The sequence below is a fragment of the Agelaius tricolor genome, unplaced genomic scaffold, assembly GCF_023055355.1.
Source record: "Agelaius tricolor isolate 1412-34295 unplaced genomic scaffold, bAgeTri1.0.p SCAF_1, whole genome shotgun sequence".
NCBI classification, from domain to species: domain Eukaryota; kingdom Metazoa; phylum Chordata; class Aves; order Passeriformes; family Icteridae; genus Agelaius; species Agelaius tricolor.
In genome coordinates this window covers 17,170,933-17,231,880 of record NW_027269261.1, presented here as the reverse complement: position 1 = coordinate 17,231,880, position 60,948 = coordinate 17,170,933, and the positions used below count along the sequence as shown (strand labels likewise).

The 60,948-nt window shown below is 39.9% G+C and overlaps 3 protein-coding genes across 4 annotated transcripts; 2 read left to right on the top strand and 1 right to left on the bottom strand.

The window, feature by feature from the left end:
• Positions 1-402: 402 nt before the first annotated feature.
• PNO1 (partner of NOB1 homolog) lies at positions 403-6,045 on the bottom strand. The gene is made up of 7 exons (XM_071425171.1): positions 5,767-6,045; positions 5,535-5,684; positions 3,840-3,923; positions 2,279-2,339; positions 1,728-1,845; positions 1,132-1,202; positions 403-678 (listed from the first exon to the last, which is right to left on the bottom strand). The coding sequence occupies exons 1-7, from the start codon at positions 5,938-5,940 to the stop codon at positions 611-613; spliced, it is 726 nt and encodes a 241-aa protein (XP_071281272.1). The 5' UTR covers positions 5,941-6,045; the 3' UTR covers positions 403-610.
• Positions 6,036-12,972, top strand: DNAAF10 (dynein axonemal assembly factor 10). The gene is made up of 8 exons (XM_071425135.1): positions 6,036-6,227; positions 7,177-7,277; positions 8,317-8,447; positions 8,904-9,005; positions 9,752-9,867; positions 10,206-10,340; positions 11,258-11,355; positions 12,083-12,972. Exons 1-8 carry the CDS (start codon positions 6,036-6,038, stop codon positions 12,288-12,290), a joined length of 1,083 nt encoding a protein of 360 aa, XP_071281236.1. The 3' UTR covers positions 12,291-12,972.
• Positions 12,973-22,770: 9,798 nt separating this feature from the next.
• C1D (C1D nuclear receptor corepressor) lies at positions 22,771-37,880 on the top strand. Of its 2 annotated transcripts, XM_071425071.1 has the most exons (6): positions 22,806-22,910; positions 28,688-28,907; positions 32,031-32,177; positions 33,813-33,879; positions 34,368-34,423; positions 37,242-37,880. In XM_071425071.1, the coding sequence occupies exons 3-6, from the start codon at positions 32,031-32,033 to the stop codon at positions 37,416-37,418; spliced, it is 447 nt and encodes a 148-aa protein (XP_071281172.1). In that variant the 5' UTR covers positions 22,806-22,910; positions 28,688-28,907; the 3' UTR covers positions 37,419-37,880. The 2 variants fall into 2 exon arrangements, with proteins under 2 accessions (XP_071281164.1, XP_071281172.1); XM_071425063.1 differs by lacking the exon at positions 28,688-28,907 and having other exon boundaries at positions 22,771-22,910.
• The last annotated feature ends 23,068 nt before the right edge of the window (positions 37,881-60,948 follow it).

The following is a 60,948-nucleotide window of genomic DNA, read 5'->3' as shown; positions in this document are numbered from 1 at the left end:
GGAACATACTTAACCTTGTGGCTCTTGGCTTCACTAGGCTGTCCTTACAGATCATATGTAGGAATTAAGAAATCTATATGTGTGCAGATTCAGGATTCAGTTCAAATATGTTATTTACCCCTTCATACTCTTTTCACGTGATGCATTATTCAGCAGCAGCACTCAGTCGACAGCCTGCCATTGAACTCTGCATTCCAGTTGACTCCTTCTTCTTTCAGGAAGATACTAAACCATGATGTGTGTTTATAAATGCTTAACTCTGCCAATTCCTTTAGGCTCGAAACATTAAACACCAAGCCTTTCTGAAGAAGCAGCATCTTAAGTCTGATATTCAGAAAATCCGTAATGAAGCAGGTTTTTGTTTGAGGCTGTTCAAGTAAAATCATGGACTTTTGACATAAACACAATTTAAGACCTCTTTTAATGACTAGACAGAAACATTAGGTGTGTTCAAGTCAGACCACATGGCCAAAGTCAATCAGACTGCACGAACAGTTGTGGTTTTTTTCTGGGCTTCCAAATCCAGCAGAAAACTGATGGCTTCTGTAGCTCTCAGCTTCTCCTGTGTTCAGGAACCTGGACTTCCAGCCCCAGTCCTTGGTGGTGCAGCTCAGAACCTCTCAGCTGCTCTGCTGGCCACTGCCCTAATATTGCCATAAACTTTGGATGGAGGACTTCCTGCAGAAAAAGGCACAAATCTACTCAAGAAATGTAATCTGTCACAAAAATGGATGTGTTGTGCTCATACCTGTGTTAAAAGTGGAGAACTAAGCCAAAGGGAGAGAAGGATGGGCAAGGTCAGTCACCATCTTACTGCAAGTGCAGAGCTCAGCTTCTGCTTTCAGAGTGGGTTGCTCCCTCTGGCTTTTGAGACCCCTTAGGGAATGCTGCAGCTAAATCGAAATGCAGAACATCTTTCTGCAATGTGGTGAGGGTTTTGGAGCCAGAAAGCAAGTCCTGGATTCCCTGCTTCTCCCCCAGATTTTTCTCTTAAGAACAACAAGCCAACTGCCAGCAAGCTATTTACTCCAAATATAGGTGTGGACAGGACAGGGAAGAAGGTGAGAGCCACAGAGCAGTTTCTCAAACTGCAAGATTTATATGTAGTGAAAATTAGATAAGAGGACTTACCTAAAATTAGATTGCAAATTGCTGTTCGTGCCATTTTAATGTTCTGAAAAGATCCCAAAATATGAATTTTTCTGTAAAAAGAAAAGTAGCAGTAGTTAACAGTAACTTAAGAGATTGCACAGTTAATAGAGAACTGGAAGTTAGAGATAAACGTGGAATTTTGTATCAGTGTCCTAGTTTCTTTTCTACGCTTGTAAACAAAAAAAACCCAACCGAAACCAACAAAACCTACAACATAAGACTTGTGCTCTTTTAAATCCTTTAAAAATAGATTTTACCATTTGCAAATTTAACAGTGTAGTAGCTTCAGGAGGAAAACATTGCTGTGTTGGTGAGTTCAACTTTGATTATTCATAATAAGGAATTCTTATGCTGTGGATAATTCAGTGACTGAATTCTAGATGCGCTGGTGACACCATCATTCTCATAATAAAAGGTGAAATAACTTGTATTCATTAAAATATTCTCTTAAATATTTTTTCTTACTACTACTCTATAACAGTTTCATAAAATTTAAGTTATCTTTGTTTCTGGTATAGGACATGGATTAGCTGAGGGGTAGTGCTTTGCCTAGGAGGAAGTCAGTCTGTACTTACGTGTCAGCAAGAACGATGCGTGTCCTGGTCACATTTTCTATGGTAAATTTGGTTTTTCCACCTTTCCCTGCTATTCTCCCTATTGCTCTTGACAGATGATCTCCTTTCAAAGGTTTGACTGAAATGAGAATAGCATGACCAGAGTAACAGCAGTGGTGTGTATTCCTGGAAACAACTTGTGCCAAGTACTACAAAACCAACTTCACTGGTCAACACAGATTCATCTGGATTTCAGCTTTTTTTTGACTAGTAGTGCACACTGCAGACATGGGGTTTCTGGCTCGCAGAAGTCTCCTTTAGAACTGCAGAGAAAGGCACTGCACTTTGTGTTGAGGAAATGGAATCAAAGTGCACCAAGCTAACACTGGTAGAAATGAAGTAGATCAGGTTTAGATCCTGCTCAATCTCAGTACTACATAAAATTAGATGTTTCTGACTTTCCTGATCCGTGAGGGCAAGCGATAAAAGTGGAGCAGCGGGAAAGAAAAAACAAATCCATAGTAGCAGGATGCACACATGACTTCTTGAATGCTGCATCAAAAAATACTTACCATCTGTAACTTCAAATGACTCTAGAAAAAGATCATCTAATCTGATGAGAGCAAGGGCATCCTAAAAGAGCAGGAGATCTGTTATCAGCAGTTATTTTGTTCCAGTAACACAGCTGAAAGCTGCTGTTCTCTTTATACACACAACCTAGCAAATAACAACTAAAGTTAAATCCACTTTTTTTTAACAGCAATACAAATATTTCTATCTAGAGAATCCTACATAGGTTTGGATGCCCCTGCATTCAGCCCTGCCTCCCCAGTGCTAGTGGATCCAGTAGAGGTCTAGAGCAAGGAGCAGCCCCTACAACACTGAAAAAAGTGGGTTTGTTTGCTCCAACAGGCCCAGTCCAATTTAGTATCTACTGATAATCTGGATGAGTAGTCCACCTTTAGCAAATTTGCAGATGACACCAAGCTGCAAGCCCAAGTGGCGATCTGCTGGAGGCTAGGAGGGCTCTGCAGAAGGACCTGAACAGGCTGGATAGATGGGCCAAATCCATTAATATGAGGTTTAGTAAGTCCATGTGCCGGGTCCTACACTTTGGCCACAACAGCAACCAGGTAGAAAGGAACCTGGGGGTTCAGCTGACAGCTGGCTGAATACAGCAGTGTACCGACACGGCCAAAAAAGCAAATGGCATCCTGGCCTGTATCAGGAACAGTGTGGCCAGCAGGACCAGGGAAGTCATTCTTCCACTTTGCAGTGGTTAGGCCATACCTTGACTATTATATCCACTACTGTTTTGGGCACCTCAATTTAAGAAGAACTTTCAGATGCTTGAATGTGCCCAGAGAAGAGCAGCAAGTCTGATGAAGGGTCTGGAACAAAAGTCCCATGAGAAGTGGTCGAGGGAGCTGGAGGGGCTCAGCCTGGAGAAAAGGAGGCTCAGGGGAGACCTCATCACTCTCTACAACTGCCTGAAAGGAGGGTGTAGCCAGGTGGGAGTTGGTCTCACCTCCCAGGCAACCAGTGATAGGACAAGAGAACACAGTCTTAAGCTGCACCAGGGGAAGTTTAGGCTGGATATTAGGAGTAAGTTCTTCACAGAAGGAGTGATTGGGCACTAGAATGCACTTCCCAGGGAGCTGGTAGAGTCACCATCCCTGGAGGTATTTAAAAAATGACTGGATGTGGCACTCAGTGCCATGGTTTAGTTGATAAAGTCATAGGTTGGACTTGATGATCTCAAAGGTCTTTTCTGACCTTGTTAATTCTGTGATTCTGTGAGTTTTGCACAGACTGGAGGTTATTGGCTTGGGCTTAAGAAAAATGAGCAGTCTCTACCAGTGCAGGGGACCTCAGAGAGAGATTATTCCTTTATGCTTGTCTCACACAACCTATGTTTTCTGTTTATGTGCTGTTTGTAGGCTACTTTTTTATCCAGCATTATCTTAAGAAACTGGATGTCTACTCCTGTCACAATTTTTAGAAAACATTGATTTCTAGAAAACCAGCTAAGGATTTTTCTCTCTGTAATTTTTCTCTTTGTAATTTGCAGAGAAGCCAGGAACAGACCAGTAAACTGGAGCAATCTCACAATCTGGTTGTTGGGAGACTCACCTCTACTTGAAATCCAAGTATAAAGGCTTTCACAAAATCAGCTGCTTTTGTCAGAGCACTGAGATCCTTTGTCTCTTGACAAGTCTGCAAGACAAGAAGTTACGTTTGCAAATTAAGACCAGGCAAGTTAGGATCAGAACTTTAAAGATCAGCCTGCACTCGGAGGGGAGAGAAGAGAAAAGCTGCTGAAAATCCGCACCACCACTGACTGAGTAGAACCCTATTAGTGGAGAAAACCCAAAAATACCACCAACTAAACTCTAACAGCAAACAGCAGGAAAAAGAGAAGGATGGTGACGTCAGGAGAGTTATTCTAATGACAATATTCTAAATATACCTTAGCAGATGAATGAAATGAATTTCAAAGTTTTATATTGATGATGGATATGGGCAAAATAAAATTACCTTGATTAAGAACAAAACTACCTTGTTTTTCACCAGACATCATTTCATCTCAAAAGGTGGTGTTAAAATCCCAGGGTTTTCTCCTGCACAGTTATGGAGTGAAACTGCAGGAGTTCCTGCTCCTCCCTACCTTTCCCATGAGGTTATTTCTAGGAAGTAAAGTAAAGGGATAATTCTGTCACCTTTCCTCCAATATCTGCCATCAAACTTGTGATAACATTTCATGGTTAGGAAGCAAAATTCCTGTTGTATTTTCACTATAACATTGCAAGATCTGTCATGTCAGTGGTGCTAATACAGTGAGTCGTATGTCAAAACTTTAGATATGCCCTCAAAAATTCCTGATGTGAACATTCCTCAAGAGGAATAAGGATAAAGAATGAGTATGTACAAGAATTATAGGTTTATACTGGTGTCTGTGCCCTAAGGTATTCCATTGCAATCCATTAAAGAAAAATCACATGCTATTAAACTATGGGCCCTTATCGTCTGCCACAAACAAAGGCATTAGGAGATTCAGTGCCCCCTTAAAAGACACTGTTTACTGTCACGTCAGTATTTGGTAACCTTAAATAGCCATAAAACATTGAATTACAAAATCGTATCTAAGGCATGGATGAAAATTCTTCCTTAATGTACATAACTTTCTATAGTACATAACTTTCTCCTACAAAAACTGAACACTCCCCCAGCTTCTGCTGGCTCTTTCTGGAACAGATCTGTAGTTTTGGATTTTACTTGCAGTAATTACTTGTTCTAAGCAACAATTGCCAGATGTGATCCCTGGGGAGGTGACAACACACAGTTTCCATTTTTCCAAGCATTATATGGGATTTACGACTTCTCTAGTCTTAAATCTGTGAACCAAGAACACCCATGAGGAGAGGCCCTGCTTTTCAGGAGGCAGAATCATAGAACGGTAAGGGGTTGGAGTGGACCATAAGATCATCTAGTCCCAACCCCCCTGCCACAGGCAGGGACATCTGTCACTAAACCAGGCTGCTCAAGGCCTTATCCAACCTGCTTTGAACACTGCCAGGGTTGGGGTAGCCCCGGCCAACCTCTTCCAGTGTCTCACTACTCTCACAGTAAAAAAAATCCTTCCCAACATCCAAACTAAATCTTCCTTCTTTCAATTTGTAAACGTAACTCCTTGTCCTGTCACTACAGTTCCTGACAAAGAGCCCCTCTCCAGCTTCCTTGGAGGCCCCTTCAGACACTGGAAGGTGCTACGAGGTCTGCACACAATCTTCACTTACCGGGGAAGGCCCAAGAAGTTGCTTCCCTTACCTTGATCTCAACATTTCTCGTTTTCAAGTTGAACCTGATTTGAAGCTGCAGATGCTCCACAATGGGCGTGAATATCTTCATCCAGTTCTCCTTAAGCGGCGTGTACCTGTTGGCCGGCACAGGGATCTTCCTCAGCTCACCTTTCCCAACCTACCGGGGGCGAGACGCAGCAGGCCGTGAGGCGGGGGATAGCGGACATCCGGGAGCGGCATTTCCCCGGCACCCCGCGTACCCCGAGCGCCTCGGCGGCCACGGGTGGGAACGCCGGCCTCTTGCTGGGCCGCGGTTCCGCCGTGTCCATGGCAGCTCCCGCCGCCGGCTCCTCGCCGCCCGCCCGCCGCTTCCTCCGGCTCCGCCGGGACACGACGCTGGTGAAGCCGCCGCTCACGGCCGCCTCGGTCTCCATGCTGGCCGCGGAGCACACGTGGTACGGCTCTCGCCGGAAGGGGCCGGCGGGCGCTTCCGCCGCAGCCGCCGGGGCAGGGGAAGGAGTGGGGCGGAATGTCGGCGGTGCTGGGTCCGGAGCGGCCGCAGGTGGTGTCGCACGTCCAGCAGGCGCTGAGCTACACCGTGTTCGATTGCAAGTGGGTACCCCGCAGCGCCCGCCTGATGTGCCTGGGCAGCGCCGCCCGCGGCACCGGTGTCATCCAGCTGTACGAGCTGCACGGAGCCCGTCTGGAGATGCTGCGGGAGGTGAGCACGGTCCCCTGGGGAACAGCTGCCGGGACGTTTGTCCAGAGCCCGGGGATAAAAAACAGGAGCTAATTTGCATGTTAAATGTGCTGATTCACTGATACCCTGTCGTTTCTTGAAAAGAAACGCTCACCACAATTCCCTGAAAGGTTGTAGCCGGGTGGGAGTCTCTCTTTTCCCAGGCAACTACTGACAGAACTTAAGCTGCTGAGGTTTTGATTCGACCTTAGGAGGAATTTCCTCACAGAAAGGGTGATTAGACATTGAAATGGGCTGCCCAGGGAGGTGATGCAGTCACCGTCCCTGGAGATGTTTAAGGGAAGACTGGATTTGGCACTCACTGCCATGGTTTAGTTGACAACGTAGTGGCCGGTCATAGGTTGGACTCGACCATCTCAGAGGTCTTTTTCAACCTAACTGAGGCTGTGATTCTGTGATTTTGTTTACTGCTGTGTTTTGTACGTTGTTTTCATGTGTTGTGTTATGGGTTTCTGGTTTCTGCCTGTGTTTGGCTTTTTTGGGGGTGTTATTTCGTTTGTTTGGGGTTTTTTTTGGGGGGGGGGGTTTAGGTTGGTTGGTTGGGTTTTGGGGTTTTTTGGCTGGTTGGTTGGTTTTTTGCTTTTTTGTTTGGTTGGTTTTTACTCTCAGATTGACCTTTGAGTGTTCACTTCTTCTGAGACGTAGCAGTTCCTCAGGTGCATAAGGCCCCACTAGGCCACAAGCAGAGTGTTTTCTTCCAGACCAGTAACCTCGACCCTCTGCTTTTCTGTGCACAAGGACTGAACTCAAAGTGCAGCTTGCCTTCAATAACATTTTGGTAGTATTTTGCACCAAATATCCCATGTGTGTTTCGCTGACCCTTGCCCCTGTGCACTCCTGAGAACTGTGTGGCCTGTGGGTGTGTTTGCCTTTTCCATGTGCTGACACAGACATTTCCTTTCTTTAAAAGATCGAAAAGCCCAAACCTATAAAATGTGGAACTTTTGGTGCTACATCTCTGCAGCAAAGATACTTAGCAACAGGAGATTTCGATGGAAACCTTAACATATGGTAAGCACAGATATTTTCTGGAAGCATTTTCACTTGATGTTGTCCATGTCTGTCTGAACAGAGGTTTCTGTTTGTGGATTTTGCATGAGATGCTCTCCATGCTGCCCATGTGTGGTTAGGACCTAGTGCAGGCTTCACTGGCTGTTGTATTTGGACCATGCCTGTTTTGTAGAAACAACACAGAATTCTGCACCGTGTTTAATTCAGTGCTGCTTCACTCCCATCTTCTGTGTGCAGCTACAAAAACCTGTTGAAGTTCTGTGGGGTTATCCTCTGATAGAGGCTTTTGAATGAATGCATGAGTACAAACAAGAGGTTGTGTTCAACCTAAATTTCATGTCTAGATTAAATATATATTTTTAATCTTGACATTTCAAATATTTCCTCTATGTCCCTGAATTACTGGTGTAATTAATGTCTAGGTAAATTTATGATCAAATAAAGTAGTAGTGTCAAAAGGGATTTTTTTTATTATCATTATTGTATTGCCGTGTCAAGGAGCTACTGGTTCTTGTTGGAATAGCAAGACTTAGATAGACAGCTACTAGTTGAAATGTAAAATAAAATTCTGAAGGATTCTCAAAGAATGGGAATAAGTGGGAAAGAACCATGAAACTCATGGCTGGATACAATAGTCACCTGAAGTTAGCAGTAGTCAGAGCTAGGTGGGGATCAATGAATCAAATTATTTTATAGACCTACTGAAAGAAAAGATACTTGGAGTATCTTGATCTGTAGTGTGATTCATTTTTGAGCCCAGCGTGTAAAACTGGGTCTGAGTGGTTGCTGTGGTGAATCTCACAACTGACTTTACAAACAGGGAGGTCCAGAACAGAGCCAAATCTTTTGGAGAAGTCCAAAGCAGTAGCCAAAGAAGGAATCAAACAAAGACTCATGGTTCTTATGATGATATCCATATTTGTTCTCACCATTAATCTGAGCTTTCATGATTTGTGCTCAAGTTTCCTTTCATTTTTTTACAAATCCTGAGTGTCAAGGAAAAATGCCATGTTTTCTGTTCTTTTTCTTTCTTGCCTAGGAATTTAGAAGCTCCTGAAATACCAGTGTATTCTGTGAAAGGTCATAAGGAAATCATAAACAGTATAGATGGTGTAGGTGGCTTAGGAATTGGGGAAGGTGCACCAGAAATTGTGACTGGCAGTCGAGATGGTGAGTTAGTGAACTCTGCAAGTCTTCCCAGTTCGTGTGAGCCTGCAAGCTCTTGATGGCAGGGCATAGTCTGCCATCTGAACTAGTTACAAGCTGTTGCAACTAGTTCTTTGTACACTGTCTTTTGAATCTTTCTTGGGACCGATTTTCTCTAGTTCTTCTAGAAGCCACAGATAAGCAAAAGGTACAGTTGTCACTGGACACGAGACAGAAGGAACACAAACCATGATAAATGCAAAATATCAGCTCGAGAAAATACATCTTTAACAAATGCTTTCACTCTGTTTCTGTTTGGTTTTGTTGTTCTTATGTCCGCAAAACACAGCGCGGCTTGCTAGAATTGAAAGAGTTGCTCCTGTCTTTTGAATGATTAAGATGAAAAGCAAAGGGCTTTCCTGGGAAGGTGAACACAGTATGACAGTGTATTCCTAATACAAAATCTGTTGTCTTTCCCAGGAACTGTGAAGGTGTGGGACCCAAGGCAGAATGACACTCCTGTGGCTAATATGGAACCTGTACAGGGGGAGAGCAAAAGAGACTGCTGGACTGTGGCATTTGGTAATTGATCAGATTATGACCATTCCTCCCTCTCACATGATTGTGTTTTGATGATTGTCAATGTATTTCAGGATGTTATGGAATACTTTATTTTGCATGGATGCATAAGTAGCAGGTTTTACTTTTCTACACTGTTAAATTTATGTGTGGGTTTTTTTCTTCAAAATAAACCAGTTTTGTGGGTTTGTGATAGGTGGGTTTTGGATTCATTCTCTAATCACTTTTGGTCACTGTTTGTAGTTGGGCTTGATCATCTTGAGGGTCTTTTCCAACCTAAATGATTTGACGATTCTGTGGTTTCACAGATAAGCTACGCAAGCTTTATTTATGTGTCTAGAAATGTAAAAATAGTGTATTTAGCTGTGTGGTCCGGAAGGAGTGTAAATGTTGCCATGTACCGGGAACTCACCACTGTTGTAGTGTAGTTGCAGCTACCAAGCATTAAGGAGTTAATTTAAGAGAAGTCCCTTGAAGCTTAAGAGCAAATTAAAGAAAACAGCAATGCTTGATGTCAGCTCTGCATTTTTCTTTGAAGAGAGCAAAGTTGCTTGTGTCCTACACAAGATTTTTCTAGACCCTTCAGGTTTGAAAATCATCCAGTTCAGCACATCTTAATATCCCAACAACTTTTTGTTGTTGTTGTTGTTGTTGTATAAATGGAAGTTGAAACTGCAGGCCTGGAACTTCTGAAATTTACAGGCTAAAGAGGTTTTGTGTTTTCTGGTAAATTCTCTCTCTGTGTCCAGGTAATGCTTACAATCAAGAGGAACGTGTTGTATGTGCCGGATATGACAATGGGGACATTAAATTGTTTGACTTAAAAACCATGTCACTACGATGGGAGACCAACATTAAGAATGGGGTAAGGAAATCACAAAAGTATTTTTCATTCCAGCTCCTATGAAGGATGGAAAAATTAAAAGGACTCTGTCTGTGTGAAACTTACCCAGAAGATGTTTCTGCTGAGATTGTACCAAGGAATAATTTTCTTTAGGCTCAGCATGTTGTACCCCTCACATTCTTGATGAGGACATTTTTCAGTGGATTAATGTTTTCAGATCAACATGTTTATTTCCTGTTTGATGATGAAATTATTGTGGAATTAAGCAATGATTAATACATATTTACAAATCACAAAACACCCATTTTTTTTAACAGTGACTAAATTACAAGACTGAATTTATCTTGTTCTATATCCAGGTTTGCAGTGTGGAGTTTGACAGAAAAGATATAAATATGAATAAGCTGGTGGCCACATCACTTGAGGGAAAATTCCATGTTTTTGATATGAGAACTCAGCATCCAGCCAAAGGTTTTGCTTCTGTTTCAGAGAAGGTATGGGGAGACTGAGAATTTCTTAATAAGAGACAAACTTTCTAAATTCATGCTGTCAAATTACTACAGGTGTAGTACAAATAGGTAAGAAATGCCCAGGTTACTTCATAATTTTTTTGTTTTGTTTTGTTTGGTTGGTGTTGCTTTTTTTGGTGTTTTTTTTTTTTTTTTGTTTGTTTTGTTTGGTTTGTTTTTTTTTTTTTTTTTTTTTTGTTTGGTTTGGTTTTTTGTGAATTTTTTCGGGTTTTTTTTGTGGTGGTTTTCTTATTTTTTTGGTTTTGGGTTTTTATTTGGGTTTTTTTTTGTTTGTTTGTTTGGTTTTTTTAGTGAACAAGATCTGGTGGTAATTCAAGAAAAGGCACTTTTATGGTGAAGTTCTTTAGGGCTTCCTTTTTTTAGAAAAGGCTGACTTTCAACTTAGTATCTCTTAGTATTTTCTATGCTATCATTCAGAGCAGATAAGGTGTTGGAGGTACTTGATTCTGAATCAAAGAATTTTTTTAGAGAATGAAACAATAAATTTAACTTACTTATTTATAAATAATTTTGTAATAAAATGTGAAAATAGAATTTGTTGTTCATTTAGCGCATTTAAGCTTTTCCTTGTGGACATTTGCAGACAGATATACATTAAGTCAGAGGACGTGTTGGGGTTTTTCCCAAAGTGATTTCTGTTGCTATATGATCTTAGTTCCCTGGCTGAGGTTTGAGTTGTTGACTGTGTGTTTTGTTTGCACAGTGTAATATAGTCCCTTCCAGTAATGATTTTAAGAGATATCATACAATGAAATTAACCATCCACTATGGGAAGGCTGGCCTCTTTTCATACAAGTGATCTCTGTTTTAAGATTCTGTGTCCTTTCCAGTGAAGTTCATCTCCAAATGACTTCTGTACAATGCTGATTTCCTTTTGTTAGGCACAAAAATCTACAATTTGGCAGGTTCGGCACCTGCCACAGAACAGAGATATATTTATGACAAGTGGAGGATCTGGGAGCCTTCATCTCTGGAAATAGTAAGTGATCACTTGTCCATCCAGGACTAAGAAATCAACCATTTAATGTTTTAAGAAAGAATCTTCCTGAAAATGATGAGTGGGCTCCTGCTTCCAATCTCAGAATATCTGGTTAAAATTATTGCTTACAAATGCTGTAGAAAGGGTGATTTCAGTGTCAGTACTTGATCTGGAATCTTGAATTAATCCCTAAAAGAATGCTACAGCACAGGTGAATCTTGCCCTTGTTGTGTTCATGTAATGAAGATCTAATTATATCCTTGGTTGACAAGGTGAAAAATGGAAAAAAATGGGTTTCTTGAAATTCTAATATGGTAGCAGTTACATCTGAGAAAAATATTGAAAGCCTTGACTTAATCATTCTTATATTTACATTTTTTTACATTACATGGAAAAATAATTTAATAGTCTTAAATGCAATGAGTTGGTGCATTAAGTTTCAGAAGCATAGTTGTGATGAAAGTTTTCTGGCTGTGGTAAAAGCCAACCAGTTAGAAAATGAAGATCTGTAGGATAGGGGTGTCAGGATTCAAAATTTCCCACATCCTTTTTTCTTTCATGAAATGTCTACTAAAGTATGCAGTGTAGATATAGCTGGATATGATTATTCATTACTTTTAAGACATTTATTTGCCTTATCTGTAGAGCAGGAAATAAAGACAATGATGATGTATTTGTATCAATACATTTCTTATTAGCTGTTTTTGTTTAATTTTCTCATTGGCAGTGAGTACCCAGCCCAGCGCTCGAAGAAAGATTCAGAAGGATCTGAGATGGGCGTGGCAGGGTCTCTTAGTCTCTTGCAGAATGTGACTCTGTCAACACAGCCCATCTCTAGCCTGGACTGGAGCCCTGACAAAAAGGGACTTTGTGTCTGTGGGGCTTTTGACCAAACTGTGAGGGTGCTGATAGTTACAAAGCTTAACAAAATTTGACAAGAAAACTAGAATTTCTGATGAGAAAGCAATATAGTTTGCAGTCTGTAAATATGGGAGGGGGAGCCCTTCTATTTCTAATTTAATTTCTTCTTTAATAAAACTGGATTAAAGAAATAGAAGCCAGATTTTTCTATTGAAAGATCAGATACATGCAATCAGAGTTGTTTGGCTGATTGTGCTGTCATGACTTGAAGTTGCCTGGGCACAAAATTTAACCTTCTAGAAATGTGAATTTACAATGAAAATAAAATGTGCCTTTGTGTTAACACAGCTCTGTAATTGCAGAGTTCACTTGGGTTTGTGTTCAGTTTATTCATATTGCAAATCTCTTCACGCTTGTTAAATGGTTTGGCTTTATTTGATATAGTGTTGTCCATGTGCATTCATGCAGTGGGAACCACTACAGAAACTTGTTGTGTTACTGGATTTATTAATTAGAATGTTTGTTTAAGTGACTTAGGATTCTTTACTACAATGGAGAAAGCATAACAAAGGCTAAAGTACTCAGGTTTAAAGGAGTAAGGTTTTTATTGAAAATCATACTGAAATTAAACTATCGAGTAAAGTGCACTGTTTTATTATTTTAGTTGGGTTTCCTGTTAAGTTTATATGTTCTGTTGCTTTTATATCTGTTTTCAACTTGATATTCTACAAATAAAATTGTGTAGTGTTTTCTTAATATGAACAAAGTATATTATTCAAACATCCAGAGATTTAGAGAAGTAATGTATAGAAAAACCTAACAGGCTAATAAACCCTAAACTTTGTGGAATAGAGAAATCCTTCATGCCTCTGTAGCAGAGGGTGGTCAGGAGGAACATTACAGTAGACCATAAGCAAGGTGTGTCTGTGGAAGTCCTTGGTTTTAGTAGGTCACTGATACTCTCCTCTACAAACTTAGGTTCTTGTATTTCATATTTAGCAAGGGCCAGCAGGGATGAAAACACAGGCAATGTAGGCTAAATATTTTGTGGAAGACAAAGATTTATGAGATTCATTTGTCTTCCCTAAGACTTGATGGTTTGTTTTCAAGTGTAATATTTAGTATCTGAATTTTTTGACCCAAGTAACCCCATCTCCTTTTGTGCATGGTGTAATATTGAGAGCATATTCTGAAATTATTTCAAATGTTGTCCTTCTTAGGGTGCATTCCAGCAGGAGGGAACCATTACTCTGCACTCTTGGCTGCAGCTTTGGGGGTGTGGAATTCAAAGAATTCAAGTGCTTTGAGTCTAAAATGCACTGTTCAAAGACGGCTTCCATTAGCTTTGTGCTGTAAATAAAATATACTCACTGAAAGGTGTGAAAGGCTGTGGAAATAGGTAGAAATAAGTTTTCTCTCTTTAACAGTAACCAAATCAACCAGAGAGTGATGTAAGAAAAAACTCTCAGTGTAGGTAACTGCAAGGGAAAACAAAAATCTCCTGAGCATAGGACTGGGCTCTTGGTGCTATTTTTATGTACTTGTCCTGCAGCAAAAATGTCCCTTTTTAATTCAAACAATTCTGGGGAGATCTCCTAATGGGATACAACTTAGAGCAAGAACTATTAAACAACAATTCTTAAAGCTCCATAGACCTCAAAAATATGAAATGTATGTTACCTCTGTGCACTTAATTTTGAGATTCATTTTATTCCTTCTTTTGTAAATGAAGGAATGTGTTCCCCTCATGAGTAGAGGGCAACACATAGTTTCATGAAAACATGACAATTTGCATATAAGGAGCTTGCAAAAAACTGAGAGCTGGAGGAAAGCACAGATGGAAGGTGGTGTGTCCTTGTTCCTTAAAAGGTAAGTGGCTGTACCTATGTACCTGCAAAATGAAAGGCAGTTACTGTCTGGAGAGAAGAGCTCTTGCTTGTGCCTGTACTGTGCATCATCTCCTCAGCAGATTGGATTTCTGCTTCTTCAAGGCTAAACCAGGAAAAGCTGCCTGTGGCAGCCCAGCCTGCTCTATTTATAGTCCTTCCCCTTCTTGCTGAAGTGTGGCACCTTGCCTCTGCAGCCTGCAGAGCTGAAGTGTGTTCTAAATAAAATCAATGCATCTGAGATGTCATGCCCAGACCAAATGCTCTCTGACGCAGCTCGGAGGAGTGCTCTGGAAAACCCCTGCCTCGCCCAAGGCCAAGAAATGGAATGTGCTCCCAAATTTGGAGTGACTACATTTAACAAGTGTATCTGCCTAGCAGCTCTCACTTGTTTCCTGTGCAAACCATCCCTGTGTGCTCATGGAAGAAAAAAATCTGTTTACAGGCATGACTGCAGCCCATGTATGGGGACATATTACACACTTTTGGGTTTGTGCTTTGTGTTTTTTTAATGAGATGCTGCCCAAATCCTCATCAATCAGGTTTGTGTCTTCTGTTTCACACCAGTATAGTTCTTTTGAATTTCACCATTTATACAGGTCCTTGGAGATTACAGCCCTCCAAGGTTTCCATGCATGGTGTCAGTATTTGCATACAATATATAGTTTTCATCACAAAAAAAAAATGGTAATTTACAGTTGAAGCATGACTTGGACCAAATTTTAAGCAATGTAAGGCAGGTTGTAACCCTGTATGGGAAGCTACAATGCTATGCTCTCGCCTCTTCACAACCACTAATTCTGTAAGGGACATCATGGAATTGGTACAAAGAAGGAAGATTGGGAATTGCACAGAAAAATAAAGAAAGACATGTGCTCTTCAGTGATTCCTTCAGAGATAGCAGACATAGCTTGTCAATACAGTTCAGTTCATCTTCCCCAAATTATTCCTTTCAAATAGATTTGATAGCAGAGAGGGATTTTTGGTTAAGCTGACTGATCTGTAAGAAGCTTGTGGCCTGCATATTCAACTCTGTAATGAAGTTGTCTAAAGTTGGTATTGACAAAGCACCAGGAAAATACACTGATTTATTGCTTTCTTTACCCCATTATTAATCCTGCATTTTCTTGCTCGTGATGCTGTTACTGTTGAATTTTCAGTAGCATTTACTTTAAACAGAACTGCCCACTCCTCAAAAATGTTCAGACCACAGTCTGTAGGTCTAGCATGTATTTAAAGCCTTTATACATGCCAAATATTGTGTAGCAGCAAACTCAAATGGGCAAGGGCAGCTGTTGACTCAGGCAGGAGCCAAGAGCTGTGCTTGGAGTGCAGCGCAAGCATGGCTGTGGGACTGCCTCTGGCAGTGCAGGTTCAGCCCAGAGGAAAGACTAGATGGGATTTCTGTGGATCTGGGCCAGAGCTATTCGGCGATTTGGTGATGGTGACCAGTTCTAGATTTGGCTGTGACATGTTTCCATTACTTCTGGCCTTTTTGGGAGGACCTGCTTTCCACAGCACAGTCTGCCTTGGGAGTTGCACAACACTGACCCACAGAGGACACCGTGGATTAGTGTTTCCTGATGGCTGCAAGAGTATCCAGAATCTCAAGGGCACTGAGTAGCTGCCCCACATTCTGGTCTGTTTCCTCCTCAGCCACCAATAAGACAATTGTCACGAAAGTTTTGCAGGATCCTGCAGGAAAGGTGATCACACCAGGGCATCTCTTCCCAATAGTATTCTTCAGTATTACATTCTTACATGGTTGATCTGGGCCAACTGGCCCAATACTTTGCTGGTGTGATTCAGGACTATAGCATGAGCAGGAGCTGCTTCTAATAGCAATATGTGTGTGGCAGCCCTGCTTTGGAGACTAGCTCAATTTCACAGTATGGTCGCACATTTTATCCATCAGTCAGTCTCTGAGCCAAAGAGTGAGCCGACTGATGTTTAGCTTAGTACAACTAGAGCCTCTGGGACAGATTTCTCTTCAAAGAGTACTTTTCTCTCTTTCCAAGAGATCTCCCTTTCTCCTGCCTGTACTCCCCTGCCTCCGCAATCTTAGTTAAATCTTCTGTCACCATCTCCATGTCTGGGGATTTGCAGAGGGAGCTGAGGTGCAAAACCATGTAAGGGCACATGTAAATTCCCTCTTCTGTTATGCCTGGCAGTAAAAATAGCCTGTGCAGAATGTATGGATTGAGTTTCCCTTCCCAGAACAATGTCTCTTTCCACTCTTCTCAATGTGCAGGTGGCCATCCAAGGCTGACACTCTCTGCTTCACACCCTGACTTCCTTCTGGAGTAGCCATGTATGTTAAGGAGTGTTTTGATTTTCTAGAGCTTAATGATGGTGTCAGAAAGGTTGAGCCTTTATAGGTGAAAATCAGGGGGGTAGGCCAACAAGTCAGATAACTTGGTGGAAATCTGTTAGAGCTCACCATCCAGGGTGAAGAGGCAGATGAAAGACTCTATAAGCAGCTGAGCATTTCACAATTGCTAGTCCTTGTTCTTGTGGGGGACTTCAACTTAACAGATGTCTCCAAAAACAGCAGAGAGAAAGCAGTTGAGAAGGATTCCTTTCCAAACAATGGTATGATTATATGGTTCTTCAGAATGACAGTGAAGCTGAATATTTTTCATCACTATGAAAAGTCCATCAGCAGCATAAATAAGCACAAGCAAGCTCTCCTAGGTTGCTTGTGATTTTAAGGTTATGAAACATTGAAAACATTCTGAAGTGAGAGGACGTGTGGGTTGCAGAACAGCAGTAAAAACCCACAGAACTGCACAGCAATTGAGACATGATGGGACCTTTTCATGTGACAGGGGATCAGAAATAGTAGCTCAGCCTGTTCACCAGATTACATTGTAGCAGTTGCTCACTATTAGATTGACTGTTACAGCTTTGCAGCTGAAATTACTCTTTCCTTCAAGTAAATTCCTAGTTAGCTCCCTAAGTCCCAGCTGCTTTTGGAGTGTCTACTTACAGTAAAACCCACCACTGGCAAAATTCAGGTAGATGCAGCTAATGAAACCAGTTCAGTTGCCTCCCATGCTAAACTTTTCATTTTTAAGGTCATCAGTCTTCCTGCAGAGATGACAGAAACTCTCCTTGTTTCTTTCTAGCACAGCTCAACCAGTCAGGACTTTGTGGCCTGTTCGGCAGATATGAAGGACAGTCACTCCTGCCTTGCAGAAGACTGTGATAGCATAGGCCTGTGGCATCTTTATATCCAGCAGTGTTTTCCCTTCCTGACATTTGCATTCCCTTCCTCCCACATCCTGCTGTTGCAGAGTGCATAAGGAACATAGCAGCAGCCACACTGGATTAGGCCAAAGACTTCTATCCTGCTTCTTCAGGGGGCATATGCAGATAAATAAATATTAAAAAACACTTTAAAATGACAACTACAATTTGGGTCCTAAGTTTAATTTACTCCTAAAGTTGTCTTAGGCTTTCTGCTAAAAGAGAGTATAAAATATATGATTCTATTGGATTTAGGCACAAAAGCTAACAAGTGAGACAGGTGGAATTCTAATGCATTTAAAAATAAACCTCAATTTCTAATACAATTTGCTTCCAATCTTAGTAAAAGAGAGATAGTGTAAAAAAATTACAGTTTTACTGTAATTTATTCCAATACTAATTGGAATAAATGCAATCTTAGAATAGTATCAGAACAAATATTCTAGACATGATAGAATGCTTTCAATTTATTTCTACAGTTTCCATATAGAAATGTATTTAAGCGAATATATATATATATATACATTCAGTAAATAAGCCTTTGTATGTAAAGTAACCTGGTACTTCACCACATCCTGTAATTTAATCTAGCTGGTATGAACACAAGCTCTTCTGATCTGTAGCAACTATCACTATCTTAGTGTAGATCTCATACTCCCTATCTGGTTGTGCTAAAAAAGCTGTAATTAGAGGGCTTAAGCTAGTCTTATTGAATTATATTATTTTTCCTCCCTAAACCAAAGATACATCAATCTCAGTTTCCTTCTTTCTGTGTACTTTTGCATCTATATTTTGATTAGAAATCTTATGTTTTCAAAAGAGAAAAGAGTCTGTGTTTAGTAGATTTAAAGCCATTCTAATTCAATCTGAGTGCAGAAAAAAGGCATTTCCAGAGCATTTTAACTGAAAGGTGAGTCTAAGTTCACTTGGGCTCAGGCTGCCACACATGCTGCCCCTAAGTTCAGCAAAGTGTAACAGAACATGGAAAATTTTGGAGGTTGCATTTCTTTTCCACTGTGCTAATGTCACCACTATAGGATTTTTAGTTGCTGAAAACGTGGGTTAGCCTCAAGACTCTCTTCCCCTTCTCATCCCATCTAACAAGTAAGAAAAACAAATTTGGCAGCCAGATAGATACTTGGTCTCTCTGGTCTCACCATGTGCATTGTAATAAATCATTGTAAAATCTCTAACTGTGCCTCCCTCCCTGCATACATCTGGTCTCAGCAGAATTCGGGCAGAGACAATTTCCCATAAACAGGGCATTGACAGGTAGCTGCCTGTCACTGTCCTTTTAGGAATGTCTGTCTTCTGATTTACCAGAGGAAACATTGGGTACTCACCCTTCATCCACCAAGGAACAAGTGCACGTCAGGTGATACTGGCAAGCAGATGGATGTTTGTGCTTCAGTTTATTCCTGCTACACCCTCTTCTGGTAACTTGCTGTCTGCCCACACATGGGATTGCAGATTTATTAGATTACACTGCAAATTCATTAGATTGCAAATTCATTAGATTACACTGCCAAGAAGTGGGCCTCACAATAACAAAATGTCTATTCCGAAAGACCCAAGGTGCCCTTCAGACACGTGTACTAGACACATGAACATCTCCCAAACTGGCCTGCTTGTCAGATTTTTAGTCTGATTTTAGAGTCTGTATTTTTATCCTGCCAATGGTTTATTAACCTTTTTGTTACAAGTAGCTTCTAATAGTCTTTGTTATATTCACACCAGATTCACAGCAGAAGAATCTAGGCTAAATTTTTTCATTTATATTTTCTTCTGCATGACATCTCCCAAAGCTTTTTCAGTGGCGTTGTTTCAGGGAGATGGAGTTGCCACAGCTGGTCTGTACGTCAGGCTCTGGTTCTTTGCATGACCCAGGCTGTATAGTGAGTCCAGTGAGGCCAAGACTACAGGATTTGGCCTCCACTTTGCTCCACAAAGAACATTGACTTTGCAGGAATCATTATGTTGTATGTGCAGTGGATGAGATGCATCATAATAATGCAGTAATTATTTTAAAGATGCTTGTCACTTTGACTACTTCAGCAAAAATATTCAGGGTTGTTTGCTCTTGTTTTGGGAATGATTGAGAAAAATCAATAATCATTCATAGGCCTCTCAAATTAAATGGTTTCCATTAAGTACCAGATGCCAGTACAGCTTTTTGTGGATAGACTTGTCTATAGATATCCATATATAAAATAATAGTATATTTTCAGAGTGGCACCAGTATAAACCATTTGCATTATATGAGCTGTATCTCAATCAGATTTTGGCTGGGATAAATGTGAATTGTTAACTGCTCACTCACTGCTCCAGAAAACCAAACAAGTAGTGCAGCCATTTTAAGCAGAAAATGAATGCTTTTATACCTAATAATCTCCTGAGTGAATTGGCTCAAGAAATTCCAAGACTTGGCACTCAATGTAAGCACTCAGTGGAGGAACTCCAGTTAACTGAACAAAAGTATAAATCTGTCCAGAGCCAGTAGGAGCAAATCTACAACAAATGTAAACCAGTAGAAGGAGACAGAGCCACATTGTATGGGAATGCAGAGCACAATCTGTACTGCATTAATGCTCTACATGGTTACAATCTTCTACAAACAGAGTTGGCTGAATCTGAACATTGATCAGCACATGTTGCATTTTCCTTTGATCTTGTAATTGAAACAAAATATTGTGTTTAGGAAATAAGACCCTGGCAACAATTTCTACCCAACATTTGGCAAATCAATTAGTCTATCAATCTAATCCCCTATCTGTATTTCCTGGTCTGTGACATGTGAATACTGAGGTAAGAATGAACTAAACATATATTAAGTGTTCTAACCTCCTTGTAGACATTTGGCATACTAGAATTGCAAAGTATTATTCTGTTTAGGAGTGCAGGTCTTGCTAATTCTCTGTTACCCTTCAGACTGTTCCATTTTTGAATATTTTTAAAAGAAAACTCCCCTAAATTCTCTTTTATTTACAGTGCATATTTTTGTGCTTGTACTAGTAAAAATGAGCATGAGGAAATAATTAAGACTGTGTTTTTTTAAAATAAGAAATGTCTACAAAAATGCAGTGAAAAATTTTATTATTACAACAAAATATTTGCATACAGTAGGGATACCATTCTCTACCCCAGTGATTCTACTACCTGTACGTGTCCCACATATGGCTGAAAGGCTCTTAAATAATCCCTGTGTTTGCTGCTTTTATAATACTCATTTGCAGCCACTTTTGATTGAAACTGAGAAGTTAAACTTTCAAATCTCTTGCAGGAAAAGGAGGCAAGATGTAAACAAGTAACAATGTCATCTGAAGATTTTTAGATATGCTTCCAACTGGGACTAGGGAGAAAGACTCTCATTTGCAGTACACACTGATCTAGTTAGAATTGACACAGTATAGCACTTAGATGGTGTAAACCAGCTTATTAAAAGGAAGCTCACTTTTGTGGTATTTTTTAAAGTATTGAAGGTGCAGGGAAGTGCACCGAAGCTAATTAAGATCCCCAAGTTCTACTCCTGCTTCCCCTAGAGATATAATTCTACTTTCCCCAGCCTTGAACTTGTCCTTCTCCAGACAGGACCTGTTTTTCTCTTCCTCTAGACAATTTGTTGTTAAGCAAGCCAGCTCAGCACATTTCCTTCAAGCAACCAGCCAAACCTTAGTCAGCCACATGCAGGCTCCTGGTAACCTACAGCTGAGAGGAGGCCCTCTTCGACTATGATGAAGGACTCCAGTGATCTTATCTTGGAGGGGATAGGCTGCAAAACCTAATTTACAATAATCTCCAGATGAGCTTGTGAACAGGAGGCAAAAAGAGGTCTTTGGCAAGTAATGGTAATACTGTTGATGCAGATACTGACTTCTGCTTTACTATTTATCAGAATGTAAACCTGTAAAATGTGGATCTTATCTTTTGGAGCCACAGATGTGTTGGTACAATCTTCCAGTCAGTGAGCTCTTGCAGTGGAGAAATATTAATCCACTGCATTTTGAACCTAGATTTATTTGCTGAAATCTTATAGAATCCTAGAATAGCTTGGGTTGGAAGGGACCTTAGGGATCCTCTAGTTCCAATCCCCTGCCATTGGCAGGGATACCTTCCACTGGACCAGGCTGCTTAGAGCCCCTCCAGCCGGGCCTGGAACACTTCAAGGGATGGGACATTTGCTTCTCTGAACAACCTGCTCCAGTGCCTCACCACCCTCACAGTCAAGAATTTTTTCCTAATACCTAATCTAAAACTATGCTTGCTTTGGATCCATTCCCTCTTGTCCTGTCATCACATGTCCTTGTAAAATGTCCCGCTCTTTCTTGTGGGTTCCCTTCAGGAACTGGAGGCAGCAAATAGATCACCCCTAAGCCACTTTTCCAGGCTGAACAACCAATTCCCTCGTAGAAGAGGTGCTCTGTCTTTCCAATCCCTGTGGTAGCCTCGTCCGGACTTGTGGAGAAACACAGTGGAAAACACAGCCAATAACACAACTGGAAACCAACTCTCACTTGAGGGTGAGGTGAAGATGTGCAGTGTCAGGCAGGAACCAGTGCCGATCCCCTGGGATGACTCCATGCAATCTCTGGCTTTTGGAGACCATCTCTATACACAGTTTGTGTCTCCTTTTTTCCAGGAAGCAACTGCAAGAGCTTGGGAACAGCTGGAGATATGTCATGCTGGCTGTTTACCTTCTCCACTCAGAGGAGCCAGCCGCTGGAAAGCAAGTTTCTGCTTTAGAAGAGCATCTCCCTCCCCACTGTAGAATCCCAGAAGATAAGGGTCCAATGTATGTCTCAAACGCTGATAACTGGATGGCTGTGAAACCAATGAATCAGACAGGAATCCCATCAGACAAGAATTCTTGGTAATAGCAAAAGACTGTTGGTATTAACACACAGTGAAGAAGAACAAGTTGTGACTGGAGAAGGGGGTCATGAGGAGGTAGGGTACCACTTTTCTCAGATAAATATCCTTGCTTAAGTTCTTGGAGATAAGCACAACAAACCACAATGCAAGCAGAGGAATGAGGCCAAGACGGGCATGGACTGTAGGAGGGATCAAGACCCTTGATAGAATAGACTGCATGAGAACGAATTTACATAGAAAGAGAGAAATGAGTCTTCAGGGCAGGGAAACCTATCCATAAAAAGGTATCCCTGCCCTGAACATTAGTTGGATCCCTTTCTCTTTCCCTCTCTTTCTCTCTCTTTCCCCTTTAATTCTTCCTTTGTCTCTTCCGTGCCCCTTCCCCTTTCTGCAAAACCCCCTGCCGTGCGCTTTTCGTGCATGTCCGGGACTAACTTACACCAACTCCTATGCCGAGTGCATGATTTCCTAATCAAATCTTCCGCTTGTTTGCGGGCCCTATTGCCTGGCTCCCTTTCGACCAAGCGCATTTACGAGATTGGAATCGTTTCCCCTTAAGGCTGGCTCGCCAGACCGCCACTTCCGCATCCCGCTCCGCTCCCTGACGTCACCGCCGGTGGCGGGCGCGGGTCCCGCCCCACTGTCGCCGTGCCCGGGAGCCGCACGCGGTGCTCGGCCGCCCGCCCGCAGGTAAGAGCGGCCACCCCCCAGCTGTGTCCCTGGCGACTTCCTGTGGCTTTAGGCCTTTCCCGAGGCCTTGGGAAGCGGGGAAGCGTGCTGTCGGGAGGCTGTGCACGCGTTGTGGGCGTTGCTAGTGAGCATTATAAACGCGGTTTATGGAATCACAGCGTGGTTTGGGGTGGAAGGGATTTTAAAGATCGTGTCGTTCCAACCCCTCTGCTATGGACAGGGACACCTTCCACTAGGCGAGGTTGCTTAGAGCTCCATCCGGCCTGGCCTTGAATGTTTAATATATGACATGTTTACGACTTGCTCACGTGTACGTGAGAAGAAGAACATGGACTGCAGGCTTTTTTTGCGTTTTTTGAGGATGGACGTTCTGTAGGCAGTAAACAGTTACATTCCTGTTAAAAATTGGGAAAATAGTGTTGCAACTTGAGGAGCCTTGAGAACTTTGCTAAGTATTTCAAAGAGAAGGTACAGCGTGCGTATACCGGCCGTGAGCACAGTTAAGCAGCACCTAACGAAGGGCAGGTAGTATTTAAAGTTATGAGTATCTTGTAATGAAATTTCTGTAGCTCTTATGTTGCTGCTAAGGTCAAAATGTCCCCTTCCTTGTCACTTTGTCACAGCTTTCTGACCACAAGCTTAGTTGCTGCCAGCATTGTGAAATGGACTTCCACTAGCAAATTAAACTTTAAATGCTGCCAATTAAAAGGCCTCATTTTGAGACAAACAAAAATGGAAAAACTGGATTTTAGAATCAACACTGAAATGTGTCTGGCTCATTTCTTGGTTTTAAAAGTATAAAAAAACCCACGTCAAATGTAAAATACCTGGCTATTGCTAATCCTGTGGCAGTATGACCATTGGTAAGGAAATGAGAAAACACTCAACCCAAGGCTCTTCTCCAGAGTGTGAGAAACTTGAAATCGGTAGAATTTTCAGGCTTCATGTCACAAAAGCAGTGTACAAGTTACACAAACCTTTATGATAAGTGCCTTTCTCTTTGAAGTGGCCTAAGATTTTTAGCATTGTTTTTTCATTTGTGATCTGCTTTTCCTCTAAATAAATAAACAGTACACCAGAATGGACTGGCCACCATAGCTCCAGGTAGATGTTTTTTCCTGCATCAGTAAAATTGATGCTAAGAACACAAACATCTCACAATTACTAAATTATATTGAACCAAAAAATGGGTAAACATGCTTCTAATAGTGAACAGCCAAATAAAAATAATAGCACTGCCAAATAAGAACCAGTCAAAAATACATTTTGAATTGCTGTTCAAAATGGTACAGAGAGGCACTACACAAATTGCAAATACAGAAAATGGCATTCTAGTAAAGGGAAGTGCTTTTACATGTATTGTGGAACCAGTGGCTAAAGGAAACTAGGTCAGCAGTTTGAAAGGATTGGAAAAACCTCTTGGCTTTAATTCTGGATATTCATAATAATTGTGCTGATACCAGTGGAGAGTGGCAGCAGGTTTAAGAAGTAGTAAACTCTCCATAGTTTACAAGTATACAGGAGGTGCAAACTGCAGGCAGGTAATTTCCTGTTTGCTGGAAATTTGGTAGGACAGAAGTATTCATTATTGATTGTTGTCCCCACTGTGTGTAAACTGATTTGTCCAAGGAGACAGTCTTTTGCTGCACAAGAAGTTCCTGGTAGGTTCAGTGCCAAGAAAAGGATATGTTTTAAAGACCAGTTTAGAGACACAAATTTAGTGTCACTTTAGAGTGAACATGAACTGAAGTGTGGCAGCATATCTGAGTGTGGGAGCTTTTATGAAAACCTCTCATGAAGAAGTGTTCTGCACATACCTGAAGAAAGCTGTTTTTTTAATTGTACTTATGCTGGGTGTACTGATGGGTTGGAGATGAACAAGAAACAGGTTATATTTGATTTGTTCATAAAAAGAAGCCACTGTGTCTTCCAAGATGTGGAATTTGGGACAATTGATTACAGAGAGTAAAAGTGTTTTATGAATTTTGCAGATGGAGTTGAAGTTTTACATGAGTGGATATAGATGGGGCTGTGGTGAATGAGGGATGTTTAATCCAAGCTGTTTTCCCATAGGATATCCACTATTGGCTGAAGTATAAATGAGCCTATAATACTATTCTCTCCCTTAAAATTTTAATCTTTTAAAACAGATTAGAATAAACTTTGCAAATCTGCTGAAGCTCAAGTGACTCAGTGGCATCAGCAAAAGATTGACAAGTGTGAGCTGTTTTGTAGGATGGCTCTGTGCAGGATTTTTTGGTGGCTGGAGCCTGGATTTGAAGGCAGGGATTTCTTGAGGGCTGTTTACCAGTTGTACTATAGTGCAAATTATGCCCCACATAACTACTGTGGCTTGAGTTGGGATATTTTTAAGGGGATCAAGATAAGCCTACTAGTGTATACATGATATTTAATTGTAGGCTTTTTTACTTTTGCAATGGAAATCTTTCTTGCAAACAGAACTGTGAGTTTGCATTGCAAGAGTTCTCTAATTGTAGAGATTTGCTCTCCAGCTGCCCCAAGCAGGCTTGAAAGGACAAAGCAAAGCAGGCCTGTGGGCACAGTGATGACTAGTGGGCAAGTAATTATTTATTATGAGCAATAATACGTGTCTGTCACGGATTACAGCCTTTTGTACTCAGAACTTTGCAAACATGGATTTCTCTGCCCTAAGGAGGTTTGTGGCCAAAGAACTTAATTCTCATCTCTGGTAGCTTTAAATTTAAAATGCTCATTGTTCTGTTGCCCTACAGCCACAGCAGTAAACTACAGTGTTAGAGAAGTTACACTTTGCTGCACCTGCACATCAGCTGCATTCACTGCAGGTTGTGAGTCAGAACACACGAGAGGGAGGACAGTGCCAGTTTTCAGGAGCTGACAGAGATGGTTTGTCATATCAATGACGTTCATGTGTTTATTTTGAATTTCAGAGCGGTTTTATATGTCCTGACTGAAAGGTTTTGGGTTTGTTTTTGTTTTCTCTAGTTTGTTTTTTTCCTCCATGCAATCAGTAAATATCCATGAAAAGAAGAAATAATCTAATTACCTAATCTGATTTTTATTAGGTGAAAAATCTGAAAAAATAAAGGATCTGAGCTAAGTATGAAGAAAAGGCCTTTTAGTGTTTAAGGAATAGGCAAGAATTAACATGATGAGTAAATTGCAATATTTAGCAGAATGCTAAATCGCTTTTTGTCTTCTGTTTACATGTTACAAAATATTTCAATTACACCATTTTTATCCCAAACTTGCAGTTTTAATTCCACTTGAAAACCACATGCATGATGCTAACACTGAGCATTTTTCATTTCTGCTTGAGTGGTTTCTTATTACCATGTTGACAGATGCATGTAGCTTCTACTATGTTCACCATGTATCTTCAGTAAAATCTCTCATAGAGGTACTTATGGCCTAATTAGAGTTTATATCTTTCAGTATGTTAGGGCTTTGCGGGGGGCAGAGGGGGGTGTGAGCAGGGAGGGAAGTTTGGTTTTGCTTTCTAAGCAGCTGGCAACTGCTTTCTAAGGCTTGTGTTAAATCACCTCTAGATATATTAAAAGATTATTCATAAAAGCCACCTGAAAATTGACTACTGTTTGCTAGTAGTATTGTCCACAACCATCTGTATTCTGTTTGTTTTTATTTAAAATACAACCAAGTTAAAGGCCATATGAAGGTATCTTAGATTAATAGCCATGTTAACACTACAGCAAACTGCTTTTGATTGTCACTTGTGTAGTTGTTTTTATCGAGTCTGCAGAAGATGACATATTTTCTCTTTCTCCTTTTCATATTTGTGTCTTTTCTGTGGTTCATTAATGTCTGATATTTCCCTCCCTTTCTGCAGTTTGTATTACCTACTTTGGTTTATAGTATATTGATATGTTGACTGCAAAAAGAACAAGGTGTTCCTTGTGTTCTAAGCAGAAAATGCAGTCATCTTTCTGAATAAATGAGAATTCAGAATTTTTCAGAAATTTCAGAATATTCAGAAATTTTGTACCTATGGAAACTAACAAACATTTTTTTTTAAACAGACCTAAATGCAATGCATAAATTTTCTCATGAAATTCGTTTACTTTTGCAATCTAAAGTCCTTTTCTTCCTCAAATACATATTCTTATGGGGTTTTTCCCCAAAAACGACATGGCAGCTCAGGGTTATTAAAAAGGAAGTTTGTTTCTGGTAAGTTTGTGTTAGGAAGTTGTACAACATTTTTCATCAGTTTTTTTGCCTCTGTGTCCTTAATCAAAGTAGTCAATTTCTTTTGTATTTATGTTTTTGGGTTATGAACCTTTCTTTGCATTCTCAAAATTTTAAAGTGTTACCATTGCACAATCACAGGTTATGTGTTATGCATCATAGGTCTTATTGCTTGATAATGAAAATTCTATCTTATTTCCTTTAGAATTCCCCATTGTTTGCCTTACCTAGCTAGAATTTTTCATTACTTCTCTTATCTGAATATTTCTACTATCCTTAATTTTTAAAGTAAGAACTCAGTCCCAAATAAAATCTGGTTGAAAGTCAATAAATTCAAATAAGAAAATCTGTCTAATTAACATTGTCTTCAGGGACTGACTTAAGTTTTTGCTTATTCAAAATACAAAAATAAACACTTTAAGAACTTTGAGGAAAATTTTGTTTGTTATTTAATAACTGAAACATAACTACTGAGGGCAGTATAGCTTTTGGGTGTATGTTTAGAGAGTCATGGAGTTCCCCGCTATCTTTGGCTTTGTCATTGTGCAGGTGTGAGTACACAACCCATGTGTTGACTTTGGCAGAAACAGTTTTTTGGAGTTTCTAGTGTACACGTTTTTAATGTAGTTTGCTCAAAATTATTTAAGGCTGTTGACTTGCCTCATTGTTGGCATGTTTAGAGATTACTTATGCTGAAACAACAGTGTAACGGAAAGACAGACAGAGGTCTCTACACAGCAGGAGTAGGAACTTGCTAGTTCCTGTTGAAGTGAACAGAAAACACAAGTTTAATAATTTCTTCCCGCTCCCCAGGCAGAAGCAGCAGACTTATCAGTGAATGGTTCTTTACACAGGCTAAAGGGCAGCCTTCTTCCATTGAAGTTCGATTGTTGGAGGTTAAGATTTTTCCTTTTCTTTCTTTTTTCTTTCATGGAATTTTGTCCCATTTGTTGTAAGAGACAATAACAACCGATACTTATGGGAGACAAAAGAAATGGCCAAGGTGGGGGAAGGGTGCGGCTGCCTATCCTCTTACCTGAGGGGCTTTTTCTTGGGAAGGGCAGAGATATGGTGAGATTCTGGCTGGGGCGTGAGGGGCTGGGCTTCGCCCCGGCTCTCTCTCTCTCGGCATCGGAGGAGGGACAGAGGAACAGTCGGTCTGTGGTCGCTGCCCGGAGGATTTGCTGCCACTACAGAGCTTTTGTCCTCCCACTGCTTCTCCTACCTCAGGTCAGCCTTTGCTCGTAAGAGCAGCTGATGAACTGGGACCTAATTAACACCCGATCCGGCTGGAAAGGACCCTCACCATCTACTGGGGTACCTCAGGGGAAAACCCGGGACCCGACCCTCTCCCCCTTCCCGGAGGGCGCGTCTCCCCGGCTCCGTGTGGCAGCTGCTGCAGAGGAGCCCGGCTGCTGCTGCCCAGACTCTCCGTTTTCTGACGCTGCCTCGGGCTTTTTTGCTACACTTTTACCTAGCACCCCGTGTCCACCCGACCTCCCCGAAGCTCCTGCTAAAGCTGCGGGGTTTTCTGTTACATTTTCTTTTGCCCCCGGGTGTGCCTGCCTCTACAGTCCCAGCCGCCGCTCCGAGGTTCCTGCTGCAGCCCACTTCCCCATCCAGCCCGCCCGCCATTACCACGTGAGGGAGACGCGGCTGAGCTCGCGCCGCAGCTCCCCCTGCCGGCGCGGGGATCCGCCGTGCCCGGCCGGGAGCCACCAGCGCCCCTGCCGGCTGTGACCGGAACTGCACCGAAGGGGAAAGTGCCCGACAGCCGAGAGAGGCTCCAGCTGGGTTTGTGGTTCTGTTTGGTGTTTTTGTGTTCTGCCATTGTTGTTTTTGTTTGCCTTCTTATCCGTATACATACTAGTAAAGGTCTATTATTCCTTTCCCATATCTTTGCCTGAAATCCCCTTAATTTCAAATTTATAATAATTTGGAGGGAAGTGGGTCATATTTTTCCATTCGAAGGGAGGCTCCTGCCTTCATTGGCAAACACCTGCCTTTCAAACCAAGACAGATTTTTCCCTTTCCTGGCTAATAGTGTTGAGTAAATAAATATTCAGTAAATATGAGGATAAACATAATTCTTTCTGGTTCGTGAGACAGCAATGATAGCAAAATGTATTTCAGACTGTATTTGTTATCTTTTCCTTCTATGCTCCTATTCTGCTTCTGTCTTATTCCTTAATTCTAACTTGGTATACTGAAAAGAATTTCAAATATGTGACTATTTATCCTTGTAAACCAGCTTCAGTTAATTTTGGTAACACATACTTGCTATAGGCTTTTGTTAGTTCTCTTTTTTGTTCTTGCTGGTGCTGGATACACTGATTAAGGGAGAGAGAGAAGTTGGAATTTATCACTGCCTGCCTGTCAAATCAAGACCATAGTAGGTTAAGTATTGCAGTGATGGAAAGATCTGTAAGTGATTGTTGGATTGTATTACCCCTCTCCCTGTTTGTGTAAGTGTTGGTAACATGTGTTGACAGACACCTTCTTACCAAACTTGGCTGTATTAACAACTAGGAAAATATAGTTTCTTTTGTAATTTTGAGGGGTTTTTAATGCTATATTATATGACCAAAAGTTAATAACAAACATTGTTTCTGAACCCTTTTAATCAACCTAACATGGCAGATTATAAAGCAGGTGGTTAGGAGAGTAGAACGAAACACAAGAAGTGTTATTGTGAATGTCAGAAATAATTGTATTGGTATTTTGCCTTTCTGTGGGCAGCATCTTGTGGATCCAGCTCAGCTTTCTTCCTTGGGTCTGCCACAGCTGACAGAAGTAATACTTATGTATGTGGTGTGTTGGAGCGGTGGCCAGTGGAAAGTAAAACGCCCAGGCTAGATAAGTGTCCAGCCAACCTCCAGCCAGTCAGGCACTTCCCCAACCCGAAGTCAGGGCCTTGTGCCCAAGGCAATGTCAAGCCTTGCGGACGTGTGGCCGCAGTAGAGAGCTCCGAAGTCGCAGGATGAAATGAAGAGGCAACCCTCAGTTTCTTCAGGGAGGGTGGTTTTATTGGTAGGGAAACGTGGAGGTTCAGGTAGAAGGAGCTGAGGGCCCCGAGGCAGGGAAAGCCTCGGTTTTACAGAGGGTGGGAGGGGTGAAAGATAGCAAATCAGAGAGGGATACATTAAGGATTGGCATGATCGGAGAACCCATCAAACACAGTTGCGGGAGGGACCCTGGCCCCTAACCCAATCACCTGACATCCTGACCTGAACTTTCTAGAAAAAGAGGCAGGGGTGTCGAGTGACAGGCAGGCCACCAGGGGTGGGGAACAAGAAAGATAACCAAGACAACTGGGGAGGGGTTTGGGGATTGACACAAACTGGTAACAGGGCAGGACCTTCTGAGAGAACAATGGGGGGAAAACTGAACAAGCATAAAACACACCACAACATTGTGTGGCTTACATGCTGGGGTGGGGAGGGGACCTTTACCATGGTTGGCATTGTGATTCTGTACTCAGTGTGAAAACCAGCTCTGACCAGGATGAGCAGTCATGCAGCTGAGTAGGATTATAATTCTTAACTGTGCAAACAATAGCAGTGCAGCTGGGCTTGTTAACTGCCTGATCATATTTCTGAAATCACGTGGTATGGTTAAAACTGAAGTTGCAGGCAAGCTTGAGTAGCTCCACACCATTTTTTCTCCCAATTGACTTCCTTTTTGACCTCCAAGAGACAATATAAATAAAAATAAACCTCTCTCACACATCCCTGCTCTTGCCAGGGAAACGGAAAGATCAAATCATTATCTAAAACAAACTGCAGTGATGTGACAGCTCTTTGCTGTTTGTACTGACTGTGTGGCTTGGTGTTCATTGATAAAGTGCAGTCTCTTTGATTTCTGTTCCCTCTCTCTGTACTCAGCACCTGGAGAGTGGGATTATCACACTTGAGTCTAAGAAAAGTCTGCAGTGATCCAGGTGTTCCCACTTTTCTTGATTCAGCTCACCAAATAGGCAGGAAATATTACATATTTCTTCTCTTTTTTCCTTAGAACATTTGAAAAGTTGTTGCTCAGTAGATATTGTAGAAAATAACATAGCTCTAAGTAACATTTACTCCCCAAGATAATACCTGATTTATGATACGAGAGGAATTAAAGATATTGATTATAAACTAGCAGCCAGATGGCTTGGCAGTAGCCATACCATGGTACTGTGAATTCTGGGAACAAAAAAAGGGTGCTTTGGGATTTTTCACATCTTATTTCTTAGTTGCACTGATGTGTTGACAAGATTGCAAGAGTATTCTGAAATCCCAAAATCAACTCAGCTTTGCTACAGGTAGAGTTATATTGGGGATTATAATACCCCATAGGGACTTCAGAAAGCTGGATACAGGGTTCACAAGAAGAATTTTTTGGATCTACTGCTAAATGAACTGACCATGACATAACTGGTGCTGAAGTAATGTCTCTTTCTAAGAGAGACTGTATCCCCATTGGTTTGGTTTGTAGTTTGGGGTTTTTTTTGGTTAGTTAGATAGTTTTGGTTTTGTTTTTCCTGGTATCCTGCCTGCTGCTTGGTGTATGTAGCTCTTTATATAGTGTGATTTATAGAACACCTCTTTTAAACATGCAAATAATTTCTTTCTATCACAGATTATAAAAGCTAAATACTGTTTTAGAACCGTTGCAAGAATAGGCACTAAAGTTGTGCAAATTGTAATGATCCGTCATGCCATTTTGCACAGGAGTTAGGAGATATCCCTGAAATGGCAGAACCTTTTACAGTGTTGCTGCTGGCATTATCTGCAAGAACTCTTCACATGTAGGCATTTCTTATAATGTTTAATGAATGAATGCTAATGCTTTGTGTTGTAAATTGCAGTCTTTAAAGTACCTACAGTCTGTAGGTACTTAATGAAAAGGATTATTATTTTTGTTTCCACTTTCCAGATGGAAATGTCAGAAGATGATAATAACATGGAAGAATACCCCACTGAAATTCATGATTATCTCACAGCATTTGAAAAGTCTCTTGGTTCTGTAGATGAGATGCTGAAGACAATGATGTCAGTTTCTAGGAGTGAGCTTTTGCAAAAGGTAAGTTATCTTCCTTTTTAAACTCTTTTCCTTGTTAATACACAAATACTTGAGAGTCTGAACTGAAATAAAAGGGTCTGTTAGGCCAACCACTGCACTGAGAAATAACAAAAGTGACAGTCCTACGCTTGACACTTACTGTTAAGTCCTTACATTTCTAAGAAATCTAGATGGTCTTACAAGCTCAACAATGCAACACATGCTCTTCCAATCTGATAAGTGATAACTTTACCAGTGTGTGGAAGAACGGCTACGTGACAGAGGCCACGTTCTGGACCAAGAATCGGGAGGATGCAGCTAATCTGGGTCCCTGCACGTGCAAAACACTGTGTCCTTGACCATAGCTGTGGTACAATAACAAGTAGTGAGAGAGACATGAGAAAAGAAAGATGTAACCCCTAAGGTATGAGGAAGAACTGATATTGTAGTATAGCTAATAGATTGCTTAGCTTGCAGAATATGTATGAGCTTATTACTTGTTGTGCATAAAAGTCTGATGATGCTCTCTTCAATAAACGAAGCTTGCTAAACACTCATATTGAGCATCCAAGTTTCCCTCACCGCGACACCAGTGAGACATTTAGCTCAGGGACATTATAGCTTATTCCTGACCTTCCTTAACATGCTTGTCCATAATGGAGAGGTCACTCACATTTTTGATTGAGACTTCTTCACAGCAAACTGAATGGAACTGATGTACCCAGCAGGATGTGAAGGTGAACTGGCAGAAGTGAGAATTGATCTGATTCCAGAAGTCTAGACTTGCAGAACCTGAGCTGTCTCCTCTAGCTATGCTATAAGTCTGCAAAATGTGACTTTTTTTTAGAGCAAGGTAGTGCCTGAGAATTTCATATAAGCATCTCTGTCTTATAACATTTAAAGCCTAATGTGTAATTTATTTCTGTAGGGCAAGAAAAAGGCAACACATGAGGGAACTTCTTTATCCTGTGAGGATTTCTTGCACAAATAAATTATGAAGAAAACGGTCTTGACAACACAGATCTTTTTACAGTATCCATGTTAGAATAGTGAGCTCTACAATGATATTATCAGAGTTTCTGGAAGTCATGTAGGACTAAAATAATAAATTGACTTAGACAGTCAAGGGAAACAAAACCCCTTTCATTACCTTTATCCTTCCTTTGCTTTATATCCATAAGTATTCTGACATGCGTTGAAGACACGGTCTGCCATGTGTCATGTTAACATTCATTGATTGTATATTGATGTTTGTGTTTCAGCAACTTTTAAACTTTTTTTCCCCTTCCATTGATAGCAACAACTATGTTGAATTAAGTTTCTGTGGAAAAAGAGGGACTTTATTTCTGACTATGGGAACAGTAGTCTTAAGAGATACATGCTAAGGGATTGTGCTTTTGGTGTATGGGACTGTGGCGTTTAACTTCAGACTGGGAGAATTACACAAATACTTGGAGAGGAGAGAATGAATGGTCCTGTGATGGCATGGAAATAAGGCATAAACACAGTCTCAGTGAACTTGTGATGCAAAAACATGCTCCTTCAGTGTGTATTCTTTTATGAATACATTTGCAATTATAAAATGTGCACATTACCACAATCTGTGCATATCTTGCTTAAAAATCTTCAAATATAATGGTTTTTTTTTCATTCTAGTTAGATCCTCTTGAGCAAGCAAAGCTGGATCTAGTTTCGGTGTACACATTAAATTCTCTGTTCTGGGGTAAGTATGTGGTGTAAAGAAAAACGTAGTATTTATGATTAGCATTCAAACATCTAGACAGCCACAAACACTAAATAATCATATCTCATAGCCAAATAATTAAAAACTTGTAATTACCCTGAGTACCACATTATTGCCAACCATAGGGTAAATGATGTTGAAATTCTGAATCAAAAATCTATATTTAGAAAAGCTAATTTTGTACGTGCGTGAGTATGTTTCTGGTTCCTTTGTGGCAGTCTTTTCTGTTCTTTAAAGGACTGAAAGTTTAACCATTTTAGTTGTTAAATTTTAACCATTTTAGTTGTTGGGGGTATTTTAGCTGCAATATTTAATAATAATAGTTTGTCAGATACTTAATGACACTGTTAACAATTCTTATTAATGATTTTATGTGGAAGCCTTGGTTTTCCTATGTGACTGCTTGATAGGGTCTTCAGTCATAGATAGCTTTCAGTTTCAAAACAAGCTTGTTTTTTTTCTTGTAGTATACTTGGCTACCCAGGGAATCAATCCAAAGGAACATCCAGTGAAACAAGAGCTGGTGAGTTGCGTACACTACATGTGTCCTACTTGTGTACAATGGTTAGCCCAAATGGAAGTTTAAAAATGTTTATATCTACATTTAAAAATGATACATTGCTCTAATAGCACGCATATGCTACATGGTGTTATAAACTACTTATATGCCCTGCTGGGCTCTTTAAATTAAGAAAGTAATTTTTTTAATTTTAAACAGTACTGTTTAAAATAAAGTTGTAGAGTCTGCTGAAATTATAAAAGGATGATGAATGATATCATCTTATCTTTTCTTTTTTCCACCTTTGGTCGAGAATTGGATTCTGTGCAGAGCAACTTTTCACTTGTATCTGTTAAATGGAAAAGTGTTACAGGCCTGATAATAATTTATAACTTCCAGTATGGCATTTTTTTCCTTATAAATACTTGGAATCATGTTAATCTCTGAGGCTGCCTTTTCTTACTTTTGTATGACTCTAAAAGTACAGTGTGGTTGATTTACTAGTGAAGACGGGAAAGTGCCCCCCTCCCCCTTCCAAGCCCTTCAATAATTCATTTTCTCAGCAGTAAAGAATCCAGTTCTGCAACAAAGCTAAAAGCTTTTTTGGCACCAGTTGTATGTGTATTGTCCAGTAATTCTGCATTAGTGACATATTTACGACCTATAATAAATCTTTAGTTTTGTCTTTATATTCCATTTTGATGCATGACTACAGTAAAGAAAGCCAGCTATCTTGAAAATTCTGCTGACTTAAAAATCTGAATCATTTAGCCTGAAGAAAAAATAGAAATCCAAACTTCTCACTACTCATTTTAATTCCTGAATAAATGAAAATATTAAATCTCAGCAGATGTGAAATAGTTAGCTTAAATATAATTCTTGCATTACCAGTGGAATGGGAGAGAGGACTAAAAATGTAGAAAGCTAGCCTGAATAACAAGAATACTTCTATTTTAAAATTTGTGAGGTTTTCAGTAGTCTAGACTGTATCATATTAAAAAATGCATCAGTTAATACTTTGTGAGCTTTGTTTCAGTTTTTTGTTCCTCCTATATCATGTAGTGTTTGAATATCATGTTAATTTAGTGATACTATGAACTTTTATCTCTTCTGCTGTGGGTATTTTATGTATTTTGTATTTTGCTTCACAACTGCTGTTTTAGCTCTGAAGAAGGATTGAATATTTTCATAGCCTTGTTTGTTACTCAGATCTCTTTTCCTCTTGCAAGTATCAAGGTTGAATGAATGCACATTTCTTCCTTCTAAAGACATTGTGATGTTCTTATTCATGTGGAAAGGGAATTAAAAAAGACTTTGTGTCATGATTATTTTGTTTGTAGAATTGCTCTCCTTGTGTACATACAGGTATTCAAACTGTATTAATAAAACTCACACTCAGGCTATCAGAATTAATTTCTTTTGTCAAGTTGACATTTTCCAGCTCCTTTTTCCCATGTTAATACATGTAGGTTTGCCATCTGTTCTCATTAGCCATCTCAGTCACCAAAGAAATATTATGTCCGATCATGATTTCAGACCCTCTAAAGCCCTCCTTGTTAAAGCTGTGTTTTTGATACAGAAGGAGTGGCCAAGTTTTTGACAGTCGCTTAAAATGATCACTGAAGAGTTGAAAATCAGTTCTGTAGTGTAAGTCTTGTAACTTTTGTTCCAGATTCAAAGAGGTGGCAATGGCTGTGAGAAATGTGAGAAATATCAAAATTTATTTTAGCAACATCCACACATATTCTGTTAATCCACATTCATAATTCAGGTATCAGAGCACTACATATATGTGTATATATATTACTGTTGTTTGTATGACCATAACATCCAAAGGCCCTACAGTTAAAGGCTATATTAGGCTAAATATGTAGACTTGAAATCTGTAAACCAAATTGTTAAATATTTTGCGGAGTTACTGTAAGTGTACTCCCTTGTCAGTGAAGAGAAGCAGGCACTTATCAGAGGGAGATTCCTATCATCCTAAAGCTGCTTACTACCCTCTCAAAGTAATTTTCTTTATTTGTTGCAGGAGCAGATGAGGATGAGTAGGCACATAAATGAGATTGTTAAGCTGGGAGGGTATACTTCTGTGGGGCTGAGTCCCCACAGTTGTGGTTTGGTCAAAAAAACCCCCCATAAACACCAAATAACTGATAGGCTAAGATATGTCATATAGGCATGCCCTTTTCCCTGGAAATAGCCTGTATTGTTATTTATGGCCATAAAATGAACTTCTGATATGGCTGGAAATTCATCAGGTTGCCCTAAATAAGTTCTTTAATAAGACCTCTTGACCATTTCAGGAACTTAAGCCCTAAACTTCTGGAGTACAGACATGTGTGATGCTTGTACCATCTTTGATTTTGTGTAAGATGCCTTTTTAGCTTTGCTTGGACTTGCTGATTCTGTTTTTTTTGTGGACAGTAGTTAGGTAGTATAATGCATCCATAAATATGTCAAATACCTAAATATTATTTTGGCATCTTTATGTAGGTCAAACTCCAAACTGAGTTCAGTATTTTATTTTCTAACTTTGCTTGCAAGGACAGTTCCCATATCTCTGCAAATTAAATGCAGAGTCTGCATGTCTGTAGGACTTTGTGTTCCTGTTATAGCGGGTGTCATGCAGATGGTGTGGTAGGTACCTGTGATGGAAAATATGCTAAAGGAAAGTCTCAAGTTTGCAAAGGGCCTGGTATATTTATTTAAGTAATACTATTCTTCTAGGTATTATAGTTCTAGAAGTGTATAGTGTGGAGAACTTCTACTCATTGATTCATTTTAGCAGTAATCTTGGCAGAGTGGTTTGAAATACTTTTCCTTTTTTTTTTTCTCCTAGGAGAGAATAAGAACATACATGAACAAGGTCAAAGAAATAGCAGACAAGAAAAAGGCATCCAAACTTGATAAAGGAGCTGCTTCTAGATTTGTAAAAAATGCGCTCTGGGAACCAAATGCAGAAAATGAATATACTTCCAAATCTCCTGTAAAAGGAAAAAAGAGACAAAAGGACTAAATCTATTTTTCCCCTCATAAGAATTGTGGACACCTAGAACTTACTTGGAAATGTTTTGCATACTGCATGCATCTCATAGAAGAGCTGTATAACAGATTAATTTATACTTACAAATTTTACAGGATTGTATTTTGTCCAGAACATTTGTCACTGCGGTGATCACATTTAATGTGTATCTAAAAGTGCCATTTGATGCACATTGGACATTTCATTACTCACATGATAATAACCTGACATATACTTGCTGGTAATAAATACTAGTGATGTTTTGTTTATAATGCCTATGAATTCAATTTTTAAATGATTTGTTGACACTTTTTTGTCAATCAATCTCCTCAATATTAAAAAGTTTCAAACACTGCTATCCAGTCTGTGGTGTTTATGAAAGAGCATTGTGTGAAATGTCTTAGTTTTAGAGTTTTGTAAGCCTTATTCATTGTATTAAACTCTTTTCAACTTGAAGGTGTGCAATATTTCCTTACGTCTGTTGCCTCTGAGAAAGCAGGGCTTCAAGGGCCACAAGCAAACACCCTGGATTCTGCTCTAAGCCCTTGTGTCTAGTCAGTGAAAAAGTTACATATCCCCTAAGGCAATTTGTGGGGTCGAAAGAAAAGGAGCAGGCTGGGGATGGGTATTAGGAAACAGCACATGCAGGAGCTTGATCGAATTTTGGCTGCAGTGCTCCTCCCTTAGTGCTAATGCTGGGAGAAATGTGCTCTGGGGTGGTAAGAGTGTGGCCATCTATTGGTGTTTCTCAAGTCTTCATTAAGGAAAGCATCCTCAGGTGCAAAAAAAGCTACTGCTCTGTCTTGGAAATACTGTATTTTTCCTCAAAATGTGAAGATTAGTTGTTTAGGAAGGGTGGGGTGTTAGGTGGGTTCAGTTTTCAATATTATGCAATGTAAAGCTCAATTATCTGCCCAAAAGCTATTTAACAATTAGCAAGGAATTAACAATTACAAAGGAAAAATAGAAGATTTAGCTCAAAAAAATGCAGTATGGGTAGCAGTTCATTCAAGTCTTTGGGAAATGTTGTTAGTATAAAATGATAAGAACAAAGCTCTGGTATTGCAAGCTGAATGATGTTCAGTGGATGGTTGCTGTCCTTGGCATTTTACTGCAGCAGGCAATGCAGAGTGTGAACTAAACTGAATTAGGTATTAAAATGAAGGTTTTTCCCTAATTGTTATCTAAAAATACACATTTAAAAGGAAAAATTCAATGCATTGACAAGTTTATTAAACTCATTACATGTCTAGAAACTTTTTTAGTGACTGGTATGAATTTACATATTTTTGTTTACAATAAGCTCTTCAGGTAAATAGCAATGCCTTCAATCCATCTAACAAGAGAACTATTTAGATGTGGGTACCTAACCTTGCTGCCTCAGATCCACAGGACTGCTTATGTGAGTATACATGTCAAAGGCCTATAAAAAACTAAAATGACGGTGCTTTGTTTCTTCAGGTTAATGTCATGGTTGTGTCAAATGAAGGAGCTATTGGACTTGGGAGTCCAAGAAAATAGGAGAGTTTTTTTTTGTTTTGTTTTTTGGTTGGTTGGTTGGTTGGTTGGTTTTGGGTTTTTTTTTTTTTTTGTTGTTTTTTTTTTTTTTTTGTTTAGTTAAGGTTTAAAATTTGAAAGACCCAAAGTGTGTCCTTGACCAAAAGTAACACATTTATGTGAAGCAGTTCTTCTAAATAGGTCTGGATGGTGTTGGCTTGGAAGGCTGTGTGCCCTGTCTTGTACCCCTTTCAACCTGACACTGCAGATGGCAGTGTTAGACTGTTTTAAATAGACTTATGGACTAGGTGTGAGTGTTGAGGTCTGCATGTACCTCATGCATGAGGTTCAAAATGTTAATTACAGACCCACTGATCTAAAAAAAAAGAAAAAAGGTCATGTGTTCTTTGGACTAGTGGGAAAGGCAGTTGGAGGATAGAAGTGGTCTGAAGTAGCACAAACCAGAGCACTTTAATATAGAAATTTTCTGGGAGATAGCATCTTCTGCTTTGAGAGGCATTGTCTTGAGGAAATGAGCAGCTCAGCTTGTACTTATGTGCAGCGCTGTTAATTAAAGGAGGATTGGAGGACGTTTCCATTACATTATTTTCCTCTTAAGCTTCAATTATAGGTTTTGTTTTAAAAGGATAATTTCTGAAAAGGATCATTATTCATTGTCCAGTAAAGTACACAGGTTTCATTGGTAAATATTTAAACAAGAGTAATGCAAGGCTATTAGCTGAGACTTACTGAGGTAGAAGTCCATCTGGCATAATTAATTATGTGCAGGTATTTGACATTTGTAATAGGACAGTTTAAATAGATATAGCATGTGCAATTTTGTATTTTTTTAAAGCCTTGCATCATTCAGTACAGCTGTTAATGGTGTGGATTGCAGCTTTGGTTTTCTGACACAACACAACACAGACAAATACCCTACAGACTAAGAATCCTCACCCTGTGCTTATTATTCATGAACAGCCCTATTTGAAAGAAGCTTGAAATCATGATTATGAATGCTAAGTGGTTTTTATATCATTGAAGTGATTACTTTGTTAAAGATTTTGTTTTGATTCAGACATTTAATGAATTCTTGGAACTTTTCTTTCTTTGCACCAAGGAAGTGGTGAGGTTCATGACGGCATATGAAGTTAGCGGCTGGCACTAGAATTTGGTGTCAGGTCGCATGAGGAATTTTCCAAGTTCACAAAAATATATTTCAAAAGAGAAGTGAAAATGCACCTCAGGGTGTTAAATCCCACTTGTGTTAGTGGCAAATAACTACATAAAAATAGCAATTTGGCATTACCTGTCCTAGCAATTAAGGAGATTTTTACTGTAACAAAATGACTATCTGACATGAGAAATGAGTTGTTCTCTGAGCTGTGTGAGGTTTCCACAGATCTACTCCTAGAAAACATTTCTCTGACAGAGAGTTTACTGTGGCTGTGAACAAAAGGGGAATTTTCCTAGGGCTTAAATTTCCAGCCTTAAAAGTGCTTGCCATATGACTTGGGAAGTCAACATATCAATGAGGCTCATTTCTACTCCTTCAGTATTTTTATTCCTGGAGAACTGCATTCCTAAGAGTTTGTTTTTTATTAAGTCATCTTATTTTTCCTGGCTTTGAAAATCAATGCTAGCATAGAGCTTTGTCAAAGACTGTCAGTGTTGCAGTTATATTGAAAATCTCCTCAGACATATTTATCTGGAATAATAAAAGCTAAGCAAACAAAATTCTCTCAGGATTAGGAACTTTCTTGGGTTTAAGAGGGTGGACTGATACTCAGTTTTTAACTGCAGGGCTGGGAATATTACAAATGTAAAGGGAAATCCTAGTTTTCATAGTAAATGACATACATTACCCAGGAAGTGATGGTGACCTGTTTCTGCAGCACTAGAGGGAGAGACCTTGGTTACCTAGATCAAGATTTGTATCAGCTTTTGGGAGTCATCAACTATAAGTTCTAGTCCGTAACTGGAAACATGGGTAGAGTTGCATTAGTGGAAGTGGCTCCTGTGGCACGAGATTTCCAACTTAGAAATGGCAAAATAATTGAAAGTCGTTGCACCCCAAATGTACACATGTTATTAGTTTCTCATAAACTGAGATGTAAAGATGCCAAAACAGGGCATTATTAGTTTATGTTATTATTTCTCTTTCTTAGACATTCACTTGCTAGTGACTAAAAAAAAAGTGTTAAGCTACATCAGTTACAGAAAATAAATACAATTTGTCATTTAAGAATCACACATGATACATATTTGTTAAAAAATGCATTTATGTTCTGCAGTGGGACGGTGTAATTTTCTTTCTCTTAATCTGCTTTGAGTAGTATTTCTTACACAAAGTTTCAGAAAGTCCACATGAATGCTTTTGTTTTGTAGAGCACTCTTAGCATCTTAGCATTAGTGATTGTTTGGGTTTTTTTTCTTCAATTTCTGCTTTCCAGTGGGATACACTTGTAATATTTTATTGATAAAACCAACAGTGTATCTTTTTGCTGACTTTTAACCTTTCCTGTAGCAGAAGATTACAGATCTATGGAATATTTAGTGCTGGTGATCTAAGAAGGAGACCTTGAACTGCACCATTTTCATCAGCGATATCAAAGGGGAAATAGCAAAAGCTTGTTTTTATTACTAAGCTGAGTGAATATGGCATGGAAATATTGTAATGGCAAGGTATCAATTTGTAAAGTGATATATTTCAGAAGGGATAGTAAATTTGACTGTGAATAAAAAGTTTTATAAATGGAACATTTAAGAGGCTATCTTTTACTTTTCAGTGTAGGGTTTGCCTTGACATGTATCATTTCAATTTGGCAGCTCCAGCAAATTGATGGAAGTAATTCAGTATGATAATTCAGTATTGCCAAGAGGCTTCTTCTGAGTCTAGTGTGGACACATTCCCCTGACAAATTTAAAGTCTAAGTGATAGAAAATGGATTTAATTCGGCTTATATTGTTCCAACTTTACATCAAGACTGTCTTGGTGTCAAAGGTACCTAGAGAGCATATCCAAAGAGTACATGAACCACAAACTTATTTTTAAGTGAAGGATCACTTCCAATTTATGGTGCTATATCTTGCATAACAATGATCCAGAACAGACAGGAAAGAAATAAAACTCAAATGTGGTTGCAAATGTGCCTTATTAGAGCACTAATTCTAGGGGTAAATTCTTAGCTGCAGTTTGGCAGCAGAGTCTGTTAAAGTAAATGAGCAACTGCTGAGTTCTGCAAGCGAAAAATTAGTCTTTGATATTCTCTCACATGGTGTGAATATTTCCGTGAATATGGTGTAGCATTTGTTTTCTAGAATGATTTTTTTCGTTGTCTCCTGAGTGTTTTTTGCCCCCATGGGAACAAATGAGTCATTGTTTAAAGTAAAAAAATTTCTGTCTCCATTATTGAAAGGTGAGAAGGAGAAATGCCTAGTAACAAACACTGACAAGTTGGATAGCATCAGCAATTTTTTTAATTTGTTGTGCTGGGCTGACAGACCTACTCCCCAACTCAGACACAAGACAAGACATTTTCTCCTGTGAAGTTTCCATGGAGAGAGCAATTCCTTAAGGCAGTTAATCACATGGTGTGCTGCTGTCTGAGGATGTACACATTACACATTCACCTGTGTGTTCTAGATCACTTGGTTGTCCAGAAGTTCAGTGTTCAACAATACAAAGTGCATGTTACTGAAATGCTATTGTTGGAGACTCTGTATAACATCACAAGCTTAATTCTCTTTGCTTTAAGTCAGTTTAGCTCTTGATTTCTTTAAGGTCACAGTAGCAAAAATCCAGTACAACAGAACTGAGAATTTGGCTTTATGTAGGTATGAATGTCTTTATGTAACAAAACCAGCACTAAGATACTTACTTTCAGTGAAATTTATTTGTCTGTTAAACTCCCTCCCTACTTTGACAGTATTTGTTAAGTTTTGTTTAACTTTTAGTGTATACAGGGCTTACTATTTGTACTCCCACACAGTGCCTCAGCTTCTTATGGTAATATGTTCCCAGATGTCTGTAATTTTGCCAACTTTTAACTACTTGTATTGGACTTTTTCATGTTTGGTCTCTGCCATGAGTGAATTCCCCAAAAGCCAGGAAGATTGAGTAGTTCTTACAGTTGCTGAAGAACATGGTGTGTAAAGTACAGGCCACATTGGAATGTCAGCTCAAAATTTCCAACTATGTTTTTCTAAAGATTGTAACTCTCCTTCACTGAGGTGAAAATTTGAAATGAATTGTTAGGAAATTAAAAAGAAAAGTTATCTCAGTGAAAATTTATCCAAATAAGGGCTCTGGGGAACCTCACAAACTGCTTGGTAGGTACTGGCCCTTAGTCTGCTCATGTTCTGGTTTTGCCATGCACGAGAAGCTCACGGCACAGTTCTGAAGCCACAGATTGCGGAGGGAGGAATATGGACTTGAAAATTAAAGTTCACGATATCTCAAATGATGACAGGGCTCTGTAACATAGTATATTTGAAGAATTGCAGCTCTAGTAAAACTTTGCCATTTTTAATGGTGTTGTTTTAATGTAGCTTTATTTATTTCAGATTTTAAAATACTTAATGTAGACCGCAGATGCTCTTTTATGTATCTAATTGATTTACATTACCATCATGCTGGGATTTAGTTTTGTACCAGTTAAACTAAGATGGAATTAACTCACATGTGGCATCTCCCTAAGTGGTAACTCCAGTGTAAGGATGCCTCTTTTCACTGTTTAAGTGTGTTGAATGTATTAAAAATCTGAAATTTTGATTTTGTCTCATCTCAGAGCATAAAGAAGGGTTACAGTTGTCATTCTGAGTTTGTTTATTTGTTTTGTAAAAGGAGGTGCATTTTGAAGCTGTGGGAGCTGCTCCTTGCTTGAGCTGGTAAAATGAAGACTAGTCCATTTAAAGTATTCTTTTTAATAGGTGTTCTTGTGGTGTGTAGAATGAAGTATCTTATTTTTTTGGAAGATACTCAGATCATTAAAGACTAAGAATTTGACCTCATGCCTTATAGATAGAATTACACAGAAGACCTTTGGTAGGTAAGTGAGTAATTTCTGGGCATAGGTTGGTATTTCTAGGTGTACCTGTACTTTTTCCCCAAACCAGGGCAAACTGCCCAGACTGAGACTTATGCACTTTGTACACTTTTAACCCACTTACACAATTTAACAGGAAGAAAATAGGCTTGGAAAAACCCTATTGTTTTGTTTTGTTTGTCTTTTGCCACCTGGGTGAGGTTATACTATGGGAAAAATTAAGGACCAGATTTTGCTCATGTATTTTCTTGCACAAGTTTTCAGAATGCAGAAGGCCAGATTCTGATATTAGCTGCAGTGACTTCTGACTTGCAGAATTATCTGGTGCTTAGATTCTCATGGCAAAAAGGTAAGATATAATTGAGCCAAGCCTTCAGTTAATGCATAATGGTAAGTTCATCTGGTCCAAAGAGAATTTGAGGTTCTAAGTCATTTAAGACAAAGCCTTCACAGGGTAGCTGGCTGGCTTCAGGAGCTTCAGTAGTCAGTACCTCAGCTGGCAAAGATTAGTAATGATTTACCCTACTCAAGCATTCCACCAACAACAGGGAAAAAAACCAACAAAAATCTGAAAGCTGATTCTCAGCTATTACCTACAGTGACTTTGCTGGCAGTGTGTGTTTGTTAACACATTTGTGACCTCCATGTTGCTAAAATATCTGAATATTTTTTTGACATAACTGCAGAGCACAGAGCTTAGGTTTTGAAAAGCACCTAGAAAATGTAACAGTCAATCATGAGCTTAGAAGTTTGTAATTTTTCTCTATCTAGTATATCTTGTACTTCTTTATTTTAGTAGTTTAACTTACTTGTGTAAGTCATAAGTTGTTTTTTTTTTTCCAGTTTGATTATGGCACAACAGAGAAGGCAGGCAAATTCTCATGTTTAATTATGTTAGTGCTTAAAGGCCATTTAATCTCTTTTTCAGTCTTTCAGCTGCCTTTCTATATTCACCTTCAACATAATTCAACTGTGTGGCTCTATGTCTGCCTCTGAAATTAGATTGAATGAAAGAAATACTGCCAGAAATTCTTCAGGGCTCCTCACAACTGTCTGCTCTTTGAGCTCATCTATGTGGTGTTACCTAAAAGACAGTAATTACTACAAAAACAAGATGGGGAGAATAACTTATAGTATGTTAAATTAGTTTAAGTTAAAAGCAAAAGTGAACACTGAACATCACTGGAAACCAATATGAACTGCTGTACTCCTTGAGAGCATCTTCATCTCTCTCCCTCAGCAGCCTCCACAGTGTCCTATGCACCTCTCTATTATGGACAGCCCCAAAATCATCTGTTCACAATACAATGAAACAGATGTTTGTTCCTTTAACCTCTTCATCCATCTCATCAGCAGAAGAGGTTAGTGGTGCTACCTTAAGGGGCACCTCCCCTCACCTGAGCAGTCCTCTCATATGCTGTTTACTTCCCAGCACTTGTTGACCAGTACTTAATTTCCTCTACAAGAAAGAGTGCAAGTAAAACATCTACTTTTCCTTGCATTTATATCTACATTAAGCACACCTGCGTCCCTTAGTGGAGGAGCAGCAAAGTGGGGACTCGTTATGGAGGAAATACATTTAATCCCTGAGGAGTCCCTTCCTTACAGCGTCTATTAGAGGTGCTGTGTAGTGCTATCATGTATTTGTTATTGTGAAAGTATCTTTTTATGTGTCCCCAGTTTCTCCTGTGAATGGAGTGCTGTGGAGGCTGCTCGGGGTGGCATTGCCGGCGGTGACCCTGGCCCTGGTCACCTCCCCATCCCTGCAGATAACCCCGGAGGAGGCAGTGGCTGAGAGGATAACTGGGACAGCAGAATGAGCCCTTTGGCTTCAGCTCCAGGCGCTTTCGGCACGTTTTTGCCACCCTGTTTCTTTCCCACGTGGTGGCAGCAAAGGAGCATCAAAGAGGCAGCGGCGAGAAGCGCTTTAGTCACAGAAATCTCCTCCCGCTGTTCTGTGGGGAAAAAAAAAAGACCCCATACAGACCCCCCCGCGACCCCCCCCCCCAAAAAAAAAAGAAAGAAGAAAAACCCACAACAAAACCAACCAACTCCAAAAACCAAGCTCTGAAAGTCTTTAAAAATGCAAAAATACTGCATTTCTGAGACGAGTGAAACTGCTGCTCCACCCGTCGGGTAGTCTAGTTTAAAATGCTGGGGTTTTTTACCTTTCCTCTTTGTAACAAGCTCCATGTCTTCTGACTTTGGCAGATATTAGCAGCTTTTTATGAGCAACCAGTTAAATTTCCATATGTTCTGTGATTTCCTGGAGAGGTTTTAAAGATGGTGTGTGTATATGTGTGTGTTTATGTACACACATAATGTAATGTAATCTCTGCAAAATTGGAAAGTAATACACTGGCTTCTAAATTCAGCTGAGTATATAGACCTGTTTCTACTTTCACTTACACCTGTTTTATACTCATGGAAGGCTGCTAATGTGGATAGCTTTGCTCCTGATTTACAGTGGTATAAGCAAGAAGTAGATTAGGTCCTTTATTCTTTGGATCCTGACATATGGCAAATATTGAATGGAAAAGGGCAGCTTTTCTCCACTGCAGACTGGAGAACAGGACCCCAGATGGTGCTCTGGGGGCTCTAAAGGCTTTGCATTTCTTTGGGAAAGGAATGATTTTATCAGAAGGGCTAAGCAGGTGTTGCCTTGTGTTCGGTGGTTACTGCTGGCCTGATGTATCACACTGGGCATATTTGAGGTGAGCACATCTGTCCCTCTCCAGATTAAAGCTGTGTCTTTCCCACTGGATGGGAAAAGATGATCAAGGGCTTGGCCAGCAAAAATAGATGTTCTTCTCGTAATGGAATGGTGTTGAGTTTCACCAGCACAGAATGGTAGCCCCAAATACCTTTTTTTTTTTAAGACTTTACCTGGGAAAGACTTTTTGAGGCAAGGTCTAATTTTCGTGGGTTTTTTTATCTGCTTAGCTTCTAGCCACTAATTATTTTCATGCCTGTGCCTAAACTTGCAAATAAGCACAGCACGGATCCGAGAAACTTCTATGTTAAGTTTGAAATCTTGCTTTAACTTATACCTCTGTATAAATCCTGGGTAGCCTAACTGATTCCTGTGGATTTACGCTATAAAAAATATTAAGATATTAATAATGACTTATTTTAAGGGTTTCCTTAAACCTAAAATTTGATTCTGTTTTTTAATAAATCAGGTATGACTCTAGTGAAATCACTGGTGTTATCTGGTTGTGAAATCCTGATGGGGGCAATAGAGCTTGAGTTCTGTTTTACATTCCACAGGCAAACCTTCTGGTGATTCACTTCTCCTGCCCAAGATTGCTCGCTGAGTTTAGGAGGAATGCAAAATCAAGTCCTTTGGGTTCAGTCACAGCCCACTGACCCATGTAGTTATCTGCACATTGGTTTTTCTCTTTTTCTGTCCAGAATTTTAGCAGTTGGAGTTCCTTTGAAGATTTTGCTCCTGAATCAACCTATTGGTATAAGATTATTCTGGCTGAATTCCAAGATGAGTTCCCTGTTTGAATCTTGGAGAGTGAATGCAAAATACTCAGCTTCCAGAAGAAACCCTGTAAAGAATAAATCTGCCAAACTCTTTAGCCCTTTTTTTTTTGGTTGTTTTTCTTATATCTTTTTAGAAGGGAAAACACTCTTATGCAAATCCATTGAGAAAAAAAGAGCTTTTACTCTTTCTCCTCCTCCCTTTTCTTCTTAAATGATGTGTCTAGACTTGTTCTGCTTATAACACTCCTGAGTATCACCATAAAGGGCATCAGTGTAACAATTAAGATGGATTTTAAGACAGGCACATGAAGTCCTCCATTAGGCAACCATGGTTTCTGCACTTCATTAGAGTTGCCTACTTCTGTTAAAAAACCCTGTCAACATCCCTAACTAATTAGGTTTATTGGCCCCCAGAAAGTTGTTCCATAACTGTATTCCTGAAGCTGTTGGTTTAGTGATAGCTTTCTTATTTCAAACCAAAATGTGCCCATGTGCAACTTATAAGCCATTTGTTCCTGTGTGTAACTACTGCTTTAGTTTAAATTGAAAACCCAGTTTTGCTCCAACTGAAGTGATTTTTTTCTGGTTTTGATCCATTACAATTTTTGTTATTCATAGGTTTGCTTTGTGATGGAGGGAGTAGGACTACAACTGGTAGAAACCTGTCTGTAGGTGCTGAAAATACTAGCACTCTGATCTCAAGTCCCAAGCAAATTTCCCAGTGACTTTGGCTTAGGTTTTGCCATTATAAGTTTCCTTCTGTCTTCTGGATCTGGAGGTGAATCTCTGCCATGAATGCAGAACTTAATTTATCTTTCTACTAATGAGTGCTTCTAATGGTGGGTGCTATTTTCTAGGGAAAGAAGTAATTAGTTTTCTCAAGCTCAGCAGGAGGCCCAAAATTTCAGTCAGCACTGGGTTGTGCCCGTCGTCATGAATGATTGGAAGAAGGGAGGATATTAAAGATTAAATTTTTCTTTTTTTTTTTTTTTTTTAAATGAGGCAAATTGCCAAAGGGGAACAGCCATTTGCCAGCTCATGACTTTGCAATGTTATTTACAGGTGCAGAGACCTAACCCTTTTTAACTCCTCAAACTCCCTCAAACAGCAGCAAACAAACCTCCTGGGCTTATATTCCAGCCAATGGCAGAGAAAATAGGACTGGGAAAAGAATATGTCAAATCTTTTCCCTGCACTTCCCTAAAAGCTCAGTTCTGTCCTGTGGGGATAAGTCCCTCTATGCTTCCCCAGCAGCAACTGATACACACAGCACTTTGCCATGGGGGAAGAGGTTGGGGTTTTTTTCCCACAGTCCCTATGAATCCATTGTTACTATTGTTTTCTACTATAGGCAGGCATGGAAAATTTTTAAAATTTTATTAAGTTAAATCCATTAAGGAAAGATTGGCAGAATAATTTAAACTGATATAATTTTGATTATAAGTTTATTATGCCTTGATGATGGATGAGTCAAGGAAACAGACATTTTTCATGACAGAATCAGGTTAACTTGCTGGTTATAGTGAAATATAATTTTCTAGTTGCCTTTAGTGTTTATGGCAGTGAGGCCTTTAAGTTTGAAGCCATAAGTGCTCTTCACATCACTACTGGCTGAAGGAGCATTATTTTGAATTATGCCAGCTGCAGATGTGGACCTCCATGTGTGAGCCCATGTTGCAAGATGAAACAATCTTGAAAGGCAAAGTTATGGTTTTCAGCAGGTTTTTAGCCAAATTTTAGCTGAAAAGATAAAGCACTTTCAAGGCCTTCTCCCTTCTCTGTGTACAAGTGTGAAGGGTTTTCTTTTTGACAGAGTGAGAGCTGTTTGGCATTGCTTCAGCTTTGTTCAAGGGCTGTCAAAGTATGTCTGGAAAAAGGTGAGTGAAGGTAATACTTGTATGCTGCTAGACCACCTAGAGTTGCCTTCTCAGTGCTCTTGCCTCTCCAGCTCTGTGCCTTATGCCAGACCTGGCCTTTTGTACTGCCTGTGGGTATTGTTTAATTGTCTGAGGGTCTATCTTCTCCCTGCTGTCACCAGATCATCATCTCTGTAAAACTGAAAGCTGTAAAGAAGTTCTTTGTGGCCTTCTTGGCCCTGATGTTTTGTTTCCCCTCTTCAGATACATCTTACTCTCTTGTGCTCTTGCTTGTGATTTAAAAATCAACAGTCATGCATTTCCTTTTGTGTTGGCTTTGGTCAGGGAGTATAGAAGATCATTTTGCTTCTACGAGTGTCAGGCTCTTGAGGGCAGGGATACATGGTCACCACAGTAGGGCCTTGAAACAGAATATGTTGTCTCAGATTTGAAGAGGGTAAGGCTTATTTTGCGTGCAAATAACAGAGTATTTATCTTAATTTTTAATTTAATTGGCTGCTCAAAGTGAGCTACAGAGCCTCTTACTGTCATTCACAGAAGGGACAGGATTGCTGGGTCGGGTCATTCCAATCCACGTGTCATTTTGTCTGTGTCATAAGAGAAAATTCTGGACTTGTGGTTAGACTGGAAGACTTATCAGTTTTAATATATATTTTCCCCCTTTTTCCTTTTGTTTGCCTTTGTTCTTATTAACAAATACAAATACAGGATCCTAACAAGGAAATCTGGCTGATGTTTTGAGGGGATGAAAGTCAACAATCCTATTTTTAAGTAGTCACTAGAGATGAGGAGGTTCAGCCAGCATTCCTCAATGATTCCCTTGTAAAGGCAGGATCCCACTGCAGAGCAAGTAGTCACCGGTTAACTGAGACTATGATTTCAGACAAAGAGGCATTGGGCTTCTCCAGATGTTTTTTTCAGATTCTTCTCCAGATTCAGTTACTCTTTTTCTGTTTAAAGCTGACAGTTAAAACTATTTAAAAGGGCTTCCTTTTGCAGATTGTTGCCTGAAGATCACAAAAGATACTAAGAACATCAAAAATAACAAAGTAAAAAATTAGGCAAGAAATACAAAGGAATGGAATGCATAACCCCTCTTTCTCCTCAGTATTTACCTTGGAGTGTTTCCCTCAGAGATCATCTTATAATGTCAGCTCTGTTTACTCCTTGAGTAAACGTCTGGTGTCACTTTAATAAATCAGATGAACTCTGCTCAGAAAGATATGAAGGCTGTCATTTGATCATTAAGATTATTTACTGTAGGATATGTAGCTGAAATACAGTAGTAATACAGACACACACAAATCTAAACTCCTAAACAGAACAAAATTAATGGATGAAGCCTGACATAGTATGTTTTAAGGTAAAAGGACATCAATCAATCAATACCTAGTTTATATCATTGTGATGGTGTTTGATGCAGAACATTCAGAGCCAATCCAAAATAGTACAGCCTGTTTTAAGTAACTCAGCACAATATGTAAGACTAATTTTTATGGGCCATCTGTACATAACAGGCTGCTTTCAGATATTTTTTTCCAAATGCTATGAGATGTAACTTGCAGCTCACAGAGCAATGTAGGCAGTATGAATCTTAGGTGTAGGTGTATTTACAATTGCAAAGCTGTGCTTTTACCCATGGAGTTTGCTTTCCTTAGGGAAGAGCAACATAATGTTGACACATTATCACCAACATTTCTTTGTTTCTGTACTCTAGAAATGAGTTGTTTACATTTTGTCAAATTCATTCGTGTCTTCAAAATCAGGGTGCTCATAAGAGAAATATGTCCTCAGTTGGCCCCAGAGGTTGTAGTTAGGGAATATTAAATTTTTTTTTTGCTTCTTGCTTTCAAGATGCAAATAGGTTTTCATTACGATTATAAATGGTACCAGCATGATTCCTTGAGAAGCCAACAGGCACCGACAAAGACCTGGCAGCCCTCTGACTTTGCAGCTCATGCAGCTTAATCCTAATTGAATTCCTCTGCGGCTGAGCAAGGCCCAGAGCAAGGGGCAGGCTCTGATATCTAAATGTATAATGGGATGGCATAGAGGGCCAGCCTGCCTTCTGTGGAAGGATCTACAGGTGGTTTCTGACAGTGTTCTGTATACCCTGTGATCTGATGTGCATCTGGATATCATTCAGAATGGACAGTTAAACTGTGAAGGGTTGTGGTGTTCCTGGTAACTTCTTCAGGATAAGCCCAAGTGGAGATTGATGGACTAGTGTGTCCACATAAAGACCAAAGACCTGCAAAGAGACTCTTTGCAGGTGTCCAGGCAGGTTCTGCTTCTGGCTAAGCAAAAGGGGGACCTGCCTATTTATTATAAGTGTTTCCCCACACTAAGAGTGCCCTAGGACTTGTGATCCTCAGGTGCTGGAGAAATAATTGTAGGACTGGGGTGAATGCTGTCTTCCTCCCTAGGCTTTTGTGAGACCAGTGGGGTGCAGTTAATACCCTAAGGAACTGAATTTCACCTGGATCTGCTGCCTGCAGAACCTTGCACACTTGTGGGATCCAATTGTAGGCCATGGTCTGAGCTGTATGGAGTTTCACAAGGAAGTCTGGGTCAAAGTCTTGAGCCTCTGTGTAGCAGAGCTGCTAAAGATGTGTTGAGCTTCCAACATGTGAGTAACCCCCACCTCTCCTTCCAGCAGAGAGAAGTGCAATTACCCAGGACAGCAAAAGCCATAGTGAGTGAAACATGGACATATGTTCTACAAAGAGCTGTTTTATAATCCCTTCTCTATTGGCAGCACAGACTGGTGTCCATGTACACCTGTAATATGTATGATTCAAATGGGGCTTGGTTGTTGTAACTAAGCTGAAACAGACTGGAGGGGAAATTATTTTATTTGGAAAGAAAGCATCTGAGGTGCTATATCCTATGTTCTTCTGTTGACATTTTCAAGTTTGTAAAACCTCACAGTTTGATTTGTTGATCCCACAAAATCATCAGGGGACTGAAACACCAGAAAAGACTTTGCCATGAAAACAGATAGTGGGAAATGTACTGGATCACTCTGCTAGTCACTTGAAACAGTAAAAAAACGAATAAATATGAGAGAAGGTGTGGTAGGGAAATGGCAAAACAAGCAGTGGGAAATACCATTCTAAATTTGTGTGGTCTAGGACCTCTAATGATAGGCTTTTATCCCATTACATCTAATTGACATAGAACTTTATCATTAACAAATTGACAAGTATTTACTCCCTGAAATATTTGGGACATTTTAGTGACTTTCTATTCATGATAGACTGTTGAAAGGACTATTACAGCCTGGCTGACATGTAACCTGGGAAAGTGATCCAGCAGTCTTCAAAGTTAATGAAATGTCATTTGTCATAGGCCTTGCAGGTGTGACTCTGTTTCTATGTTATAACACGTGATGGAGTAATAGCTGGATTGCAGGCCTATTGCCAAGCATAATGCACATTCTGTGAGTGTCACTGGTGCAGAATTGCATAAATCTTACTAATAGTGAGAAGTTTTGAAATACATGATCTTTCTCTTCTAAGGTCAAGCAAGACTACACCATAATTTAATTTTAGCCTTGCTGTCTCTGCAGTCAGAATGGTAACATTCAACACTGGCTGTTCAGTGTCTTCTTCTAAAGGCTTAATTTTGAAGGGTTTCATTGTTTTATTGTATTGTTTTGTTTTGTTTTGCTTTTTCTTGTTTCCCTCCATCTCCCCCTCTCCCCTCCCCCCCATCCCCAGCCAAGAATGGCATGAGTGAATTGGCTCTGGAAGAGTGTTTTGTTAGGAATTTTTGGGTTCACTCCCAGGCCTTTGCACTGTGTCAGTGCAGAAGAGGTGGCATTTATTCTAACTGCATGACTGAGGATGGGAAAAATTCTCAGATGGCTAACAGTAGCTTTACCGGGACTATTAGTGGGATACTGCAAAGGTTGAGGTACGAAAGCTGTTGAAGTAACTTGCATACAGGAATGTGCTGTTTGCTAGAGCTCTAATTGCAACAAATAGTGCTATGTTTTTTTCAGTGTCAGATGTTTAGTTGGGGTAAATCACTGAGTGCAAATGTTGGAGAAATTTAAAAGGGAAAAATAATACCCAACCCCCTTTAGTTTATCTTGTTAAAGATTTAGTCTGTTATTTCTTGAAAATTATGTTTTCATGTGGTTACTCTTTGGATATTTTATTTGCACTTGCTCTCTCTGGGAAAGAAAGCAAAACAATGGAGAAAGGCAGGTTCTTTGCTGATATGCGAAGCTGATACCCCTGTGCACCATTTTCTGAATTGTTTAGTCAATTATATACAAACCTTAAAATCTGCCAAGCTTGAAGTGCCTAACACACTTGCTTAAACACAAAATCTGAGGTTCCTGGAACAAGCCAGTTGATAGAGAAACCTGAAAATGCTCTTTATGCTTTTGCGTGTTTCTGCTCCTGCATATTTCTGTCCCTCTCTATGATGCTGACCCTCACAGCATCACAGCATTAATAACCCCTTTTGAAAGGGGCAGGCAACGTACAGGTCTTATGCTTTTTAATTTTTTTTTTTATTTTTAATTTATTGCAGTATTGCACAGAAGGTGAAGCCCATCCTTACTTCCGCAGGCTCTCATATGCAGAGAAGTTGAATTTTGCTGGAGGCCTAGAGACTAAGCTCTACCCATGCGACTACCCTGTTGCACACACTTTACCTTCTAAGTAATCTTTCTAAGATGAAATTACTTGCACAGCACCCTTAGTGCTAAATGTTAAAGGATAAGGATAGATTTTGTAGATATGTTTAGCAGAATCAGGTGTTGTGTTTAAATTAAGTTCTTAAATTATGTTGTTGTTTTGGTCATATTAAAAATAATAATTTTTAAATGATAGCTTATTGTATATGTTTATAAATTCTTTTCTGGTTCAAGAAGGCCATGGATTCTGTTGTCCTGAATTTTATTTACCTTTATAGTAACTGAAAGAATCTTCTAGGTCTGTATGGATAATGCGGCTTGAATGAGTCATGAAGATACATCTCACTATGTAGCCTTATCCCAGCTTGTAAACTCCATGAACCTAATTTATACTTTTTAGATGTTTGAAGCTGTTGCAATCAGCTCCTAAGTAATATGGTGTGTGCCTTACAGGAAGACTAGTGAACACAAAATACTCTCTCTTTTTTTTTTTTTTTTTAAACAAAATATGTCCCCTGTGGCCTCCTCACCTTCCTCCCCCATTGGTACTGAGATCGAATTTCAAAAGAATTCTAGAAGCATATTGAATTTCAGGTTTTGTTTTCCCATACCAGTGATTCTGGCCAAAAGGCTTTTTAATCAAAAGGACCAACTGTAACCTTGTTAATAACTAAGAAAACAATGGCCAAAGGGAAAAGACCTGCCAAAAGCTACAAGTCATTTCTGTTGGCAGAATAATTGGTAGGTCATTATTTTGGTTGAAAACAATGTGATTTGTATTTCTAATTTTGTAAAATTACTTAATTAATAACACATGGTCAGCAATGTTGATTGCAGAGTGACTCTTGACAGAGGACACTTTAAAAGAAATGTTATGGGGGCAAAGGTAAGATTACGCAATAGCTGAGCAAATAAGGCCATGACTGCTGTTCAGCAGATGATTCTGTCCTTCTTGGGAAGGCGTAAATTATTATGACATTGAAAACACAAGACATTGTAAAGGGGACAGAAGGATGTATTTGTAACCGTGGGATCATCACTAGGTGCAAACTGGGTTATTTCCACTTGGATTGACAAGTAGAACAGCCTCCTTAGAGGGGAATGCTACTTTATGGTTGTGCATGGCAACTTTTGGGTATTGAGAAAATACCTGGAGGGGAAGTATATACCCACAAAAAAGAAGTCTAGAGAATGTTGCTGGCTCTGCAGGAGTAGTGGTATTGTCAGTGTTGTGCAAGAGTTTAGGCTGGTTTAGACTTCAGTACTTGAGAGTGTTCATGTTTGTGAGCAGAGAATGTGGGAGAATTAAGGCAAAGTGTGGAGATACCGCCCTGACCTGTAAGCCCATGGTTCACAAGACAAAAAATCCAAATCCTTTGTTGCAATCCAAAAATGGAAATTCTTTAAACTGTCCTTGTTTCTCAGTGCATGCCTGTCTTGCATTGGTTACTGTCTGCCATGAGACTGAATGTAGAGCACAACTTTCCTCTTCCTTGTTTCTTCTGTGCAGTCTGACTGCGTTCCTTTCCCTGGGCAAACCAGTTCACACTGAGTGTAGAGGGGAAAGGGTGGGACAGAGGAAGCAGAGTACAGGAGTTTTACTTCTGCCGAAGCCATACAACCACCAAGACACTTGCTGCAATTATCTGAAGAGTTTTGTGGCTCTTGGGATGCCTGCAAATGCCTGTCTGCTATGTTATGTACAGTACTTGATTAGCTATTGCTTCACACTGATGAAGGAGGTTGTTCTTTCCATGACTAAGATCTTCACAGCCTCTTTTCTGTAAACCTTGTCTTTTTTCACTATGCGGTGATAATTATTTCCTTTTTGTAAAGTGCGTAGCCTATCACCTATGTACATTGAGTGCCAGAGTTTGAAACAATAATAAGGCAAATGCTCACCTTTGAAGCCATTATTCCAGTCATTACAACACAGTTATTTCCTCTAGAGGACATTAAGATTTGAAAATGTGTCAACTAAAGTAAGAAATTTATCATGATCATGAACCATCTGCTAACTCATTAGACTTAACTTTCTGATTTCCTGTACGCCAGTATTAATCTAATGCTTTGCAGCCATATATATTTTAAGCCATTTTAGTTTCTAGCAAATTGTGTTTGAAAGCCAAAGCAGTATGTTCTGATGTGGGAGAGATCAAGTAAAGAGCCAAATGTGTGGTCAAAGTGCTTAAAAAGGCTCAATCAGCAATACAAGCAATGGCAAAACCACTGGAATGGGGGCAAAAAGGAGAGGAGGAGATATAAAAAAATTTCTTTATATAGTTAAGGAGCAATTTTAAAGTGTCCAATCATTAACAAAAGAATATATTGGAACTATTCTACAATAATGGAAGTGTGTTAAAACTGAGAAGAATTTCAGAGTATCACCTTGCTAGAAGTCTGAAAATTCCTGGTAACTTTTCCTCTAAGTGATGGCTCATACTTCAGCTCAAGGTGTAATATAGCAGTTGGTGCTTCTGCCTATTTTTTCAGGAAAACATTTCTTGTAATAGTAATAATTCTGGTATTGGAATGAAAAGCTTTTTCAGGATTTTAATAAATGGTGTCTATGAAAATGGCTAAAGCATGTGGTGACTTTTATTGGCAAAGTCAGATTCCCTAAAGATATCTTGTTTTTGTTAGTTCTTGAAGATCCACTCAACAGATGATGTTGCAAAATCATGCCTTTTAGGGTGTTTCAGATTATTAAAATATGCTATGTGATGTTACAAGGCTGAGAGAAAGTGTTCCTTAGTTTGAAGTTGGAATTTACATCTCAGCTGAATCCTCTTCCCCCACCTTGCAATGACCAAACTATTTTGCTGTTTTATTTACCTCACTTGTCAGTGTGCCAAAGGGCTTTATATGAGAGAAACATTTGCAGAGAGGTGTATTAAATTCCGAGTGGTTAATTATTTGCTGTAATTGGGATCTTTGCTGTATGCTTTGCTTTTTCTTCACAGTTATTTCTAGTTTAAAAAAAGAGTAATAAATATGCATAGCACTAGGATGAAAATTAATATTTGGTCTTGGCGATCAGTAGGTCTGCTCCAAGGAATTAGAATAAGTCTTACGCAGATAGCTTCAAACTGATGCATGATCCCAGAACTGGTGCTTTTCTGTTGACTTCAGTTCAAATCTGGTTTTCTCCAGAACAATTTTTTGATTATTCAGGAAGAGAGAAAGATTGAGAGAATAGTTAATGCAAACAGACAGACACAGCTGTGCAGAAGAGTTAATGGAAAAGCAGTGCCAGAAAGAAGGGGGAGAGGGGAGAATAATTCCTTTCTTCACTGTGTGAAAAGGCAAAACTTTAAAACCTCTCCCTGGAAAAAAAGGATCAGAATAGCTTCATAAACAGAACTTTGTAATAAAAGCCTAATTTATAAAGTCTGACTAGATGCTGTATGTGTGTTACAGATGTGAGCACACATGTGGTTACAAGCCCTCAGTTGAAGAGGTAGCCTTGCACTGCCTTGGCACCATGAGACATGTGAGCTGCAAGTGTTCTATGTGGTCCAACTGGTGGCCTGAAGACCAGCTCCAGGCTTCTGCTCTGATCCATCCAACCCTCCAGCTTCTTCCCTGGAGGAGCTGGGGGACTGCTGTTTGAGCTACAACTGCACATTCCAGCAGCTGAACCTGTCCTCCAACACAGAGCCAAAACACTGCTGCTGTTGACAGGAAGTGTGTGTTTTTGGGGCAGAATTAGTTGTTACTGAGGGGCAGATGTCCAAGGGATTCTACCCAGCATCCATGGGGCCTGTGCAGTTCCTCATTGCTGGTGCAGTGTGGAAAGTCTGGAGGCACTGCTGTACTGCCTCAGGGAGAGGGCTGGCTGCTGCTGGGGAGAGAGAGGCAGGATGCAACCCATGGCGAGGAAGGCAGGAGGGGCAATTGTAAACCCAAATATACCCCCTGTAGCTGTTGAGGCTGGACAAACCTGCATTTTCTACAACAGCATGTTTCAGTCAGAAGATACTGCCAGGTATCCATCAGAGATGCTGTGCTTTTGCATTCTCTGAGAAAGAGTGACTCTGGCTGACAGGAGCAGGATGTTGTCCTTGCCCTCAGAATAGCTGTCCTGGCTACCTCTTACAAGAGACAAGCATGTACTACCCACACTGGTTACAGGCAACATCATCTGTTGAGTGGATCTTCAGAAACTAACAAAAACAAGATATCTTTAGGGAATCTGATTTTACCAATAAAAGTCATCATGTGCTTTAGCCATTTTCATAGACACCATTTATTAAAATCCTGAAAAAGCTTTTCATTCCAATACCAGAATTATTACCATTACAAGAAATGTTTTGTTGAAAAATTAGGCAGAAGTGCCAACTGCTATATTACACCTTGAGCTGAAGTATGAACCTTCACTTAGAGGAAAAGTTACCAGAAATAACTAGTGGGGCTAGTGCCCCACTGAATTCCAGAAAAAAAGGATTTGGAGAATCTTGGTTGGGAAACATGGAGAAATGGGTGCCTCAGCAGGGAGGTGAGACCAAGAGGGGTCTACCTGGCCTTCCTGCCGATATATGTAAATCAACAATAGTCCAGTCTCATGAAGGGTGTGTGAAGAAGTACAGCGATGTGCTGCCATGAGAATAAACAGCAGCCAAAACTCAGAACAGACTTGAAAGTAAAAAGTCAAAGGTGTAATTTTTTATTTCCTTGCTTTGTGTGTCCATATTTGGACATACAGCGAACAGAACAGAAAATATTTTTCCCTGAGTCCCACAAAGGAATATGTACCTGACAGTGCAGGAAATTTGTGCTTTGTCCAGGGATTTTACTGGCTATTATTTTCTTCTTCTCCCAGGGATGTCACAATGCCAATGGAGTGATGAAGCTGTGAGTATAAACAAAATGTGACTCAGATCTGCTTTAGGACATGTCTATATTATTAACGAATTTAGTTGTTGCTAATTATTACATTTGAACTCATTCTCTGCTCATCACCAGACATACCTATCAGTTTTACAGCAGATAGCACATGACTGGATTCAGCCTCCTTGCAAGTACAGTGAAGATGCCATCTATCCCAGCAGCAGTGAAAGGATGAGGTGGCAATGCTTGATTTTGCCCTCAGCTGTCCTGCTGTGAACTAGAGCTTATCCCCTAAGTGAAGTTATGCCTGCAGTATAAGCTGTGTGTGGGCTGTGAGGATCTGATCTGTTGTGTCTTACAGTTGGTGGAGCAGTTTTTTGTTTCCCAAATTGGAAGGGGAGAAGGAATCCTGTGGTAATGACTGCTGTCTGAGCCCTACTAAATTAGAGCTACTTATCTATGTACAGCACTTGGCTGGTGCAGTAACTGGAAATGAATGATCCAGGTTGCTTATGCTTATTTGCAAGACCACTTCCTTCATATAACAAGACTTCTGCTGGATCCAAACCCTTTTTGTTCCCAATATTATTGTAGAACAGATTCTGATTTTCTCCTTATCTGCTGCCATATGCAAGCCACTAACAAGTACTAGGTGTACTTCTCACAAGTGCACAACAATTCAGTTGTGGAAGGGCTGAAGTCATGGCCAAAACAACTTACTTTATTTGGAGGGGGTTTTTTCCCATGTCTTGCCCAATTCTATGACAGCTTAGGACACGTAAAATTATAGTGGGTGATGTCTGAAGGTCGCAACATGTCAGTTAGTATCAGTGATGATAGTTCTTGTCTGAGTTTATGCAGAATACATTGGTCTATACCTACCAGATGGTATTCTCAGGAATTATGGTATAAGACTTCATGTACCACACACAACTGCATAAACAGGTTTACAAACTAACCCTGTAGACGCTGCATTGGCAGAGATCTGGGTTGGTGTCACTCACTACTTGCAGCACCACCACTGAGCTCTCCTGGTTTCATTCCAGTTGAGGGAACTCAGTGAAACAGAAGAATCCCACCAAAACATCTGAAAGGGACTTTTGACTTTATTTTTTCACTGCTGCTAAGGCTGTTTGAGGTGTGTGGAAAATATCTTCAGCTCTGAAGAATGGTACAGTGTAATATGATAACAAACTCTGTGAAGGTTATCAGTGATATAATCAAATCTGTCTGTGGGACAAAGACACTCACTGTACAGCTATTAAAACTTGTTTCTTCTCTGCCTGTTTTCTTTCAGTGGCCATTATTTAGAACTGAGCTGCAAGGCACTGGAGCAGAAAGTTAACAATATTTTAGGAGTAGCTCTGTCCAAAACCTTGTCTTGAAAGAAACCACATGCTCTTTTTCTTGTGGGCTGCATGAATAGCAGATCATGAAGCCATTTTAGGGAAATTTTCCTCTGCTTGAAAGGTCAGACATCTGGAAAAAACCCAAAACAATTGAACAAAAAAAGCCCCAAAGAAACAAACAACCCCCAAACCAAACCACCTAAAAAATACCACCAGACTCCAAAACTTGCCCTTTTAAAATTTCTTTGAGCTAGTCACATTATTGCAATGGCAATATATAAAATCTGTCTTGTCCCTTAATAAAATGTGCACCTGTATCTCAGATTGATATCCAGCATTGATTTCTTGTGTATCACAGTATTATGTTTTTAATTCCTTCCCTTGGTGTCCATGCAGCTTCAAAAAAAGGCCACATATAGGACAGGAGACTTTTGGTGAGTTTTGAGGCCAAGCTCTGCCAAGGCAGTGCTTGTGATTTCAGCAGCATTATGGAAAAGTGAAGAGGGTGCAATGTTTTTCCAGGTTTGGTACAAAGAAGAGCTCAACACCTGTCCCCAGCATGCGAGCAATCCTTCCCGGTGTGGCACTGCTATGACTTTTGTTTCCCAAAGCAGGACTTGTGCAGCCCAGTGTAGTGACAGCCAGCTAGACCATGACTACTGGAGCAGGACTGGTCTGTGAATGGTGCCAGTAATAGCATTTGTACCATGGAAGTGACAAGGTCACTTTTGCTCTGCTATGCCAGGCATGACACATATGTAAAGCAAGAGTCATGCAAGG

What these genes read in the sequence shown, in the direction of transcription:
- PNO1 (XM_071425171.1), bottom strand. Translation starts at nt 5,940, where the DNA reads ATGGAGACCGAGGCGGCCGTGAGCGGCGGCTTCACCAGCGTCGTGTCC. An exon ending in TGGCCGCCGAGGCGCTCGGG is followed by an intron (nt 5,685 to 5,766) that starts GTACGCGGGGTG and finishes CGCCCCCGGTAG; the next exon opens with GTTGGGAAAGGTGAGCTGAG. An exon ending in AATTTGCAATCTAATTTTAG is followed by an intron (nt 679 to 1,131) that starts GTAAGTCCTCTT and finishes CTTTTTCTGCAG; the next exon opens with GAAGTCCTCCATCCAAAGTT.
- DNAAF10 (XM_071425135.1), top strand. Translation starts at nt 6,036, where the DNA reads ATGTCGGCGGTGCTGGGTCCGGAGCGGCCGCAGGTGGTGTCGCACGTC. An exon ending in GTCTGGAGATGCTGCGGGAG is followed by an intron (nt 6,228 to 7,176) that starts GTGAGCACGGTC and finishes TTTCTTTAAAAG; the next exon opens with ATCGAAAAGCCCAAACCTAT. An exon ending in TTGCTTCTGTTTCAGAGAAG is followed by an intron (nt 10,341 to 11,257) that starts GTATGGGGAGAC and finishes TCCTTTTGTTAG; the next exon opens with GCACAAAAATCTACAATTTG.
- C1D (XM_071425063.1), top strand. Translation starts at nt 32,031, where the DNA reads ATGGAAATGTCAGAAGATGATAATAACATGGAAGAATACCCCACTGAA. An exon ending in ATTAAATTCTCTGTTCTGGG is followed by an intron (nt 33,880 to 34,367) that starts GTAAGTATGTGG and finishes TTTTTCTTGTAG; the next exon opens with TATACTTGGCTACCCAGGGA. An exon ending in ATCCAGTGAAACAAGAGCTG is followed by an intron (nt 34,424 to 37,241) that starts GTGAGTTGCGTA and finishes TTTTTCTCCTAG; the next exon opens with GAGAGAATAAGAACATACAT.